Genomic DNA, 72,089 nt, shown 5'->3' with positions numbered 1-72,089 from the left:
AGGAGCTTCCACTCCGACTCTATTACCCCCTTGGGTATCTCGGCATTGTCGATCGGTTCGTACAGGTCTCGGACGATGAGAAGGTCTTCCATCTTTATCTTCCAGTCGGCGTAGTTCTGTGAGTTCAACACCATCATGCCCGGAGGCCCACTACCGCCGCCTTCCATTTTCTGTGTTAACCGTGCTCTGATACCACTTTGTTGAACACGGTGCTCGGCCACAACCGAGGAATAGGATCAACTCACAGAAAATAGGAAATACAAAATACACGAAGACAATAGAGAGAAAAGTACACAGGATGTTTTACGTGGAAAACCCTAAATGGGAAAAACCACGGAAGTCCTCAAACTCCAACTATCACTATGAACAGAGATGTACAATGGTGAAGCCACAAGGCAACAACCTTGAGCTCACTGTCTTCGCCACAGGCGGCGGTAATACACAGAGGCAACGACCTCTTCGTCTTTCTCTCTCTCTCTCTCTCTCTCTCTCGGCTGCTCTCTTCACTCTCTCTAAGTGGAAAACAGAAAATGAGCAACAGTCACTAAACTGTTTGCCCTAAGTCATATTTATACACATATGACTTTCGGGCTATTTACAAATATAGCCTCAAGGGCCCTTGGCAAACATATTCACAAATATGTCCCCGCATCCGGATCTCTCTCCGGGTACATTCATCATCCGGCTCCGTAGCCGGGGTCTTCGTCATCCGGCTCCGTAGCCGGGGTCTTCTCTTCGTCATCCGGCTCCGTAGCCGGGGTCTTCATCATCCGGCTCCGTAACCGGGTACTCTTCATCCTCCGGTTCCATAACCGCAACCAGGCTTGCCGTCATTCATCTCCGGAGGGACCGAAAATCCCAACAATCACTTCTCTCTGGCAGATTCGAAATGAAAGACCTGCACGAGCTCCATTACTTCCTAGGCATTGAAGTAATTCGGATACCAGTCGGAATAATGATCTCTCAACGGCACTGCATTCTCAACTTGCTCTACAAGTTCGGAATGACCGAATGCAAACCTGTGTCCACCCCTCTCAACCGTAATCTCAAGATGGATGTCGATTTCAGTCACATCCGTGTGCGAGTCAACTCAGTATCGTCAACTTATCGGCAACTTAATCTATCTCACCATTACGCGACCCGATCTCAATTATTCGGTTGGCCTACTTAGCCAATTCATCCAGAATCCGCGAAACCTTCATCTCGATTGTGCTAAGAGGATACTCCGGTATGTCCATACTACGATGGATTACGACATTATGTATAAGTCAAATACGACCATTCGACTCGAAGGATACACAGATGTGGACTGGCCAGGCTACTAAGCGGATAGATGATCCACATCCGGATTCATCTTCTCCCTCGGTAGCCGACAATCACACTATCAACCACGGAGGCCGAATATAGGGGCGCGGCAGTCACCATATGGCTAAAGCACATACTGAAGGATCTGGGTGTTCCCATTACGAATCCAATTCGCCTCTTCTGCAACAACATGAGCAACATCTACCTCACTCGGAACCCCGTCCTCCACACGGGAACTAAACACATCGAAGCGCGTACTGGCCGGAGAAATCGATCTACAACATATCAGTATGCACCTCCAGATTGCTGATATTTTTACAAAGGCCTTAGGGGTCGACAAGCTCGGGCAATTCGCATCAGACCTTGGGCTCACGACATCCACATTGCGGAGCTTGAGGGGGAGTATTGCAGGCGACACGCACATTGTACGAAATTGACCCAGTACGCAACACGCAGATTAATCGAACCGAGCACAAAGACGAAATTTAGCCAAACAATTGAATTCGAGGATTACGAACTCTGGAAGCCGAATTCTAAAGACCAAACCGAAACAACCTTTCGACGGATGGAAGTTGTGTTCGAAGGGGCGTGTTGAGAGTCGAACTCAACTTCCCATAGTAATAGGTTTCACACTAGCTCATGGACATACTGTCAGGAATAGTACTAAAACAGAGATAGAATTAGTACTGGAGAAGGGAAGTACTATTAGTACTAAGAGGACGGGATTGCATAAGACTCCTGCGAGAGAGGAGAGAGAGAGAGAGAGAGAGAGAGAGAGAGAGAGAGAGAGAGAGAGAGAGAGATGATGATAACAGATGATATATTATATGAAGAGTAACTACAATATGGCTATGAGGCTTAACACTGGCGTTGAACCAATTTGGTTCAACATAATTCCTTGTGCCTCCTTTTTTAGTGTTCTCGGGAGGAGTCCTGAAGCTTCTAGAATGTTCCAGAGAAATCTGGAATATACATTAATTTCCTATAATAAAACTTAAATGAAAATAATATGTTACGTATTACAATAGATGGTATAATGGTCAAGAGCTCGACCCATTTAACATAAGGTCATGAGTTCGAGTCTTGCCATATCATGACACTATCCCCCCCCTTAAGATGATGAGTGTAACGAGTCGGCGCTGATTGAGGACCGGGTTTGTCCGGATATTGTCGGTGGAAATCAGCAAGAAGATCGTGAGCATTGGCGACATGCTCGACGGGTTCCCAAGTACGTTCGCTCGGACTATAGCCAAGCCAATCGACCAAATAATAAAGTTTGTTGCGAACAAATTTGGAGTCGAGGATGGCAACAACTTCATACTCCGGGCCGGTGTCGCGAAGTTTCGCTCACATGTGTTACTTGGGCGGGACCACGGGGGTCTTGGACTAGGGAGTACTCAAGAGATAGAGAAGACCCGAGGTTTGCTTTACAATAATACTACTTCCCGACCCCTTCCCGAGCAAGGTCTCGTTGCCCTTTGTTTTGTGAGGCCGGTGGCTCTCGTTGATCATGACTCGTCGACCTTCCGAGATCACCGCACGAACCAAGTGACCAAACGGGTACAAGCAAGATGAGCACGCAACATGAACGCATAAGGGGACGATAACACAAACATGAATGTCCGTACGTCTTTATGAGGAGGAGAGGTGCATGGGCACGCCCGAACACTCCCTCGTCACAAGACGTCGAACGTACGAGGAAGACACAAAACACATGCACAAATGCTCGTACGCCTTTATGAGGAGGAGAGGTGCATGGGCAAGCCCGAACGCTCCCTCGTCACGAGACAACCAAACGTATGAGGAAGACACAAACATAGCACAAAATGCTTGTACGCCTTTATGAGGAGGAGAGGTGCATGGGCAAGCCCGAAGCAGTCCCTCGTCACGAGACGGCCGAACGTACAAGGAAGACACAAACATACGCACAAAATGCTCGTACGTCTTTATGAGGTGGAGAGGTGCATGAGCACGCCCGAAACGCTCCCTCGTCACGAGACGGCCGAACGTACAAGGAAGACACAAACACACACACAAATGCTCGTACGCCTTTATGAGGAGGAGAGGTGCATGGGCAAGCCCGAACGGTCCCCTCATCACGAGACGGCCGAACGTACAAGGAAGACACAAACACACGCACAAAATGCTCGTACACCTTTATGAGGAGGAGAGGTTCATGGGCAAGCCCGAACGGTCCCCTCGTCACAAGACAGCCGAACATACAAGGAAGACACGACTAAAGAAAGAAGGAGAGAAAGAAACACGAATGATATCGACCAAAGAGATAAATACATGTTCAATTCCAACGCAAGAGGACCCTTTATAAAATAGGGTTTTGTTTACAATGGAAACTTATAGTTAACCACAAGCTCAATCAAAACATAAATATTAAATGCCCTTAGAGACAAAAGCAAATCCGAACACGGCGAAGATGAACACACAAGCACCACCAAAATGCCAATCCCAATGAACCATGATCACCCGAACGGCGGCGAGCACACGGGCTCGCAACAACGAACGGGGCGGAGCCACGTCGAACCAACGAAGCTTGGGCTCACGAGCACTTCGAGTGCCAATGCGAAGAAGACGAGCACGTGGCGATGGGGGGATGAAGGGGTATGAGATGAAGAGAAGTGGTGAATAAGGAGATGAAGAGCTTTGAAGGAAAATTGGCGATAGTCTCCTCCTCCCAAAACGTCCTCCCGAATGAGCCCCCCTCAACCTCCTTTTATAGGAAAAAAAGAAGGGGGGGTCGCCAAATTTGTCTTCAATGAAAAAGGAATAAAACTCCTTAAATCACGTTGCATTGTAAGTCCAAATTCGAACCGTGCACCTCCAACTAGTAGTCAATGTGACAATCCACTAGCCCACTAACTCTATCTTATATAATATATCATTCTATCTCTATAAATTTATAGCTTGTCTCCCCTCTACCTTTTATCTCTCCTCTCTCTTACTTTTTGCATGAGCTTCTATACCTCCTTTTCACCCTTTCTTTTCCTTTTTATTTTGCATATGCACAATTAATCGCTTTTGTGTGCACACACATTGCACATACTCATTGTTTACCCCCCCCTTTCGCCGGTTTTTCTCACTCTCGAGCACACCACATCACGACACTGGCGTCTAACTCAAGCGGGGGCGGCGGTGGTGTAACACGATCAGGAATGGTGTTTGTTTTATAAGGTTTAAGAAGAGAACTATGGAAGACCGGATGTATCTGAAGAGGCGGAGGAAGATCAAGGTAGAATGTGACATCATTAACCTTACTGGTAATACAGAAAGGACCGAGTCGTCGATAATCCAACTTGTCGCACGGTCGAGTAGTCTTGATGTGACGACGTAAGAGCCATACTCGATCTCCGATGGAAAAAGAGGAGGGACGCCGATGATGATCTGCATAAGCCTTTTGTGTGTGTTGAGCATGATGAAGATGAGTAGAGAGATCCATCTGGATCTTGCGTAGCCTCTCCAAATGATCCTCGGCATGAGGATTGGTAGGTAGCTCTGGGGTGTCGATCACAAACCAGCGAGGATGAGAACTAGTATAAGCGTAAAATGGGGAGACCTGAGTCGAGGAGTGAATAGCGTTATTATAAGCAAACTCCGCAAAGTGGAGAATATCAGCCCAATCGTCTTGCTGATAACTCAGAAAACACCGGAGGTATTGTTCGAGCGTTTGATTTGTTCGTTCCGCCTACCCATCGGTTTGGCGATGGTAGCCGGAGGAGAGGTTACAAGAGACCTTGAGCATCTTGAAGAGATGCTTCCAAAATTTGGAGACGAATTGAGGTCCTCAAACACTGATGATACTGTCTGGGAGGCCATAGTGCCGAAATACCTCATGCATGACAAGGGCGACGGTTTCCTCACTAGTGATGGTCTTAGTACACAGCACAAAATGTGCCATCTTAGTATATCGATCAACGACGGTTAGGATGGCATTGAAACCCTTCGAGACTGGCAGATCTGTGATAAAATCAAGACAAATAGACTGCCACGGCTTACTTGGAATCGTTAAGGGCTCCAACAAGCCATATGGATGATGTCGTGGCATCTTTGCTCGGCAGCAAGCATCACAGGTCCAAACGTAGTCATTGACAAAATGTTGCATATGGGGCCATCAAAAGGATCTTTGAACTAGATCCAACGTCTTCGTACTACCGAAATGTCCCGTTGTATGGGTGTCGTGACAATTTTGGACGATTTGAAGGCGACAAGAGCAATCGGGAACATATACGAGCCTTTTAAAGAACAATAAATCATCATGATATTCGAATTGTTGGTAGTCCATACCTGGTTGTTGAGACTGGGAACAAGATGCCCAAGAGGTATCAATGTGCGCTAGAATGGCTTGAGCAAAATTGTCCGTCTTCAGGTTAGCACGTATGGCATCGATAATCCAGGAATCTAGTGGAGTGTGAAAAATCTGCGTTGTGTGCAAACGTGTTGGTCCCAAGATCACCTACTTTTGATTATCAAATGTTGGATCACCAGGACAAGGTGCAAGATATGAACTCCACGATAGTGCATCTGCTTTTCCTTGCTGCTTCCCCGGTCGATATGTCATTTTGAAGTCAAAACGCGTGAGGAATTGGGCCCATCAAGCTTGTCGTCGATTTAGTACACGTGAACATTCTGGAAATAAGCAAGGTTTTTGTGATCATTGAAGAGGATGACCTGATGTGGAGAGCCCTCTAAGAAGTGCCTCCATTGCACAAATGAATCCACGATGGCTAATAACTCTTTGCCATGTACGCCGGCCTCCATGATGAATGGTTTGTTTGTATCCACATGAGCTAGAATAGGAGCTGATGTAAAGGCTTTCTTAAGATGCCGAAAAGCCATGTCCGCTTCTTTGGACCAAAGAAATGCATGTCCCTTCTTCGTAAGGTGTGTGAGAGGTAAAATAATTTTCAAGTAATCTTGTATAAACTTGCGGTAGAAGTTAGCAAAACGTAAGAAAAATTGTACATCTCATAACGAACGTGGAGTTTGCCACTCTAGCACAGTTTTGACTTTAGCCGGATCCATGGAAATGCCCTTTGAGGAGATGACGTAGCCTAGAAATTCCACTTGCTTGCAGTCAAAGCCACATTTTTCTAGTTTGGCATAAAGACCATTCTCTCGGAGTCGTTTTAGTACTAATAGTACATGAGAATCATGCTCTTCCTGGGTCTTCGAATAAATCAATAGATCATACAGATAGATGATCAAACAGATATCCAAGAGGTCTCTGAATATATCATTTACCATGTGTTGGAAGACTGCGGGCGCATTGGTTAGACCGAACTGGCATAACGGTATACTCAAAATGCCCATACCGTGTGCGAAAGGCGGTCTTCCATTCGTCTCCCAGTCGGATCTGCACAAGGTTATACACTCCTCGTAGATCGATTTTTGTAAAAAATTTGGCACCATTTATTCGCTCTAAAAGACTTGATATAAGACGAAGTGCATACCTATTCCTGATGGTGACCTTATTCAAGCCGCGGTAATCAACGACGAGACGAAGTGATCCATCTTTCTTCTTGACACCGGCCGGAGATTTCGAATGACGAATAAACCCGCTTGCCAAATTCTCCTCTATGTAGGCTTGAAGGACTTCTAAATCGGTTGGTGACACGTTGTAAATTGGTCCCCATGGTGGCTCTACTCCTGGTTGTAAATCGTAGGGACAATCGTAGGGACGATGATGAGGAAGAGTACCGCCTTTTACCTTGTCAAATACATCGGCATAAGGATGATATTTTGCCAAAAGTTGCACTAAGGATTCCTTCTTAATATTGCTAGACGGATTTACTGATATTGCAAATAGAAACATTGCCTCCTTGTGTCCTTCTTCGCGTAGTTGATGGAGTGAAATGGTCGAAACTCGATGAGTAGATTTTTGGGGTTGTCAAGACCAGACTTCTCTTGTTCTCCAATCTATGTCTGGATTATGTAATTCAAACCAAGGTAATCCCAGGATAATGGGATGCTCTGGACTACTAATTATATTAAATGATACCACACACACAAAACTACCTAGGACAACCTGAATGGGTTCAGATGTAAAGAATCGGATATGATTCTTGTGAAGCGGAAGAGATGTGAGTTATGTGTGTGTATGAGAGAGAGTGAGTGAGAGAGAGAGAGAGACAAGGAATAATACACAGAATACGCAAGGTAGATTGTATTAACAAAGGAGAAAGACTCAACAACATTACAAGGTGGGAGGAGGGTGCTTTATATAGTCACACACACTCTCTACATTAACTACAAGACTCATGGAGCATGGGGAATGTGAAAGCTCATAAGTTATGTGTCATAGAATATGTTTCTATGACTCATACTAAATGCTAGAATACAAAGTGGTGACATAATGGTGACTCTTGACCGTAGGAGTGTCTATTCACTCTCAAGGTGAGTTCACACACTAGACCAAGTTGAGCTTGATTCTCAACACGCCCCCTCAAGCTCAATTCAGGTCGGTTTCAGACGGTATCCGAAATCCGCTTCGACTCGTGTTCCGGAGTCCGCATCGACTCACATTTATGCGGAGTTGTGAAATATGTGCTCCAACTTGCGTTGTGCATAGTTCCGAAGTCTGTGCTTCGGCTTGCATCTTTCTTCGCGGCTTTGCGCGGTAGATCGGCTCTTCACGGCTTCGTTGCATGGATGCGTAATCAACACGTTATTGTGTAATGTCTTCAGTACTCCCCCTCAAGCTAGGCAGGTCAGGGATCGTCAATCCGAGATCGGTCATGAATTGCCATAGGTTGTCGGCTCCTAATGCTTTAGTGAAGATGTTGGCCGTTTGAAGATTTGTGCTAATGTGTTGTAGGTCGACATCGTCAGCTAGAACACGCTCTTGGATGAAGTGATAGTGCACTTCGATGTGCTTTGTCCGCGCGTGGAACACCAGGTTCTGAGCCAGATAGATATTGCTCATGTTGTCGCAGTAAAGGGAAGTTGGATCCTTGATGGGTACGCCCAGATCCTTGATTATCCTTTTGAGCCATACGGCTTCACATGCGGCCATTGTCGCGCCCTTGTATTCCGCCTCTGTGCTCGAAAGAGCGACGGTTGGTTGCTTTTTGTTGTTCCAGGATATTGATTCGCTGCTGAGGAAGAAAACAAATACGGAGGTTGATCTTCTATCGTCTTTGTAGCGGGCCCAATCAGCGTCTGTGTACCCCTCGAGGCGTATTGGCATCGCGGTCTTGTAGAGGATGCCGCAATCTATTGTGCCGCTCACGTACTGTAGAACTCGCTTAGCACAATCCGAGTATCATGCGGTGTTTGCATGAATTGACTAGGGAGACCGACCGGATAACTGAGATCGGTCGAGTGATCGTGAGGTAGATGAGACTCCTGATGAGTTGCCGATACTAAGTCGGCTCACACGCTTTGGTGCCGGAGTTCGCATCTAGTTTGAGATTACGATCGAGCGGGGTTGCCACGGATTTGCGCTTAGCCATATCGAACTTGTATAACAAGTTGAGGATGTAGTGTCGTTGAGAAATCATGATTCCGGCCGGAGTCCGAATTACCTCGATGCCGAGGAAGCAGTGGAGTTCCTTCATGTCCGTCATCTCGAAATTGTCGGAAAGGAGGGATTTGACCTTATTGATTTCGACGAGATGCTCACCTCCAATGACTAGGTCATCCACATATAAGATGATGATGATCGGACTTGCAGAATCGCTTCGTATGTAGAGGGAGTTGTCTGATTTTGACATACGGAAGCCGATTTGATGAAGATATTGCGTTATCTTCGAATGCCAAGCACACGGTGCTTGCTTGAGGCCATAGAGTGGCTTCTTGAGTCGGCATACAACTTTCGGATGGGTGCTCGAGTTGAAGCCGGGTGGTTGTATCATGTACACCTCCTCTTCTAATTCGCCTTGTAGAAAGGCATTCTTGACGTCCATTTGATGGAGGTGGCACCCTTTCGCCGCGGCAAGCGCAATTATGGTCTATACCGTCATCATCTTTGCCACCGGGGCAAAGGTCTCTTCGTAGTCAACGATGTGCATTTGTGCGTAGCCTTTCGCTACGAGTCGCGCTTTGTAGCGGTTGACGGAACCGTCGGCGTTGTACTTCACATTGTAAATCCATCTGCATCCAATCGCCTTTTTGTGTGGTGAGGTGGGAACGAGATCCCATGTCTCGTTCTTGCGTAGTGCTTGCATCTCCTCGTTCATGGCTTCGATCCATCGCAGATCCTTGGTTGCTTCAGAGAATGTTTCCAGCTCCCGTACTGTTGCTACCTTCATCATAAAGGTGTAATGGTACGCCATATAATCGTTGTAGCCGAATCAGCTTACGGGGTTCTTTTCACGGGTGGATCGGCGGAGCTTCTCGTTTGCAAAGATGAGGGCTTTCTTAGCTCCGATTGGTACATCGAAGCCGCCGAACTCACTGTCGATTGAGTGAGTTGACTCATTGTCGTCGAAGCGATCGTCTTCGTATTCCGACATTTTCGCCTTGCCTTTGTCCATCTTCGGGCTAGGTCGTGATGTGCTTTGATCACTCAAAGGCTCTTGTGGTCCACTCAGTCGGGTCGTGCTCGGACTTTCTTCAAACATGCACGTAAGGCGATCTTCATCCTCTATCTCTTGTTCGGCGGAGTCTGGGTCGAGCGGAGTCGGAGTCGGAGTTGTCTCTGGTGCATACCAGGATGCGGACTCATCAAACACGACGTCTTGACTTACTCGAGATTTTCGAGTTGAGGGGTTGTAGCACTTGTACCCCTTTTGCTCCAGTGAGTATCCTACGAGGATACATTTCTCCGACTTCGGGTCAAGCTTTTGACGCTTCTCGTCGGGGATGTGCACGTACGCTATCGCGCTGAATATCCGAATGTGCGATAAGTTCGGCTTCCTTCCGAAGTATTTTTCGTGCAGAGTGACCTCGTGCACACCAGATGTTGTGCACCGGTTCATTAGGTAGACGGCCGTATTTGCAGCTTCGGCCCAATATGACTTGGGCATATGCTTCTCGTTCATCATGGCACGCGCTACTTCAAGGATGTGCCAATTTTTGCGCTCGGCTACTCCGTTTTGTTGCGGAGTGTGTCGGCAAGTGAATTCTCGCCGAATTCCTTCCTTTCGGAGATACACCGAGAAATCGTTTGAGAAGTACTCCTTGCCGCCATCCGATCGAAGACAACGTACATGTCGGCCCGTGGCTTTCTCGACTTCATTCTTGAATGTTTGGAAGTGTCCGAACACTTCGCTCTTTTGCTGCATCGGGTAGATCCAAGTGTGCCTGGAGAAGTCGTCGATGAAGAGCACCTAATACGGCATCCGCCGAATGTAGCCGTCTGCGCCAATCCCCATATGTCGGAATGGACTACGTCAAGTAGACCTTTGCTCACGTTCCGCTCTTTCGGGAATGGGTGTCGGTGTTGCTTGCCGAATTGGCACGCTTCGCTTACACCTTCAATCTCCTTCTCTTTGAATGTCGGGAGTCCGATGACGACTCCTTTCAATTTCATTGCTTTGAGTTTGTTGAGATTGATGGGGTCAATTCGCTTGTGCCATAGCTCTATGTCGGAGTCGGTTTTCGTGCTTTTCGCGAACATGGAGGATTTCATCTCGTGTGAATCGAGAATGAACATCCAGCCCTCTCTTCTTCCGCGTGCGATGAGTCGGCCCTCTTTTTCAATGAAGCAACCGCCTTGATTAAATCGAACTTGCATCCCTTGTTCTACAATTTGGCCGACGGAGACCAAATTCTTCGTAATGGTCGATACATGCAAGACATTTTTAATGTAATTTTGCTTACCTTCTTTTCCGAACGGAACATTGCCGATGTGCCGAATCGGGTGCGTAGTGTCGTCTCCGGTTTCAACATAGCCGGGTCGGTCCGGCTCTCGAAGTTCTCGGAACCATTCTTAATGCGATGTCATATGGTTCGAGGCACCGGAATCGACGAACCATACGTCTTCCGGACCGGAGGCACTAGTTGAGGTAGAGGCCGACATAGAGTTTGCTCTATGTTTCATCATGAACATTCCACCACGGTCGGAGTTGTGTGCATACATTTTGCCACGATCTTCGTAGTCGGAGTTGTGCGCGTAATTTGTGAGTTGTCGGCTTGTGGAAGCCGATTCACGCATCTTCTTTCGGCATTCTTCTTCGTGGTGGCCTAGTTTTCCACAATATTCGCATTCGGTTGCATCTTGACGGTTCAGGCCAGAGTGGAAGCTCCCCCTTCTTGCGAAGGTTCCTCGTTGGCTTCCGTTTTGCGGCCGAAATTGGGAGTTGTTATCGTAGGTCGGACCTCGTCCGCCTTGTCCTTGGCCGAATCGGCCTCTCGACTATACGCGTCCTCTTCCTCCGTTTGAGTGCGTGTAGAGCATGTGGCCTTCCGACTCATTGCTCCTTGTACACACGTAGTTTTCTTCGACCAATAGCATTGATTGGAGCTCAAAGAAGGAGGGAGATTTCTCCCGTGCTAGAACGGCGGTTCGCATCGCGCCGAACCATTGTGCGAGGCCGTCGAGGCATATTTGAACCATCTCATCATCATCGATATTTACGCTTATTGAGCCGAGCGAATCACAAAGCTCCTTGATCTTCGAGGTATATGTCATAATGGACATGTCCCTTTGTTGAATGTTGTTCAACTCTTGGAGGAGTTGAAGCCGTATTGCGGTTGTGTTCGCTGCGAAAATCTTTCGTAGATTTTCCCATGCCTCCTTCGGCGTCTTGGCTTCGCGAATGTATCCGAGCATGTGATCGTGAACACATGTCTCCAAGAAATACATCACGCGGCTTGCGGCTTGCTCCCATGGCGTGTATCCAGGAGCCACTTCGGCGGGTCAGTCTTCATGCGCTCCTTTGATGTAGCTCCAATAGCCTTGTCCGACAAGGTATTGGTGCATCTTGTACTCCAAAGATGCGAAGTTGTTTCGATCCAACTTCTCGGTAGGGAGAGTGCTCCCCATTTGAGTATTCATTATGTCGATTCTTCTTCTTCTTCTTCTCTCTTCGAATGCGAGCTATGTAGCGAAGCTACGATAGCGATGAGCCGGTTCTTGGTCGTCGGCGTAGAGCACAACACACGATCACGATGAGGCGAATGGGTTAGATCGAGCTACCAAATCACTCTGATACCATGTAAAGAATCAGATATGATTCTTGTGAAGCAGATGAGATGTGAGTTATGTGTGTGTATGAGAGAGAGAGAGAGAGTGAGTGAGAGAGACAAGGAATAATACACAGAGAATACGCAAGGTAGATTGTATTAACAAAGGAGAAAGACTCAACAACATTACAAGGTGGGAGGAGGGTGCTTTATATAGTCACACTCTCTCTCTCTACATTAACTGCAAGACTCATGGATCATGGGGAATGTGAAAGCTCATAAGTTATAAGTCATAGAATATGATTCTATGACTCATACTAAATGCTAGAATACAAAGTGGTGACATAATGGTGACTCTTGACCGTTAGATTGTCTATTCACTCTTAAGGTGAGTTCACACACTAGACCAAGTTGAGCTTGATTCTTAACATCGGACTCTTCTACAATATTCCCGGAAGCAATGGGACGACCATCAATGACTACTACAGATGTGGGGCAATGAAGTTTTCTTAAGGATATCTGTGAAGCTTGGGCAAAATTTTGATCCATGAAACAAGGATTGGCTCCGGAATCTAAAAGTGCTAGGACATGTACTAGAGGAGTACTTTTAGTACTAACCATGACTTGGGCTAAGAACACATTGCTAACTTGCTTTGAGGGAATGGAACCACTAATGGGTTGTACAGATCTAGGGTTGTCCAACCAAACGGCTCCTATTTTGGCTGGACTCAATCGTTTAACTCTTCTTCTAATTGACTAAGGATTTCAAATTTGTTTGATATACTTGGGCTATTAGTACTATTAATACTATCAAACACTCTTAAGGGAAGAATTGATTCGGGTTTAGTACAGGCTACGATTTGATTTACCTGTCTTCTTGGCCTATGGGGACAATTGATTGCGATATGCCCTAGTCCACCGCAATAAAGACATAATCGATTTGCATGTCATCGTTGCTTTTCTTCTTCCGATAACGGGCCACGTCGACGTATGGTATCGATCTCCATCGGTGTCAGAGTATTTGCTTGAGATACGTCTCGTGCAAACGGTTTAGCCGCGACTGAGGCATATGTGGGCTCCGGCCTAGGGCGTGGTATTTGTAATTGACGTTCAGAACGTCGTTCGAAAAGGCGATTGTCGCATCGGACCGCTCGACTAATTGCCTCTATAAGAGACTTTGGTTCTTCGGGGAAGGTTAGGAGTAAATCTTTGACATCGTTTCGCGGGCCATAGCGAAACTACTCCATCAGTGCCTAATCATCTCAGGGGATATCTGAGGCGAGTAGACGGAAATCCGCCACGTAGGCAGAGGCTGGAGGATCACCTTGACGCAAACGTCGGATTTTGTTGATCGTCGTCCTGATGTTGTCTGTATCTCCAAAGCATGCTTTAAACTCGCTAATAAAGTCTTCAAAGTTATTAAGCAAGGGCGATTTGTTTTCTAGAAGTGGAGCGAACCATGCCAAGGCTGAGCCACTAAGCAATGTGCCTATTAGGCCGATTCGGGATGCATTAGTAGGGTATCGGGAAGGATGCATTTGAATGACTAAGCGTACCTGATTAAGAAATCCCCTGAATTGCGATCACGTTCCATTGAATTTCACAGGAAGTCCAATCTTGGGCTCTTTATGAAATCCTTGGGGACTTGATCATTGTTGTTGCAACAGTACAATGGTTGCTTCGAGTTGTTGTACACATAATGCTAACTCCCATGTTGTTGTTGCAACTCCCCATGTTGTTGTTGCGTTTGCTGTTTTTCAAGAGCGATTTGTTGAAGGTCCCCTAACAATCGTTGGTTTTCTTGTTCCAAGGCAACAAATTTTTCTTTTAGACACTGTAACTCGGAGAAAACGGATTGATATTCTTGGGCGCCAATAGTAGCCATAGTATTGGAAAAAAAGGGTAAGAGGATGAGGGAAACCGAAAAGAAGACTAGAGACAAATTGGTTCAAACTATCAAGAATAGTACTAAAACAGAGAGAGAATTAGTACTGGAGAAGGGAAGTACTATTAGTACTAAGAGGACAGGATTGTGTAAGACTCCCGAGAGAGAGGAGAGAGAAGAGGAGAGAGAGAGAGAGAGATGATGATAATAGATGATATATTATATGAAGAGTAAGTACAAGATGACTATGAGGCTTAAGACTGGCGTTGAACCAATTTGGTTCAACATAATGCCTTGTGCCTCCTTTTATAGTGTTCTCAGGAGGAGTCCTGAAGCTTTTAGAATGTTCTAGAGAAATCTGGAATATACATTAATTTCCTATAATAAAATTTAAATGAAATATCTTATGTATTATAATAGATGGTATAATGGTCAAGAGCTCGACCCATATCACATAAGGTCATGAGTTCGAGTCTTGCCATATCATGACACATGCTAGTCCAGTCTTGTAAATAGTGGAAAGGGCCCTTGCCCTAGTTTAGTTGGTATTTAAACCAACCCCTTGTAACTTAGTTACTGTTTGAAGTATTTTGGTTAATGTAATATACAATCTTTTATCTCTGTCTTAAGCTTTCTCTCTCTCTCTCTGTTTTGCCTTACATGCATACACACACACACACTCAATTATCTTCCACTGCATTACACCATTAGCTCCATTTATTTACAATATATATAGAGCGGCGTAGAGTTCGAGTCTCTCTTGCTACAAACCAAGGAGTATTTTGCTCCCCTTCTATTTTTGTGATAAAGGGAAAAAAACAAAGAAGCATGTAAATGTTAAAATAGGCGCCTCTTTCCTCTATAAGAGGGGAGGAATAGGGCTTAGTATGGGGTCGCCCATTTTGCCTTAGGGGTGTACCAGTAGGGTTTTATCTTCTCCTCCTCTTCTTCTTGGGTTAGGGTTTTGTAGCCTCCCTTTCTCCTTATCCCTTTTTCCTTCTTCTTTTTCTTCTAGGGTTAGGGTTTGAGAACTTCTTCTTTCTACTTTTCTATCTTTCTCCTCAACATATTAGAGAACTCGAGGTTTAGGGTTTTTATGTTCCTTATGAGCGTGTAGGGTTCTTCTTTCTTTTGAGTTTTAGAGTTGTAAGTTTTGCATCTACTTGTGAGTTAGGGTTTGGGTTTGGGTTCCTTATACGACGACTTCTTCAACATCTCAATGGTGGTCAACTCAGTGGCCGGTTGCAGAAGGGAGGTTGTAGTGGCATGAGAGCTACTCCGAATCAAGGCAACATAGCTGTCAGAAGTAGTTGAGCTCGGATCCCACTAGACTCGCCTTCATCAGATTATTTTCAGCCCCTTGTGTGTTGATTAGCTATTTTTGAATAATGATGAAACTATTTCTATGTAAAAGAATCACCTAAATTGTGGTATCTAACCTACAAACCCTAATTTTGGCAACATAACTCTTGTATATTTTTGTCTACATTTCTCCCTAACCTCGTGCATATTCTCCTTAAACATTTGTTAAACGTGGTGGCGAATCTCCCACTTCCTCACCCCTTGTGTCTCCCTGGTCCAAGGCCCCAGCGGTCCCGTTCGAGCGACACACGCACGCGAAGCTTCGCGACATTGGTGAACCGACGTGAAAGAGCGGTAGGGGAGGACAGAGACGGACGCGAAACTTTGCGACAACGATCAACATCAGGATTCGTCTTCTCCCTCGGCAGTGGAGCAATCTCATGGAGTAGCAAGAAGCAACTGACAGTCGCATTGTCGAGCACGGAGGCCAAATATAGGGGCGCAGCAGTTGTCGCGTGCGAAGCCGTATGGCTCAAGCGTATACTGAAGGATCTGGGTATAGCCATCAAGGATCTGATTCGTCTATACTGCGATAACATGAGTAGTATCTACCTGGCGTGGAACCCCGTATTCCATGCTCGTACTAAGCATGTCGAAGTGACTACCATTTCATCCACGAACGCGTGTAGGTCGGAGATATAGACTTACATCACATCAGCATGAATCTACAAGTAGCCGACATTTTCATGAAAGCCCTGGGTATCAACAAGTTGCGGCAGTTCGCGTCGAACCTTGGCCTATTTATTCCCGACCAGCCGAACTTGAGGGGGAGTACAGAACAGTGAACCGATCGAGTGATCGAAGCCGAACAAGGAGTACGCAACCGAAAAGCCGAACAATCGAAGTTCGAAGCGTTCCAAAGACCGATCCAAAACAATTTTTCGATATCCAGAAGTTGTGTTCAAAGGGGCGTGTTGAGAATCAAACTCAACTTCCCATAGAAATAGGTTTCACACTAGCTCATGGACATATCATGCTAGTTTTGTAAATAGTAGAAAGGGCCCTTGCCCTAGTTTAGTTGGTATTTAAACCAACCTTTTGTAACTTTGTTATTGTTGGATGTAATACATAGTTTTCTCATCTTAAGACTCTCTCTCTCTCTCCGTTTCTCATAAGCGTTCACACACACACACACACACATAGTCCTACCACTGCATACAATCACCCTCCTTTCTTTACAGTAACATTCATCGATGACTTCTCCAAACATACCTGGATTTATCCCATGCGCCAAAAGAGTGAAGTGTTCTCACACTTCTAGAAATTCAAGAACGAAGTCGAAAAGGCAACCAATCATCATGTACGATGCCTTCGATCGGACGACGACAAAGAGTACTTCTCTGATGCCTTTACTGCATACCTTCGACAAGAAGGAATCTGGCGGGAGTTTACTTGCCAACACACACCTCAGCAGAACGAAGTAGCCGAACGCAAGAATCAGCACATACTCGAGGTGGCAAGGGCAATAATGAAAGAAAAATATCTGCCAAAATCATATCGGGCTAAAGAGGCGAACATGACCATCTATCTAATGAACCGTTGCACAACATCAGGAGTGCACGATATTACCCCCCACGAAAAGTTCTATGGGAAGAAACCAGATCTATCCCACATCAGGATATTCGGTTCAATAGCATATGTACATATTCCCGACGAGAAGCGATAGAAGCTTGATCCCAAGTCGGGGAAATGTATACTCGTAGGGTACTCACTCAAGCAAAAAGGGTATAAGTGTTTTAACCCTTCCACCAAGAAGGTACGAGTAAGTAGGGATGTCGTATTCGACGAGTTGGCATCCTGGTATACAATCAAATCAGCCCCATCCAACATAGTCGAAACCGAGTTCAACACAAATGCGGGGGAGGATGATCGATTGAAGCCCACATCAGAGGAAAGTCCAATCTCAACCAGGTTGAGTGGACCACAAGAGCCTCCAAGCGACCAAAGCACGTCACGGCCAAGTCCAATGAAGAATATCAAAGGTAAGCCAAAATACATGAGTACGAAGACCCAGATGGAAATGAATCAACTCACTCACACGACAATGAGTATAGTGGACTAATGTGCCCTTCATGAGGACACCAGGAGCGCCACGTCACTCCACCCTAGAGAAGAACGTAGTCTGCCGATTCGGTTACAACGACTACATGGTATATCATTATGCATTCATGATGAAGGTGGTGACAGCCCGAGAACCGAGAACCTTTTCCGAAGCCGCGAAGGACCCTAGATGGGTCGAAGTGATGAATGAGGAGATGCAATCACTCTCCAAGAACGAGACATGGGATCTCATCCCTTCTTCACACCACCAAAAGGCAATTCGATGTCAGTGGATCTTCAAAGTGAAGCACAACGCCGACGGCACTGTCAATCGGTACAAGGCCCGGCTTGTGGCAAAGGGCTATGCACAGACGTACGGTGTCGATTATGAAGAGACCTTTTCCCCGGTGACAAATATGACTACAATTCGAACCGTGAAAGCGCTTGTAGCAACAAAAGGGTGGCACCTCCACCAAATGGACATGAAGAACGCCTTCCTCCAAGGCGAGTTAGAAGAGGAGGTGTACATGATATAACCGGCCAGATTCGGGTCAACTACGCATCCAACTGATGTCTGCCGACTCAAAAAGCCTCTCTACGATCTCAAGCAGGCACTGAGAGCATGACATTCGAAGATAACGCAATATCTTCACCAAATCAACTTTCGAATGTCCAAGTCTGACAACTCTCTGTTCATTCGGAGTGACTCTAGAGGACAGGTATTTATCATCATTTATGTGAATGACTTGGTCATAGGAGGATAGCATTTAGCAGATATTGAGCACATCAAGAAGCTCCTCTCCCGCCGATTCGAAATGAAAGACATGGAGGAGCTTCATTACTTTTTAGGAATAGAAGTAATTCAGACTCCTAACAATATCATGCTTTCTCAAAGGCACAATATCCTCAATCTTCTCTACAAGTTTGGGATGACACAGTATAAGCCCGTCACTACCCCTCTCAATCGAAATCCAAAGCTAGATGCCGAATCAAGCACAAGAGAGTGTGAGTTGACCCTCTATCATCAGCTAGTCAGAAGCCTCATCTATCTCACAATTACCCGACCCGACCTGAGTTACCCGGTTAGCCTCCTTAGCCAGTTCATGCAAACTCCGCGAGACATCCATCTCGACTATGCTAAGCGAGTGCTAAGGTATATGAATGGAACCATGGATTTTGGCCTCCTCTACAAATCAGCCACACCGATACGACTCGAAGGGTACACAAATGGTGACTGGGCTGGCTACAAAGCCGACAGACGACCAACCTAAGTATTCGTCTTCTCCCTCTACAGTGGAGCCATCTCCTGGAGCAGCAAAAAGTGGCCGACAGTCACACTGTCGAGCACCGAGCCGAATACAGGGGCACGGCCATCGCCACATGTGAAGCAATTTGGCTCAAGAGACTATTAAAGGATCAGGGTGTTCCCATCAAGGATCCGATTCTCCTCTACTGCGACAACATGAGCAGTATTCACCTCACTCAGAAACCAGTATTCCATGCTTGGACTAAGCACATCGAAGTGCACTATCACTTCATCCGAGAGCGTGTTCTGGCCGAAGATGTTGATCTGCAACACATCAACACAAACCTACAGACAACCGACATCTTCACCAAGGCCCTGGGAGTCGACAAGTTGCGGTAGTTCACAACAAACCTAGGTCTTTCGACCGTCAACTAGTCGAGCTTGAGGGGGAGTACAGAGCAGGAGTGAACCAACCATTCGAAGCCAAAGCCGGAGTAGACTCAAAGCCGACTCGAAGACTAGACCAATCCGAACCAACCATCCAACGACCGGAAGTTGTGTTGAAGGGGCGTGTTGAGAACCAAACTCAACTTCCCGTATGTGGGAACACACTCTAGGATACTCAAGTGTGTGAACATCCCACCTCCTTGGATAGTAACTAGTGTGTCATAGAAGTTAATGTTCAATGACACATATTCTTTAAGTAGTTAAGATACAACCCCTTTCCCAAGAGGCAGTACTAGTGAGAGAACTTAGAGAGAAGGTGACTACATAAGCACCTTCTCCTTCTCTTTGTAATGTTGGTCATTTCTTGTTTCCTTGTAATACAGTTTTTCTATTTTTTTTGTAATCTCTCTCTCTCTCTCTCTCTCTCTCTCTCTCTCTCTCTCTCTCTCTCTCTCTCTCTCTCTCTCTCGTAACGGCTCTTTCTACCATTGTTGTCGCCATCTGCTGCCGTCGTCACCGTCGTTGTTTTTCGTCTGCCACCGTCGTTGTCACCGTTGTTGTCAGTTCTTGGTCGTCGTCATTGCCGTTGTCGTCGTTGTCCGTTATCACCTATGCTTCTAACGATGTAATCGATTGAATATGAGACAGCATACATGTCCTTCTACACTCAAACCTAGCGCGCAAGGCATCGATGCTCGGCTAAGTTTTTTCTGTCCTCTGTCTTTTCTTTCTTTTATCTTTTGATTTACAACATGACTTCTAAACGAAACCATAAGGAAACAAACGAAGAAATTATAAGTAAGAAAGAATTTTTAGATGTCCTTAACCGTTTAGTTAAAATAGAAAAATGGGAGAAAGAGATTGAAGCTGAAAAACAAAAAGATAAGGAAGAAAAAGAAGTGCTTATTGGTGAAATAACGAATCTTAAAGTAGACAACACGAACCTTCAGAAACAAGTTAAGGACCTTGAGACATCTAGGGAAGATGGTGAAATATCTTCCCTAGAGGATATTAAGGACGAGATCAAAAAGGTTAAGGAAGAGGTTAAAAGCGATATGGAATTAGCAAAAACTAGGTGGGTTGATGTAGTAAAACGTAATATTAAAAAGGAACTAAAGAATGAAAATATTGTAAACACTACCCTTGAGGAGGAAAAAATGCGTCAAGATCGACGCCTAAATGTACAAGTTACTAGGCTCAAGGAAGGGGCATCTCCTGACGAAGATGCACAAACATTAGGGAAAATGTTGGGGTACGAAGCCCTATCAATCACTAAAACTTGGAGGGTAGGACATGACACCACTAGGAAAAGAGCGTTGGCCCTTCAGTTTAAGGACTCAGAATCTAGAATCGCATTTTTTAAAAAGAGACCAATTCTTCGAGGATTGGGCGGGGACCCTATCTACCTCGATGAAGACCTGACCAAGATGCAAATTGAGCATCGTAAAACTTGTATGCCACAAGTCATACAAGGTCGTAAAGAGGGGCATCGTGCTATTTACCGAGACGGACGTGTGATAATAAATGATCACGCCGCCAATTGACGGCGTGTGGTCCATGTCATAGACAATAAACTTAGGATGACTTTATGGAACTGTAACGGTGCACTTTGGACACACCCTGGCCGTCTAGAGGAGATTTTGAAGGTATCTAACATACTTTTTTTAGTAGAAACACATCAGAGCCCGAATCGAGGACTGCCACGAGTTGATGGTTTTCGTTGGGAATCTGTCTTTAGACAAACCTCACATCGACATACTACTAGAGGGTCTGGAGGGGTTGCAATACTATTTCGGAGAGAGATACAAAATAGGATAGAAATACTAAAGAAAGACCTAGAAGGCCATTTTATGTGGGTGAAAGTCCTCACTAACAAGGATTAGGCGATATTTATCGTCGTGTGTTACTTCCCCCCGAAAGGATCCCAATATAATATGGTTGGAGAGGCGAGTATAATTGATGAAGGAACGCCGCATGGGCCTTCTCCATACGAACCTTTATCGGATGACATAATCCGATATTCTTCTCTCAAGGGGAAGTCTTCCTTGTCGGAGATTTCAATGCGAGAACCCAATCCCGACAATGCACAATATTTTAGATGGATAGAAACCCTTGAAATGGTGAATGTCGATCCTTTAGACTTAGACATAACACGTACATCAAAGGATCAAGGTACGGACGCCACAAGCTTTGGCCATCATCTGCTTGAACTTGGAAGCCGACACCAGATGATCATATATAATGGCTTAGCTAAGTGGCCGGGCTCGGAAGCGCTCACATGTTTCCCACATGGAGGAGGGGAAAGCACAGTTGATTACCTAATTGGACGTCCTAAAGCTACCCACATGGTTAACTCCTTCTGGGTGGCCCCATGCCCCATTGGTGCAGACCATAGCTTCCTATACTTTGAGCTAAAATGTGACACCTCCCACGCCACCAACTCTAGTCAACCAAACCATCACACCATAATACATTTCACGCATGAGCTCGTTGACATCTATTCTCAACATGTTCAAGCCCATCTCTCCTCTTTTGATTCTTCCTTGCCTTTAGAGAACCTCACTACAGAACTCGCACACCCTTCACTCAGCAGCAATTAGTAGCTTCCCATACACAAAACACTCCAATCATAGTAGAATAGGGTCTATGCCATAGAACAAGTGGTATGACGAGGATTCTAAAGACTTGTATAGACAACTTAAAGTGTTGCGACTTAGTGGTACTATTTCCTCAATACAGGCTCGAAAAGAGATGCACAAGATGACACGTCGTAAAAGATGAGCTTGGGACGCATCCCAATATTGGGAACTCTATCATATGCTCATGAGTAGGGATTGTGCCATTGCATGGAAGAGACTACGGGAACCGCGACCACAAACACCCATCAAGGATCCCAATATTTGGCACACATATATCGAGAGACTCTACCATGTCCCGAACCAACTACCCATCCCAATGCCTTCCACATCCCGACCTAACATGGGGACACTTTTCACGACCTCTAGGGTCACAAAGGTCATAAAAAATTTACAACATAGGAAATCCATGGACCACACAGGATTGCGAGCTGAGCACATCATAAATGCTCAAGAGTGCCTAGCCCCCTTTCTCGCTCTAATATTCAACCGCGCCCTTGCCGAGGGTTTTCCACCACAATGGACCATGAACACAATGGCCCCTATACATAAAGGAGGGGACCCAATGGACCCAAATACATATAGGACCATTATGATAGGCCATACGCTCGCTAAACTATATGGTGCGGTAATGGAAGCGGAGCTTAGCGATTATATGGAAACAATAAGTCTTCAAGCACCTGAGCAGGTTGGCTTTAGATGAGCCTTCTCCACTATTGACCATATCTTCACACTTCAGTGCTTAATTGACCAGACGAAGGCTCGTAAGAAGAAACTATATTGTTGCTTTTTGGACTTCCGCAAAGCCTTTGACACAGTTCCTAGGGAGAAGTTTTTTGATAGATTTAAGAGCTTGGAGATACCAAATGACATGATCTGGGCCATTTATGCCCTATATGAGCAAGTCTCTAGGTGTGTAAGATGCCCAGGTGGCCTATTTGATTGTTTCACTAGCACCATTGGTGTAAAACAGGGGTGCCCCCTATCACCGACTCTTTTTGGGATCTACATTGATGAGATCATTGATTTTATTGCTCATAAGGGAGGCTAGGGAGTAGCTATTGGGGATACACAAGTTAGTCTCTTACTCTACGCAGACAACATTGTCTTGCTCTCGGAGTCAGAACACGACCTACAAAAGCATCTTAATGCCCTAGATGACTTTTGTACACAACGAGGACTCGTAGTGAATCTAGCGAAAACTAAAGTCCTTATCTTTCATACATCATCCTGAGTTAGGAGTAAATGTCACCTAATCTTCTCTCATAAACTAGTTGAGGTAGTTGGATCATATGTATACTTGGGCGTCACTTTTAGTGCTCGCTCAGGTAAATTCTCAATGACCCAGGCAGCCAAAGATAGGCTAACGAGAGGGTATGCATCCCTCTCACTCTTAGAGAGACAATGCCACCAAGCATACTTTCAAGAGCCACGGACTAAGGGATGGCTCTTCAACTCATTAGTGACCCCTTCCCTCATGTATGCATCAATAGTATGGGCTCTAGGTCTACCATCTTTCATGTGGATGCAATTAGAGTGACCTTTGGTGACGATGTTATCACGTCAACTTCGAAGCAAATTGACAATAGCACATGACATTATTAGAGCAGAGTTCAGTCTGCCCCCGATGTTAGTAGAAGCATTATTTCAAGTGGTAGTTTTTATTTATTGGATACATAGCCAACCACAAGATAGGATATCCTGTCGAGCCTTTGAGGCATCTCGATCCCTACATGCGTCTGGAGACACTGGCTCTTGGTATAGCACTGTGGTGAGTCGGTTACTTGCAAACAGCATAGACATTAATAACCTACCCCCCCTTAAGTACAACCATGGGACTGACCAAACTTTAATATCTCATGAAGACCGTAATAAAGTGATACGCCAAGAAATATCGCAGATTTACACTCAATAAAAATGGATCACCCCACGAGAGCCACTCCCATCTAAAATGTTGTACTATAAGGAACACTTCTTGCACTTCTCTCAGTTAAGTTTTATTACACGACCAAGATATCTAGATACATTCTTATCAAATGCACTAAGGGTTGCCATTAGACAACTTAGGATATCATCTCACCAACTTGAGATTGAGAATGGTCAGGCTAATAGAGTCCCTAGGGAGGAAAGGCTATGTAGGTTGTGCCTCATAGAGATAGAGGATGAGTATCACTTCACATGCAAGTGCCCAACTTATGCTGAGATACGAGTAGAATACCAAGACATATTAGGACCCTCTCCCACCCTCTCCAAACTATTAAATACCCCGAATGTAAAGAGATTAAGTAGGTATATCTTAGAGCTAAAACAACATAGGGAAAATAAATTACAAAGTGTTAACCATAACCCTTTTACTATTCATCAACTTGTAACTAGTGTAATTTTTCAAGAACAAGGGGAGACGATGAATGTGGATACACTTACGCCGCTCGGCCTCTCTCTTGAGGAAGCCGAAACGCAAAGAACAACCAAACGCCCTCGGATGTTAGGCTTCAAAACAAGTCGACATGGAGTAGAAAGGATTAAGAAGATAAGGGAACGTGAGCTACGTCGACTAGAAGCTATGGTTGGGGTACCTTTTACATTGGGGCCATAGGCCACATCCACATCGAAACCCTTTGACCTCTCGTTTCTCTTCGAGAGACTTGGATGGAAATGAAATTAGACCTAGTATAACATCATTTTTCATTGTAGAACATGTTTGTTATTTTATTTTACTAGAACTATTTAGCTTAAAACTCTATTTTTATTTATTCTTATTTTTTACTTTCGATGAATGGGTAAATATCCCATTTTTTGTTGTAAACCATTTGTCTCATGGGCCAATTTTGGCCTTAGAAGATGTTAATATATTTTTCTTTCTTTCTCTCTCTGTACACACACACAGTTCCTCCGCTGCACAGAATCCATCCGATTCTCAACAGGTTTAAACGGTTCGGTTCGGTTCGGTTCGTTGTTAAGTTGGACTTCTCTTATCTTGGTATAAACCAAAACTTGGGCATATATGTAAATTACAGAGAAATAGAGACCTTCCTTTGTGTAGCTTCATAAAATAAGCCTCCCCTGATCCGGAGGAATCATGGTTGTCGCGAGCCGATGCAGAGAAATAGTGCCTTCTGCGTGTCTCCGCGACGCCACTCTTCCTTCTGTGGATGATCTCCTTCACATATTGCAGGAACTCAGACAGAAGAGGAGCAAAGAGAAGAATACGCAGAGGTTTTTAGCTCACCTACGATATGTCCATCTCTCCATATGTGAGCTAGGATTAGATGGCCACTCTGATCTCTGCAATTACCTTGTTCCAATCTTTTTCGATAATGGATTCTTTCTTGAAGCCATACAGATCTTTCATAAGACTCCCCGCCGCAATGAATATGCGTGGACTTCTGTCATTGAATCATGGTATGTGGATTTCTTTGATGTACATGAAACCTTTAAAATGTATGAACATATGAAGAAAGATGATGTCCTTCCTAGCAAATGCACATTGCTTGCTTTGTTAAGAGCTTGTCGTCAAAGCCTATTCATGATGGGAGGGTTATTTATACATCATGAAGTCGTGAGTAACAACATTGAGGAAGATTCTTTCCTTGCTAGCTCTCTTGTGCATATGTATTCCAAATGTGGTCTTCTCTTTGAAGCACAAACCGTGTTTGATAAACTTCACATTCGAGATGTTGTCACTTGGACAGTGTTAATTATTGGCTATGCAGAATTTGGTGATGCTTCAAAAGCATTGTGTTGTGTTGATAACATGATTGAAGATGGTGTTTCTCCTAATGCTTTTACACTTGTAGCTATTTTGAAAGCTTGTCATTCCAATTTTGGATCAGTATTCCCTACTTTGAAATCTTGTAATCATGATAATGTTCTGCCTATTAGCATATTCCAAGGAATCCATATCGAGGCCACTAAAAAGAGCTTCGAAATACATCCTTTTGTTGGTAGTGCATTGATAGATTTGTACACAAAGTTCTGCTTGCTTTCAGAAGCACAGTATGTTTTTAGTAAGGTATCAGACTGTGATGTTGCCTTATGGAATGCATTGATGGGTGGATATGTTGAAAATAATGAAGAAAATGAAGGTCTACGATGCTTCGAGAAAATGCATATGAATGGTGCCTCACCAGATACGACAACATTTAACATTGTTTTGAAAGCTTGTGGCAATGTAAAAGCTGGTTTAGGAAAAGGTCAAGAGATCTATGTAGAGATTGTGAAAGGGGGTTTTGAGAGTGATTTGTTTGTAGGGAACTCTCTTATAGACATGTATATCAAACATGACCTTCTCGAAGAAGCCCTTCACATATTTACTGATCTTCCTGCTCGTGATGTAGTTTCATGGAACACGTTTATGTCTTGGTATGTAGAACACCAACTTGGCGAAGAGACATTAAAGTGTTTGGGATCTATGGTGGCTGATAGTGTGCCACCCAATGAAGTAACATTTTTTTGTGCCTTGAAAGCTTGTTGCATTGTTGGTTCTTTGGAAGGAGGACAAGCGATACATTCAGAGATTTTGAAGAAAGGTTGTGAAGACAAATGTACTGCTATTCATAATAGAAACTCAAAAACATCTCTCGAAACTTCATTGATTGATATGTATACCAAGTGTAGTATGATAGGTGAAGCTCAGTGGATATTTGATGTGTCGCCTCATAGACATCTTGTGACCTGGAATGCAATAATGACAGGATATACCCACCAGGGTAATAGTGAGACAGTATTTTACTTGTTGGAGAGAATGATGAGAGAATCAATACAACCCGATGCCATAACCTTTCTTTGTATTCTCACCATATGCAGCTTTTCAGGGCATGTAGAGTATGCTTACACTGTCTTTGAGATCATGAGAGGAATGTACAATTTCTTCCCATCCCTAAAGCACTATGGGTGTATTGTCGATCTTTTGGGTCGATGCGGCCAATTAGATGATGCGATAATAGTGTCTCAAAATATGCCTTTTCAACCTGACCTTCCTTTGTGGAGTACCGTTCTTGGTGCATGTCACAAGTGGGGTAATGTAGAGATAGCTAGTCGAGCATATAATTTTGCTAGGACTCTTGATGAAACACATTTTGGCTCATTCATATCAATATTTAATATCTATGCAATTGCGACAATCTCTTCGGGTATATAGCCTGATGTCTATAATACATGCAATAGATAGTATAGGCATATATACTTCCAAATGTAAAGGAGTATTTAATCATAGGAGAAAATCGAAAAGGTAGCTCTGTGATTATACACTTCACCACACTAAAATAGCTTGATGGTAGATTAAAGAATTTAATGTCTAAACAAATATGGTTAATATAGGAAGGAAATCACTTGATGCTTTTTTTATGGCATAGATTCCAATAACCATAATAATGATATCTATCGTATGACAATACATAATTGGTCAAAGAGATCAAGTTTTTAATCTTGGTTTGTTCTATAGCTTATACTTAATTCTGTATTTTTATGATTCATTGTCATGCTAGCATAACTTTAGTTTTTTTTAAAACAATAGGAATATACGAATTGCAACCGTGCCATTGAAGGATGAGCCTAAGATAATGCTAAATTAATTATTCAAACTTCTTCTCAAACATGCATCTCTTTAGTTTTAAAAAATATATATATGAATGTCAATTGCAACAATGCCATACTTGAATGAGGCCAAAATAATGCATCTCTTTAGTTTTTTAAAAAAACAATAGGAATATGTCAATTGCAACAATGGTATCATAGGATAAGCCTAACATAATGCTAAATAATTCATCCTGGGAAATGTCATATGATAAAAAGAATTTTGAAATATAACAATGAGCCAAATATGATAACAAAAATGCTCACCAAGCTACCATCAATGTCATTCATGGTACTATTTTCAAACCCTTGAAAGACTCTTCCTCTAAATTAGGGGTTGACAAGAAACTATCACAAGGAGAGACGAAAATGTATTTGAAACAAGTTAGGCACTGAACTCAAAATTCAAAGAATGAGGAGTACATATGAACATAAAAATAAATTTTGGCACCAAGAGATGAGAAAATTTTCAAGGAAAAGCTAGTGGAGAGCATATCACAATTCACATTCTAGCCAAAATTTGGGAAATAGCCTTGCATCTACCTCCTACATGTGGACATAGAATATCTATATATGTGGTCATTATTGTAATTTGAACATTTTACTGTAAAAATTGTTTAAGTGATAGGTCAAGAGTCAACAATTTAACTCCTTTGTATTTTAATATAGTTTCTTGCATTGTCTCACAAATTCTCTAGTTATCATTGTATTTAACTTTAAACCATGAATATGACCCTTGATCTAACATAGCTAGTGTCCAAAACAAGTCAAAAATTTCACGATTTCACACAAAGGAAAGTTTTGAAGTGATCTTTACCTATTGTCCAAGTTGCCTTTTCATGTATGCAAATAGTTGGAAACATTAATAAGCAATCGTCGATATTTAGCAAAAAACCTCCATATTTCTTTCTATTTTTGTTATATCATGTTGTACCTAATATTTCCCGTCAACAAGTTCAATTTTCAATTGGCATTTGAGATAATGATGGAGACTTCATCTGAATGCTAGAACACAACTCCATTTTCATTTAGCTAAGCATTTTCACCACCACAGTTACCATCATGCAACAAATACACCAGAGTATATCGTATTTGGTGTCACATGAAGCTAGTGAGTGATGCTTGATCCAACATAAATGTTAGAGCTTAATCCTAATGTAAGCATGAAATGAGGAAATATAATATAGATAGATAAGAAAAGAGAGAGAAAGAAGGGTGTCGATACACACGAACACCCTGAAGGGATCAAGACGGACACAAGCCTTGATTGGCGTCTCATACCACCGCCTTGGCATCAAGTCATACCTGGTACTAGCGCACTTGCTATAAGAGTTTGATCACCACTCGATCACAGTCTCAACATAGTTACATGACATGCCTAATGAGGGTAGTTAGGCCTCATATTTATAACTAGACTCCATGCAAGTCACACTTGGCCCTCATGGGTTGTCTCAATTCCTAGGATTAAAAGTAATCCTCCCTTCCTTAGTCTCTCAATTAACCTTCACACTAGGGACCGGCAACGGCTCGGCTCAAGCCTAAACCATTGAGCTAAAATGGCTTAGCGGCTCAACTCGGGCTTGAGCTTGTCTCAATTAACCTTCACACTAGGGATCGGCAACAGCTCTGCTCAAGCCTAAACTGTTGAGCTAAAACGGTTTAAAACGGCTTAACGGCTCGACTCGGGCTTGAGCTTGACTAAACGGTTTGAGCTCGGTTCAGCTTGGCTTGAGCTTTGCCAAACCAGTTAAGCCGTTTATGTGGTTTACTAGTTAGGTTAAAGAAAAACTTCAAAGTTAGAAATTAGTTATAAACTTTGAGAGAGAGAGAGAGAGAGAGAGACTACAAAGAGAAGAGAGGGAGGGAGGGAGGGAGGGAGAGGGAGACTACACTAACGTGAGAGAGAGAGAGAAGGGCGGAGGGACGGAGGTTTCCAAGCCAGTTCCCAAGCCGGTTCACAAACCGATTTAGCCTAAACCGGTTTAGGGATTGGTTTGGTTTGGTTCAGGTTTGAGAACCCCAAAACGGTTTAGGCTTAACCGATTTGGCTTCGATAAGGCCAAACCGGTTAAGCCTAAACCGAACTGTTGCCGATCCCTCCTTCACACTTTATCCTCGTGTGTAGAATACTACGATATAACTTACCATGGGATAATTTATGGCTATGTCCGTAACAATAAACTTGGTAGTGATTTTTTGTATGCTAATTGTTGGGTAATGTTTGATTATTACCTATTATATTTTACTATTAAAGGTGGCTTGATATTATTTATGCATGCCAATGGATACTACACTTGGAAAAAGCATGGCAATTTGGTTTGGCCATATTTGTGTATATTGCTAATGGGGAAATATAGTTGAGTTCAACTATTTGTGCATAAGGGAGTACTTACTAATAGAAACAAATATACAATGCATGAACATAGTTTCACATGTACAAACATACACGAATGGGGATATATAGTTGAGCCCAACTCTTTATGTGTAAGGAAGTGCTCATTGAAATAAATATACAAGGAACAAACATAGTTTCGCATGTATATACATACTCTAGTATGTGATGTTTGGTGCTGCATTGAATTTGTAAATAATGTTTTTCTCTAGCATAAACTTGAGGTCAAGCGGAACTTATTATATATGAGACGTTGGATATTGGCTTAAACCTAGGGCAATGTTTCACGAGAATTTTTGTACTAGACCATTGAGGTTTGAATTTTTTTAAATGGATTCGGATCGTTACAAATTATCTATACATAAGTATATTTTAATTATGATTGACTATTACTATCGTAAATGATGTATACAAACTACTAGATTTTAATATGGAGTCAAATCGTTTTTGCACCCTTTGGCATTTCTTCAAGTTCCTTTTGACAACCTATGATATTCTTTAGCAATCACAAGAATTTCTTTTGATGCTACCCTTATATGAAGCATTTAAAAAAAATCTTCCTTTCAATTTAATCTCCCTATGTTTTGTACTCCCTTTATCTCAATAATCTCCCCACACATGTGCTCTCTCTCTCTCTCACACACACACACACACACATCTATGTTGCATTGTCCCATGCCACCCATACAACTTTGTTTGTTTTGCCTTGTGAGGTCAATATTTCGAATATTTTGGAATCCATGGAATATGACTTCAAGAACACATAGCAGTGTAAGCATAACAAGTTACAACATCTACAAATAAAGTTGCAAAATATTTTGTCCTTACAAAAAGTAAAAAATCAGCGACCAATAGATTACTAAGGAAATTTTGGATGATTCGTGTCTTGAGCTTTCAAAGTTTGGGTCCTCTTTAATTATAGTTTGTTGTTGTTTACAGACCTTGGCTCATGTAAACCCGTTACAACTATAACTTCCGATATAAGATTAACAAAGAATATGGCAAAAAGTAAATTGACTTTGTTCAACTTTAAGTATTGTTTTGGCATTTTCAAAAAGATGCACTAACATGGGATACATATAATATGAGTTGTCTGTCAAGTGTTACTCCTTAATCAACTTGATTAAAACATATATTTTGCCATGTGATTGATCATGATATGATATTTGAGGAAAGATTTAGCAACAAAAGTCATGAAGCTTTTGATGAGTTACGATGGAACTTTCAAGATTGTGGATTGGAATAATGATTCATGGTTGTGACTCGTGACCATAAACAAGCTACCCGTTTCAAGTAAGGAATAAAGACTTAGATAAAAGTTTAAAATGGTGATGATGATTTATTGTGCCATGGAATCATAGAACATGAACATGATTCGAGAGGCTAAAACTTGATATCATGTGTATGAATGATGACAATTTCGGACTATGGGCACTATGTTAATAATAACAAGAAACAATGAGTATGGTTTACATAGGGGTGAAAATCAAAGGGGTGGCTCGTGAACCTCAACATAATCTTATCTTTACTCCAAGTCCTCTTCTAAACATTGATTGTCATCACTATAATAGAATTTTTGTGGATGGGTCATTTAATGTTCATGAGTACACTCTCTTTGCACATGACTAGGTTTGGCTTTTCCAATGAGTACATATGTGGACGACAAAGAGTCGACCAAGTTTAAAAAATGATTGATTATGCATGTACATATCACATAAGTATGAGAAGGAGAACTAGTGGTCCTCATGTACAAAAAGGGTCACCACAATCATGGTGTGTTGTCTGGATATGTATTAATAGGATATATTACTCTTGACTTATAGTGCAGACATTCTCTTTCTTTATTTCCACATGTTTGCTATTTGAATGGTGATTAGATCAATACACGCTCACAATCACATTTTTAAATATTGAGAATCGAGATATTTTGTTGCAAGCCTAGCTTAGAATATGACGCCAACTTCAAATTCAGACAATATACCCATAAACCAAACCAAGAAGCCTTTTCGAAAGTACTCTTCGCAGAATCTTAATCCTAACACCCAAAGTCTTTTCAAATCTTTCTAGAAGTGCTTAAACTATGTTAAAGATTCTCTACATTCGGGATCCCCCCATATCTATAGAATAAGTAAGGTGTGACTTGATCAACACAAAATCCAAAACAAGGTATATTGTAGTGCATCTCCAATAAAATCTTACAATATTTTATTAATAGCATGAATACATTGCTTGAAATAAAAAACAATGGGGCAAAAGCTAACCACATCTTGTGATGGGGGCTTATTGGGAGCTGAACATTGTCTAAAAAATAGAAATTTATTGGCTTAATTGAAGCAAAAGCAGGTATTGAAGTATAGATCAATGGAGAACCCCATGAAACTTAAGTTAAGTGTGCTCTCCACACAAGTTTCTCGAGAACAAAACGATGGGATGGTGTTAAAACAAGACATTGCATGCCAAAGCAAAACATGAAAACATAGGCCTTAATTAATATTTAACTTTCCATGTATCATTAACTACTCTACATTCCCAAGTAAACATGCCCAAATTTTATATATTAAAAGGATGTGGTGGTAAAGCTCATGGGTTCAAGTTTAAACCACTAGGTTTGGGTTGACTCATTTTAACTTCTTCTAGTTACAAGTTCCACCACACAAGCACTTTACTCTTTGACATCGAAATGGACACATTTCCCACGCTACAGAGATCAGAAGTGATAAGAGGGATCGCTCTTTGAAAAGGCAGATGTCGGCACAAATAATGGCAAGCTTGCACGCGTGCGAGTGTGGTCCGTCTAATATGCCATTAAAATGGAGTGCATGGTCCTTCCAGGAAGGCCATGGGACACATATAAGTAAGTATGTAATGGAGGGTAGAAGCACACGGTCAGGAGGAGGGCTCATGGCTGCGTTTGTTTGTTTGTCCGCCCGCCTGCCCGCCTGCCCATTGCCATGGCATTGAGATAAAAGCTTAGCCCATTCATTCTTAGCTTTTGGTCTTCTTGTTGAAACACATGTATGTACTTACATACATATACATGATTACATATTGATATATATACATATGTATGTATGTATGCATAAAGTGACAGGTCCTGTTTTTAGGGTTTATTAGCCCGCCTGAAACCCTAAATTCCTCACCCTGTGAAAAGAAAACGAAAAAGAAAAGCAGAAGGAGAACAGAGGTTCTGCTGCTGCTGCTGCTGCCTGCTGCAGGGCACGAGAATCCATTCTCTGCATTTCTGATTCATCCTCGATCCACGCGTCGCATCAGAAACAGAGAAGGAACAAGATCAAGTACACACACACACACACACACACACACACACACTGTCTCTTTCTTCCCTCTGTAAATATGTTTTTCTTTTCTCTGTCTCCTTCTGCTTTCTTCTCTCTGTAAACTATTATTTGATTTCTGTTTCTCTCTCTCTCTCTCTCTCTGTGTTTTTCTGTATCGAAATGTACCTTCATGTCCAGTTTTTTCGAAAAGCTTTTCTACTGTCACGTGATACCCCCTTCATCCACTGTAGACTTCCTATTCTCCATTTGAGAGTCACGTGAGTCGTGACCACGAAAATATACAATTATTATTGCTGTATTCAGACAAAAAAAATAAATACAAAAACCTGTAAGCCATAATCATTTTCTGTTGTTAAGCATTGAATGTAGGACTTTCATGTTGGAAAGGTTTAGTCTGCTACGTTGTTATCGATCATAGTATGATATAATATAGATTAGCCTTGATTTGTTGTGCAGACATTGGTTGGTTATTACATAAGGAGCCCATTATTAGTAATATTCATTCCAGAGATAGGTTTTAGAATATTGGATCAAATTCGGATAGGAATATGTTTTGGAATTGTGGGTTAAACTCAGAGAGGATTAGGGTTAGCACCCCAAAATATTGAATTTTGGTTAAAATTCGGAGAAGATTAGGGTTTGGCCAAGAGGAGATATTGCAATTTAGGTTAGAGAGCATTATTAGGGCTGGGGAAAATACGGTCGGATACAGGTTAAATTCATAGAGGATTGGGGTTTGGCCAGAAAAATATTACCTGATTTAATCTAAGGCCTCGAATTTAAGTTAAATTCAGAGAGAATTAGGGTTTGGGCAAAAAATGTTATATTTCCTGAACATAGATTAAATTGAGTGTTGGTCAAAGAAACATTTTCTCAAATTAATCAGAGTTCTTGAATTTAGGTTGATTTCATTAAGGGATTGCATTTTGTCTGGGCAGCAGTTTTCTTGAAATTAATCAAGAATCCTGAAATGTCAAAATTCAAGAGATCTTTCTTCTCCCCTCAGCAGATATACAAATCATTGTATACCACAAGCCCATCTCTTAGTGCTGATTCTTCGATGCCAGAGAACTACAACAAGCCAGCCACTCAATCGTCAGGTCTTCATCTTTGTAGGGGAACTTCAGTGGTATGCGAAAGATTAGAGGTGGCAAAAGAAAACAAGCCACCTATACTCATTCGTAGTAATAGAGCCCATACTCAACGATCCATTTTAGAGTATATTGTAGAAGAAGAAGAGCCTTGCCCTAAAGGCTTTATAGCAATAGAATATAGCCGGAGTACAGGCGATGTTATGAATTCATTAGAAACCCAAAGCGTAGGCTCAAGAGAGCCACTGACTGCATTGTCAGGGAATATTATTGCATCAGTAAAGCCTACGTGGAATAGTATTGCACGTGATTTGAATTCCTCGGCATTTAGTATCCCGAAAGAGCAACATCATTCACATGTTTTGTGTGGGAAGCGTGAACACAACAACAAAGAAGAACCTAATTCTTTGCTCATCAAATCTCCTACTCCTCTGTGTCCTCGGCATGTTTGGGACGATGATTCTAGTTGTGATGCTGCCCCATTATCTTCTTGGTCTTCTCTTGGAAATCGGTATTACAATTGGAATATTCACAAGAACTCTAGATATGGATATTTTCCAACTGTTTCTCTCATACTGCTGATTGCTCGCTAACATTATGAGCTTCTGAAGGCAAGGCAGACCATACAGTGTGCAGATGTTGCTTGTAGAAGCTCATAATGTTGAAGATTGAAGAGAAATATGAGAGAACGTGGGCTCTTTCCCACATGGAAAATGTCCAAAAACGTTTTATATTAATTAATGGATTTGCTTTGGTTTTCCATCTGAGGTCAAAGCTCATATTTTTGAACAATGTAAGAAATTGGGAATGAGAAATGCCCCGAACTTCCTGTGACAGTTATAATAGTTTCTTTTCCTTCATGGATTTAGTCTATTTCACATGCATGCATTAGTGGAATTTCAATCCATCATTGATGTTCGGTTTTATGTTTACTCACCAGGTACTTACTATGTAGGCCCTTGCCTTTAGATGTTGGCCGATGCGCATGCTACATAGTTCGTGAAAGAGAGGGATCAGCTGGAGATGGCCCTATAGTCTACTCTCTTTATACAGATGTATTATATATACATAGCTTTCACATTTTTTGGGAATGAATTGTTGGTATTCTCATGATTGTTCTCTTATAGTTATGGTTGTTTCTTTATACAGGAAGGACATGGGAGACAAGACAGGAAGCTTGCTGTTGCTCGGCATAGATGGAGATCTGGGCGGTCTGAGTTTGTCATCAGCCAGCATGGGGCCAGAGTATTTCTTGGTTCCAAGTGTGAAGAAGGCTTACTTGGACAAGTCACAGCGAACATTGTCGGTTCGCGCTATTCCATTTGGGATGAGGTATGTATCAGGACCAATCTTTCTATCGTGCGGATTATGTATAACAATAATAATGTCTACATGACATAAATCATGTTTCCATGTAACAAGAAGAATTTGTTGCAGATGTCTTCTTCAGAGCGTAAATATCAAGGATGCAGACATCAACTTGGTGTCGTAATGTATATTACAGTACTTGATGTTTTCTTTAGTGTAATGTGATATGTGGAGCATTATGATTTAATTGGCCATTCGTTAATCTTTTATTTGAACCAGGTTTGAGCCAACCATAACTACATTTACGGGTGCCTTTAAGGTCATGCGGGTTTATGTTCCGAAGTACAAATCTCTATATATGAATACTAGTGGAACCACCCAGGTAAACTTTTCATGTTTAAATGAGAGAATGTGGAGATATTGTTGATGTTGTAGTCAGATGGGAAGGGGGGGATGTTGCAAATGGTTACCGAACCATATAGCCATTCCTGGCTATTATGAGAAAGAAAGAAAGGTATATTAACATCTTCTAAGGCCAAAATTGGCCAATGAGAGAGTAGCAAGAGTGAGATAAGAAGCTGGCAAATGGAAATCCTATGTTTATGAAATTTATTCATTGTAGTTTGTGTCTCTGTGAATAATTTTTGATTGTCTAACTTGCAGCATGATCCTGTGGGGCTTCCTAAAGGTTGGGAGGGAAACTCTAGCCAAGCATATGAGCTTTGTTCACGAAAACCTCACTATAATAGGGTAACCAAGCTATCATGCTCTCATATTCTAGCGGTTGATGACTTTGAGTCTACCAAAGCTTATGTATGAGATCACTTGCTGCTGCTTTTTTCTCATGTCTTACAGCTATTGAGACGATATGAATTAGATTATCGAGATCGAACCAGAGGTGGATACAAGATTCAAACCTCATCGAAGAACTTCCAACTAGTCATGGAGGTGCTCATTTTACCAAACTTTTGTTGTTATTGGACATAATTTTTTGGTAAGTATTTTTTTATAATTTTTCATTCAGGAACATGGGAAACAAGTAATCTTGCAACATGGAAAGGTCGGAAACTCCAAATATGTCATGGAATACCGGTAATAAACACAGTTCTTGCTAAGTGTATCATATTGATGTATTTCTAATACTAATAAGATTCCAATGGGACCCCTCATGATAGGGGAGTTAGATTTTTTTGTGCCTAAAGATGGATTTGGATTTCTAACAGCTTTCCACTGAATGCATACCAAGCTTTTGGCATTTGCCTGGCATCCATTGACTCAAAGCTATGTTGCTCAGTCTGAAAGGGCCAAGGAATTCTTTAGCTCAAATTTGAAAATTACAAGAGTTGTTTTAACTGGATATAATGGGAAGTCAACAATGTTACTGCCTCAAAGTCCTTCTGAAAACAAAAGTCTGTAAAAAGTTACCTTTGGCATCAATGTTAAAGTTTTTGCAATGAATAAAGTGAGTGAAAATGGCCTATGATTTTTACAAGTTTTTTTATGCAATTGAGTAAAATGTCACTTCCAATTTTTTGATGGATATGTTGAGTTCTTACTGGTGCAATGGTTGTGTAAAATGGTTACTTTGCAACTTTTTAATTGCAATTGTTCAATGACATGTTAGGGGGATTTACCTTATGCAGAGAGGATGGTTTCACATTAATATAAGAGAGGACAACTCAATTGAGAGATTAGTTAGTAAAATGTTATTGATGCTTTCCAGTGTGTGTATAAATGTTTGTTTGGTATGATAAAAGGATGGATTTTACTGAAAAGCTGAAAATTTGAAATTAACAAACAACCATTTTAAATCATACAATCAAACATTAAAACCCCTGTTCAATCAAGTATATAGGAGTAGTTGCTAGCCGCATCAATGTTGACATTGTGCCTTATAATAATGAAACTGAAAGCATTGAGAGTACTCTTTTCCTGTCATATGTTTTGTTACTATAAAGCCTGTAGATTTGTTCTGTTCACCAAAAATAGATGCAGTGCATCTATAAAATGACCACAGACCCAGGCACATAACCAAATCAGACAACCATCCTCATAACCAAGTCAGACAAATCTTGCAGGTAAATCAATTTTGTACCATGGTTCATTAGTCAGTCATGCTTGAATCACGACTTGCATATTGAATCCTAGCAACTAGCTTTATGGGCACCACAGTGACGTTTGTCATTGCAATTTGCCTCTTCTCACTTCTTGCAAAGCTACATGTGATGAGCAAGCATATTTTCAACGACACTCTTCACAATTCTTTACACAGATTTTTTGATCAAGTTTCTACAAATAGACATAGATATATTGGTGGATACATCTGTAGATTGATAGATATATCTCCATCCATCTATCTATAGATACAATATGTGCACATTTTAAAAAATCCCTCTTTTCCAAGAATTTCAGAAAACTAGTTTCTAGATGATTTTTATCTGTAGATACATTTATTGAGGACTTCTCTCATGCAAATCCTTAATTGACACATTTTAATAGATGCATTAATGACTGTCCTCATAAAAAATCTTAACTAACACATTTTAATAGATAAAACATACAAATGAATGTCTTCTAAAGAATTAGGTGACAAAAAGTGGGAAGTAAAAAACCCATAAACTCAGCAAAAATCTTATGTAAACAAACTTGTATCCTACCAACCAAAACAAAAATCTCAATTCTGGATTGATTAACCAATGTGTTTCCCCACATCCATGTGTAAAAAGAGTACATTCCCTGTGTTTACAGCTTGACAGTTTGACCTGGAGAAAGAGCAAACAGATTCTAATGCTCTGCCAACTTACATGAGAATCAAGCCATATGATTTATCCTCTCAAAAGTGTAAGGGAAACATTGGTCTTACACCCTAAATAACAAATGAGAGTAAAGATCACTCTTCCATCGATCTGGACTCCTCTACCTTTGAAGCCTCGACTCGCACCTTTAACTTCTCTTTCTTCTTTGGAAGGGTCAAGCTTGGGTCTTCTTGCAAGGCAAGTGGGGCCTTCACCAAATGTATATTTTGCTCCAGTTCTAAAGCAGCTGCCTTCTTTTCCTTCTTCACCTTCATCCTGTGATGAATGAAATTAAGAAACAAGATAATAAGTTCACACATGCTTCTTTGAATAGCCATTGGGTGAACTTTGACAGGAAGCAATAGCATCATCGAAGGTGGATCGTTTCTCAAAGATTCCCATACACTGGTCTCAACTGAAAGGCCTAGGCCTAGGCCTCTCAAAAAAGTACATGCACATAGAGCTTTTTTAAAATATGTATATGTATACACATGTACATACATTTATAATGTGGTATGCACATACATACACGTACACGTATAGCACAATCAAGTATGTGATATGTATGCACATTAGTATAAGCATACATACACATGCTTCAATGCATTATATGTTGTATGTGCATACACATATACACCCATGCTGCACATATTATGTGTGTACTGTATAAATATTGATGTATGGATTATCAGATGTGTAATAGTTATTAGACACTGTAGCAAGTGAGGCTCTATAGACATCCTTCAGGTTACAGTAATTAATATTTAAAACCTCCAAAAATCAAATTGTTCACTTGAACTTAATCATACAATACTTTATGCTTTATCCAACAAAACTACCACCATCTAAATTTTAATGGCTAGCACAAATGTTACCTGCTCTCCCAGAACTTCTCTTCCCTCTTAAGTCGAATCTCTTCAATCTTCTTCATAGCCTTAACAGCACTGGCAACAACGTTCCTGTCATAGCGCTCTGGTCTATTGCGTTTCCTCTCAAACTCAAATGTTGCATCCTGATGTAATGCACACAATTAGCAATTTAACTTCTTAATTGTATGGCAAGAATTATAATTACATTCATCATCTATAAAGCTCAATAACAAGCATAACAAATTGATTTATTGATCTCATCTTTCCCCCATTTACCAAATTAGGAATAAAGTTCGAAACCTCTTTTCCACCATCCCCGTCAATTCAAATTTACAACCAACACTATTGCAAAAAAGCACAATACCAGAAAACTTCCGCAAGAACAATTCAAGAACTAAGCAAATATCACAATGCTATTTCATCATGGTTTCTATTGTGGTTCCTTTCTTATACCAGATATCCTGGCGATAATCTTACATAAATAGCAGTGGCCTTCTTTGTGAGGGAAGTTTGGTTTCATTGGCACATGTCGAATAACAATACTAGTATTATATTCGAAGAGAACCCTAGGATAATGAAGAACCATCCGTGTCAATTTAAATTTACAACCAACACTATAGCAAAAAGGCATAATACCAGAAAACTTCTGCAAGAACTAAGTAAATATCTCAATGCTATTTCATCATGGTTTCTATTGTGGTTCCTTTCTTATGCCAGATATCCTGGTGATAATCTTACATAAATAGCAGTGACCTGCTTTGTGTGGGAAGTTGGTTTCATTGGCACATGTCGAATAACAATACTAGTATTATAATCTAAGAGAACCCTAGGAGAATGAAGAATCCATTTTCCTAGGGAATTCTGTTTGCCTAGCACATGAGGAAAAATAACACTAGTGTTATATTCCCTTTGGAGAATGAAATTTATATTTCCCTGGTAGATTTCTTATGATTATTCCTCTGCAGCAAGTCGACCATTTCAATGATTGGTATAAAAAAAAAACCAAATCTGCTTATCATCGTCCTAGTTAAAACATTAATCTACTGATCGCAATTCATCCTATTTCTGTGCAACTAAAATTAGATGCGAGTTTCGATTATAAAATAATGCAGTATCCTCACTAAAATCTTTCTTCATAACCTTTATTGGTTAAAGGTTGGACTAGGTAAAACCATAATTATTGCTAGAGATGGAAATAATAAATACAAATAAGACTGAAGAATAAGGCAGAACATGGCATCCTCACAAATTTTTTCTTCCCGCATAACCTTTATCAGTTAAATAGAAATTAATCTTCTTTCTTCTCACTTAATCTTTTCATCAATTGAGCTGAGAACTCTGATTTGAACAGAAATTGGTCGGGATGTTTTCGAACCAGTAAAACATACCTGAGTGAGTTCTTTACCATGAAGCTTGCGGTAAGCTTTCGTCCACTTCACCTTTCGAGGATTTCTCTTCATTTTGAAGTTCTTATGGCATTTCGATCTGCAGAATCTGAAGATCTACAAGGACGAGGAAGGGACGTATGAACAAACAAAGTAGGATAGAAAAAAATGGAGAAGAATAGGAAGAGGAGGGTGGGGAGGAGAAGAGAAACAACCAGAGAAAAAGGGGGATGCAATTAGGGTTTAAGAGACGTGTAGAGGAGAGGAGAGCAGAGAACAGAGGCTTACTTTGGCATCATTGCGGACGTACTGGATGCCATGGCCAGGGTAGATGGTGGAAGAGCAGAACCAACACTTCTCTAATCTCATGGTTTCGTCGTCGTCACTGCCGCCGCCGCGACACAGAAGCAGCAGAAACGCAGATACAGACACACACACACAGAGAGAGAGAGAGAGAGAGAGAGAGAGAGAGAGATTAGGCTAAAACTCTTTTGTGCTTTGCACACATAAGAAGTTAGAACAAATCAAATCATGTATGTATGTATGTATGTAATGTATATATGTATGTATGTATGTATGTATGTATGTAATGTATATATGTATCATGTATGTATGTATGTAGAGAGTACGTTGGAGCCAAATCATAATTAGGCCCGGTGAGGAAATCGCAGACACGGACGGTGCAGGACACGTTTTGAATGGCGCGTGTGATCTGCACCGTTCAATCTCTATCCACAAAAATCGCGCGCCTAAAACCCAACCTGGGGTCTGACGAGCCTCTGTCACATCTAACCCGGGTCTGTCACACCTAACCCAAGTCTGACAAGCTATTTTGTAACACCTAAACCTAACCCGGGTACATGATCCTAACCCGGATACTTAAACCTAACCCGGGTACACGAACCTAACTCGGTGCATGCACCTAACCCGGGGTACCCGATTAAAATTTCTGAAGAGATCATTGTTTAAGAAAGATGCTCAGATTACTCAAAAATATCAAAAACTCTTTTTAAAATACAAAATTGCATGATTTTACATATAAAAATCACATGATACAATGTAATAAAAAACTATGAGATCAAGGCTCTTGTTCAAAGGATGGCAAGATACACCCACAATTTTTGCAACAGTTTGCATTGGAGCCTCTTGAAGTCAATGTCAAACCATTACAATGCAAACACCGAACCTTCTCAGTGTCACGTATTGGCAACCGCCTCTTAGCACGATGAGCACCTCTTTGTAGTTTGCTAGTGTGTGTTTTGGTTGTGTTTGGGGAGCTGCCAATAAGTTCTTGTGAAATGTTGGGCATGGCTCCTCTTTTCACACCAATTTGTTGCTCCCAACATATTGAAACTCCCGATGCCATATTGGTTGTTGCCGATGCACCCATAGATAAGAGCAATTCCTTTCAAAAATCTACCATGAGTTGCCGACAATGCTCAAGAGCTGCACTATTCATTGCTCCCCATCCTTGCTCGAGAAGTTGAAGTGCTTTGAATCCATAGTTTGATGTGCTTCTAACTTTATTTCTTCCCTTTCGTCAACTTCTACATTCATCTTGACTTCTACTTCTTGTGTCGACTCTAGTTCTCTATCCATTGTGGCATCATCCATTTGCATTTGGGTTGCATGATCTATATATGGTAGTGATCCACATAGTGATGGCATATGTCACTCAACGATCATCCGAATGGCAAGCAAATGCTTACATTTACTTGCAAACTCTTGACAATCACAATATGAACATTGGAGTGAGACATCGTACCATACAGTGGGAGTGGTCATGCTCAATATTCGAAACCAATATCGAGCCTCGTCCACAATATGCACTGAGTTGCTATAAGTCACATATCTTTCTAGTATCCTCTCAGCTTCTTTAAGTCTTGACCTTTGATCCTTACAATTTGCATGGGGTTGGAATCTACCACTCTCACATATCTCTTGTCGTTGCATGTACCATTCTACCACGCCCCCCCCCCCCCCCCCCCCCCCCCCACAAGGTAGTGTACATGAGAAATTGCCAATGTCTCTCCACAAGATTGGTAGTGTACATGAGAAATTGCCAATGTCTCTCCACAAGATTGGTAGTGTCAACAAGTCCATAATTGAATAGTCTACCAAACTTTGGCCATAGACTCCTCCAAACACAAGTTTGTCCACACCATCCACATTCGATATTTTGCCAAACTCCAGGTTTATCTGAGTATTCTTGTCTTACCTCCTCACACATAGCATTGAAGGATGATTCGCTAATGCAATGCATGAGTTGGCACATCCTTTGGTAGAGGGGGTTTCTTTCGGCAACACTCATTTTGGGCAACAAGTTGTCAACCTATGATTTTTTTGCATGGAACTGACACAATAAAAGACGACAATGTGTCTGTGAGCATTCACCATTTGTGACAATCCAAGATTCACGGTCTTGAGCAATTACATTAGATATGGCATTATATGATGTCCACGATTTATCAATGACTATCGCATTTGGCCTTACCCTAGGCATCCTAGCAAATATGACTTTCAAGCAAGTTTCTAATGCCAATTGCTCATGATTTGAGCCCTTATCATAACTACAAATCATATACCATAGTGGGATACCTATTATCATCATGGCATTTGGTGCAACAACTGCATATAATGGGAACCCAAATTGATTAGTTTAAAATGTGGAGTCGATTGCCCAAGAGTTGTTTTGTGACAATCACTCACACATTTCCAATATCCACTTATCTTGATGTATGAAGATAAATGGTTGTCGAGCTAGAGACCCCTTTGGACCAGGCAAGTATGGTTGGACATGTGCTACTTTGCCTAGATCTCGGAGTGCATAAGCATCTTGCATCATCAAAGAACAATCAACTTCCGACAATGTGATACCTATTTTTAACGTATTGGCCATGTTATGTACCTCCTTTGGTATCATAAAGAATCTAAAAGTGACAAGTTCTAATGGAGTAGCCTTGGACTTGTGATATGCTTCTTTTCGCATGCTCATCCGTGCAACATGCCTTGCACAACCAACATAAAAAAGGTCATCTTTACAACATTCTATTACATTAGGATGGACCGGCAAGTGGTACACATCAGGTCTCGTTCTTGGGACATGGCCTGAATGGCATCCGTATACATAATGCTCATGATCCCATGTTTATCCCCTTCATTCACTCTTACATTCAAATGAAAACTACATCCAAAACGCTTTGAACCCTTGTGCAAGCGAGTGTCGAATACGAGTGTATAATGGCCGTATTCACACCGTCCCTTTGGAGAACCCAAGTTTGGGCTATTTCTGTAAATAGCATAAAGGGCAGTTGCCCTAGGATAGTCACTATATATAGTGACTTTGTAACCTTTAGTGGTGGTTGTGGTCATTTGTAACTGTTGCTATTAAGAAAAAAAACTTTTCTTTATGCCTCTCTCTCTCTCTCTCTCTGTGTGTATCTTGTTCATTCTCATACGCAAGTCCTTCAACATCACAGATGTTGTTTGTTCTTCTACATTGACGACCTTGTCCCCAACATTTGGTATCAGAGTGTTGGAGGTTCTTCAACTCGCTGCTGGCCGTCATAGTACACCACACAACATTCTGTTTCTGTTTTTCTTGAAGAACAGAGAAGAGAAAAGACAAACAAGAAGTTTGCATCTCACTGTGTTAAATCACTAATTGGAGTAAGCTAGCCGGCTGTACTCTGTCCCAGAGAAGAGAGAAGACAAACAAGAAGTCTGCATCTCACTGTGTTAAATCACTAATTGGAGTAAGCTAGCCGGCTGTACTTTGTCCCTGTGATTGTAACCACCTGAGATTGGTCTCTAGGCAACAACCAAATTCGTGCTTCATTCGGCTGATCGACATTCGGGAGGATTAGTTGGATCCGTCCCTCTCATTGCTGCAGTCATCCGAAGCAGAATCGGCCTAAACAATCGGTTTCTTGTGATCGGTATTCGGCATACAATCGGAAGCTAACTGGAGTCACTCCAAGAAGGTTCAACAAACAAGTATCCGAAACCAAAACGACTCGGGTTCAAGACCGACTAGAACGATATCAGGTGAGCCGGCCGGCTGCACCCCACTAAGGTTCCTAATAAACTCCGAACAGAGTCTTACCAACCGAAACCAAATCAGATGGCATCAACATCCGGCTCATCGAAGATGAGTCTAAGGAGGTTCGACGGTTTGAACTTCAACTCTGGAAGGAACAAATGCAAGACTATCTCATAGTCAAGGGTCAGATAGACCCAATTGAGAATGAAAATGCTCCAGAAGCATACAAGGGAAACGAGTGGCTAAAGTTGGACAGAATCGTCCGCGCCACGATTCGGATGCACTTGTCGGAGTTAGTGTACTTCACAGTGCAATCATGTTCGACAACTTTTGAACTTTGGAAAACACTATTGGAAACTTATGAAAAGAAGGTCGCCGCAACGAAGATGTATCTGATCCGGCACCTCTACAACTTGCGGATGAAAGAATCCGATTCGGTTCAGGCACACCTCAACGAGTACGAAAGCCTAAGCTCCCAAATATCGTCATATCGTCTCAGGGGACGGCAATAGAGGATGAACTCAGAGCAATGATACTCATGAGTAGTCTCCCCTCTTCTTGGGAAACTTTCGTCACAATCGTGTGCAATGCTTCAACAACTACCATTAAGTACTCCGAAATCACGAGCGCAATCCTGACTGAAGCAGCTCGGAGAAAGTCTTTTGCCAAAGACTTGGCAGATGAAGCTTACGTAGTACAAGGTTCGACCGACTGATTGAACAACCGGGGAAGAAGTTCTTCCCGACCGCCGAACAATCAGCGAAGCTGGAGCAAGTCCCGGGACAAACGAATCTGCAACTACTGCAAGAAACCGGGACACATCAAAGCTAACTATTGGGCACTCAAAGCAAAAACCGACAAAGCTCAGAGAGAGGATCAGAAGAGTAGCCGGCATGAGGAGGTCAACTATGTCGGCTCTTCAACCGAAATTTTGATGACCGACCGGAACATACTGTCCATAGAGAACCTAGTCGAATCAGAAGTTCTGCTTATGACTGAGGAATCGAGCACATGGCTCTTGGACTCGGGCGCATTGTATCATGTGACACCTCACCAATCTCAGTTTCGGCAATACTCAGACCGGCACTCTGACTCAGTTCGAGTCGGGAACTCACAACACTGTGCCATAATCGGAATCGGCACCGTAGAGCTCAACCTTCCAAGTGGCTCTACACTCGTACTACACAACGTCTGACACGTTCCTGAGCTTTCAAGACCCTTGATATCAGTCAGACAACCTGACGAAACCGGCATCCGTGCCGGGTTCTCATCAGGAGGGTGGACACTCCACAAAGGGAACCTCCTGCTTGCTCGAGGACCAAAGGTACACTCTTTGTATTTGTACCCTTTATATGTCACACTCAAAGAGGGTGACTTATTTTTGGTTGATATCCCCGTGTCATCGTTATGGCATAGACGACTTGGACACCTCAGCAAGGCCGACATAACGCACCTATCCAAAGCCGGTTACATCCCCAAGCTCTCCTTCTCAAATCACCAATTCTATGAGCATTGCCAGTGTGGCAAACAGGTAGCCGCATCACACCCGACATCATCACCAAGAGAATCGAGTCCCCTCAATTTGGTCCACTCGAACGTCTGTGGCCCGATGCCACATCAGTCTCTCGGCGGTGCTTCGTACTTCGTCAGTTTTATTGACGACTCGACTTGGAAGGTGTGGGCTTACCCCATTAGAACCAAAGATCGGGTGTTCTCGATCTTCTCCGAATGGCTTGCAATGGTCGAAAACCAGACCGGTTGGTAACTAAAATGTCTCTGAACCAATAATGGAGGAGAATTCAAGTCTGACAAATTCGTCAAATTTTGCCAGGAACGCGGCATTCGACATGAATATATGGCACCCTATAGTTCGGAGCAGAACGGAATTGCCGAACGCATGAATCGGACAATTCAAGAACGCATAGTATCCATGCTCCAATACTTCGGACTGTTGGATGGTTTCTGGGCGGAGGCTCTACTTACGGCAATACACATAATAAATATGTCGCCAGGTAGACCTCTAGGACTTAAAATACCTCAGGAAATATGGACCAGCAGTAAGCCGAATTATGACAAGTTGAGGATCTTCGGCTGCGAGGCGTATGCCCTCATATCGAAAGATGACCGCCAGAAACTCGAACCAAGATCAAGGAAATGCGTTTTCCTTGGATATGGACCCGACGGCGAGATCGGATACCGACTCTAGTACCCCGAGCATAGACAAATCATCCGAAGTTCGGACGTCATGTTCAACGAGTCGGCTATGCATAAAACGGCTGAAAGGCCTATTGAAGTCCGAAGGGTAATATTTTCCGAAGTGCCAACCCTTCATGAAGGCCCAACCCACAACACGAGATCGGTTTCACGGGTAACCGACACCTCCCGTCTTGAATCCATGGATTCAGCACATCCAAATGGCTCGGCTTCCGACCATCCGACACCTATACCCAATGTGACCAGTCCAGTCATACCTCGAAGATCCAAGAGACTGTCACAACCTCCGGAAAGGTACTCTCCCGGAATTTTCTTTACCAATGCCGGCGAACCGACGTCTTACGAAGAAGCATCGGCATCTGCCGACTCAGCCACTTAGCATCTGGCGATGGAGTCAGAAATGCACTCCATTTGCGCAAACAAGACTTGGGACTTGGTTGAATTACCGAAGAATTGACGTGCTCTTTCGTGTAAGTGGGTCTATTGACTAAAAGAGACGTCCGACTCGACCAACCGAAAGTACAAGGACAGATTAGTTGCGAAGGGATTTCGACAAGAACATGACGTCGACTTCGACGAAATCTTTTCACCAGTGGTGAAAATGACAACCCTTCGTTTCATGCTCGGCGTCGTGGCCGCCGACAACTTGGAGCTGATTCAACTGGATGTAAAAACGACATTCCTCCACGGTGACCTATAGGAGGAAATCTATATGGAGCAACCGAAAGGCTTTGTGGCATCCGACCAGGAACATCTAGTCTGCCAACTCAGGAAGAGTTTATACGGCCTGAAACAGGCACCCCGACAGTGGTATAAGAAGTTCGATGACTTCATCCAAGAGCGATGAGGACCACTGTCTCTTCACCAAAACAACTCAAGATGGGTCTCCCGTCTTCCTCATCATTTACGTGGACGACATGCTACTCTCCGGACGACATGCCAGAGAGCTCACTGAACTCGTTCGGCTGTCTCAGCGAGACTACCCGACATCCGGTCCGGAGGGGGAAGATATGAAGTCAGTACCGTATGCACCGGCAATCGGCTCCCTTATGTACACGATGGTTGCGATTGTTACCCGGTCGGCAAAGGAGTTAAAGAACAGAATGTGGAAGGGATTGTATATTCAGAATCTAGTATAATTAAGTAGTTTATGAGACGTCAACGGACCGACCGGAATAGGTATGCCGATCCGGATCCGGATCAGTTCCGAACAGGTGCTGGTTGGCACCGTTTTGTACTCAGCACCGGTGACCTATATAAAGCCCTGGTTACAATGTAAAACTTTGACGGATAATTAATAGAGCTTCTTGTTTTATCTTTAAGTGTTGATTACTGTTCTGTGCTAATTGTTCTATCATACGCGTGTATCAAGTCTAATGCCATATTGTTAAGTAACCAATTAAAGCCTGATTAATCGTTGAGTCTTAAGTTATCTCGCCGTAGCACCCGTTTAGTGAAGTGTCTTCCGTAGACACCCTGTGTTAGGCCATTGTCCGGCCCTAAGGAATAACACAATTTTTAGGCCATTCCTGCACAATTGCAGGGAACAGCGACGGGCATGGATGACTAGACCAACGAACGACCCGGTTACGGAGCGAGCAAGGAGACTTGCTGAATGATTGAGGAAGCGAGAGGATTTCCAGCAAGCGGCAGAAGAAATAAGAGCGGATCGCTCATTTTCCAAGGTGATTCGGAGAGTGGCCAAGGAGTCACTTCGTTTACAACAAAACAACTACCCGGACGAAGGAAGCAGCCTAAGCAGCCTCCGGGAAGCGGAATCCCTTCTCTAGGCATTAGCAGCGGGCGAAGGCGAATCCGAAGCATTTTCGGCTTTTGAATTGGGTTCGGAAGGGGAATACATTGCGCATACGAACTACCGCAGCAGTAACGACACCCCAGATGGACCGGAGGACGAGGAGTCAGATACCTTGCCGACACCGGAACCAGAATTGACAAGGTTGGAAACTCCAACATTGAAAGTCAAGCACACTTCGGAACCAAAAGTCGAGGAAGAGAGACCTCCGACACCGGAAGTCGAGGAGGAGAGGCCTCCAACACCAAAAGAGGAGTAGGAAAGAGCTCTGACGCAGACAGAGGAGCGGGAAAGACCTCGGACGCCGATAGAGGAGGAGGAAAGACTACCGACACCATTAGCCCGCGTACCGACACCAGACGACGATATGCCATTCCAATATCCCAGATACCGGGATGATCCAGACACGGAAGCCCACGTTCATGCATTTCAGCAAACCTGGGAGGCATACCATGTGTCCCTACACTTAAATGCGGCCGAAGAGGAACGCTAAAAAATGGCAGAGTTCGGCATGACCTTGGAGGGACCGGCCGCCAGATGGCACCGAACACAAGATCCCAACACCATCCCCATGTTTGAAGCATTAAAGACCAAATTCTTGCATTTCTTTCACAAGGAGATGGACCAACAGGAAATGGTAGGCCTATTTTACATTATCTGGCAGGAACCAACGGAGAACATTCAACAATTTGTCATCCGGTTCCAACGGATACACAGTCAGCTCAGCCGGGCACCACCGGAGGAAGAAACAAAGGCCATATTCTTAGCAGCACTCCAGGAACCCTTACGAACGGTGTGCACCGTCATTGATTTCCGCACCAGCAGCATAGATCAAGTGATCGACCGAGTTCGGGAAATGGAAAAAACAAGTTCATGGCTAACCTTGGGCACAATTCAACGTGCACTACTGACAGATGAGGACCTCCGCTTCTGGCAAGCAATTCAATGTACGACATGCCTGAATGCCGGACATTCGGCGCTGGAATACACCATGCATTCCCAATGCTTGCTCTGCCACTCTAGGAGTCACACAATGGAACGGTGTGACTATAACTTGTTAAATTGGCAAGCACCACCGGTCCGGCAAATTGAACCACGAAGCAACCGGGAGGAAGAAGAAGAACGTTGGCGGTGAGAGGAGCGCTACCGGCCGGCATAAGATGTCCGGTACAACGATCGAAGAGACGCTTATGACCGGTATGACAGACAGGAAAGATACCGGGACTATAATGGACGGTACGAGATGATAGGATACTTGTCTCCAACTATGCTCGGCCACAACCGAGATGTCGGATCAGTCACAAAAAACAGGGATGTGGAGCGATGTATCTACGTACGAAACAGTAAAGAAGAGAGTGCACAGGATGTTAACGTGGAAAACCCAAATATGGGAAAAACCACGGCAGCCCTCAAACTGCAAAATATCACTATATCAAGATTACAACAATGGGGCACAAAGGCAACGACCTCGTGCTCCCTCGCTTCGCCACCAGGCGGTTACAACAGAGGCAACAATCTCTGTATATCGCTCTCTCTACCTCTCTTACGCACTGTACAGGAGTTACACCCACAAATAACTCTATCATCTTCTATTAAGTTTGCCCTAGGTCATATTTATACTAATATGACTTTCGGGCTATTTACAAATATAGCCCTAGTGGGCTTTCTGGAACATATTTACATATATGTCCCTTCCATCCGATGAGAGGTTCTCACCGGGCCTGCAACATCCGGTTCTACCCGGGTCTTCCGTTGCCAGGTACTCCACATCCGGTTCTCACCGGGTCTTCCGTTGCCGGGTACGCCACATCCGGATTCGGCCTCGGCCAAGTTGCTCATCAACACGGTTCTTCTCACTTCCCATCCGGAGGGACCTGTTTCCTAACACGAGAGATACAATCGGGATCACTCCCCTGGTTACAACCAACGACGGGACGACTATGGCAAGTATGACGACCAACCCCATCAAGGTTACCGAAACAAAAATAATTTCAACAAGAAAAGTCATTTCAACAAAAAGGGGGGTCATCCACGGGAATCGGAAAAGGGTGCTCCCAGCAGCCAACCGGACCAAAACCAAGCACTTACCACAGGACCTCAACCGGGTGCGGGCACAAACGCCGAATCCAGTAACACCCAGAAGACGTACTGCTATTATTGCCGGCAAGAAGGCCACTATAGTAACCAATGTTCGACGAAGAGCTACGACAAGCGACCAACGATGAACATGGTAGTCGTGGAAGTCGCGGACTTACAACAAGTCACTACAAGATCAAAAGGCAAAGCCACGGAGTGGGAAACTCAAGAAGCCATTCGGAAGCAGGTAACCGAATGGGTGAAGAAGGCAAACAAGTGGAATGTAGCAGAGCTTGAACAACAAAAGGAGAATGCCGAAGAGCTCATCGGCATAGGGCAGCCTAAAAACCCAACATGGCAGGCGTTACGAGAATGCCAAATAACACTGCCGTTAGGCCGGCTATTGCAACTGGTACCACGCTTCACGGAAGGACTGAAGACAGGAATGACGGTAGACGACACACCACTGGCTCCGGCATTCTTTTCAAATCCGGAGGAAGGACCGGCGGTAGTAGACACGAGCAGTCCGACAATCACAGCCATCGTGAAAGGAAAAGAGCTACCCGACATGATTATTGATGGAGGATCCGGCATGAACGTGATCAGCCTCCAAACGTGTAACACTCTAGGAATCCATGACTAGGAACCATGCCCGTTTTGGCTTCGGATGGCGGACACCAGCTCAGTACAGCCGACCGGATTAATACGTGATCTGGAAGTGACCATCGAGGGTCACGCATTTCGCATTTTGGCAGTAGTTCTCCGGCTACAGGCTCAAGGAGCTTACCCACTATTGTTGGGACGCCCTTGGTTAAAAACAACACACATCAAGCAAAACTGGAGGAAGAATATAATTACGTTCCGGCGTGGAAAAGCGAAAGTGTGAGTACCGACTCAACCACGGTTCGGTACCGACAAGGAATTGACGCTGCTATATGCGGAATGTGTCAACATGCTGGAAGGATTGGCGGACGAAGAGGTCGATCAATACTTATAGGAAAATCCGAAGATCGTACCTCTGTTCGAAATTGATGTAACCGAAGCAGTATCACCGTACATACTGCAACCGGATGGGACCGACGAGGAAACGGATAAAGAAGCGATCCGGGAGTTACGGCAAGGACAAGAGGCACTGGAAAGAGAAATGGTAGTGTCGCAGCGCGTAAAAGCATCCCAACTAGAAGAGGTAAACCTAGGTACCACAGAGGACGCAAGACCGGTTCACATCGCCAAGGAAATGACCCCGGAGAACAAAACGACAATGATCACACTCCTAAAAGAATTTCGCGATGTGTTCGCCTGGTCCTATGAGGACATGCGGGGACTCGATCCTCAGTTGTATCAACACAAGATACATCTGAGTAAAGACGCCAAACCGGTAGCGCAACGACGCTACCAGATGAACCTGAATTATGCAGCAAAATTCAAAGAAGAAATCGCTTTCTTCAAGTCCCTTTCTCGGGTGCGTAATGCTTCTTGTGCGGCTAGTTCATCTTTCAATTCAGCAAGCTCTTTTGCTTGTGCCGCCACTGCCTCTAGGACTGGTTCCATCTCCGGGGTCTTATTACTATGTACAAGTGCTGGTGTGTCTTTATTCTGTACATCTACCGGAGTCACCGGTGCTTGGATTTGTGGTCCGGTTAAGGCCATTTTGGCCAATTCTTCTGTGGCCAGGTCCAAGTCTTGTTCTGGGCTCCGGATCCTCGACCGGGCCGTCTCTAGTTCTTCGGTTGTGACTAGCAACCGGTCCATCTGCGCTTTCTCTTCCGCCTCTATGTAGTGCACCACTCCGAAAATCTGTTCTCCAATCCACTGGAGCCATTGGCTACCGGTGTCCTGTTGTTGCGTCTGCACGGAGGGTTGGCTGTTGGTTCCGCTAGCCAGTGGTCGGTCTTGTCCGGTTGCGTCGAGCTGCAACTCTGTCTCTGGTTGGTAACCACTTTGCCGTTCTGGTTCTGTTGGCCGCTCCGCCTCTGATTTCTCTTGACTTGCCGGTGAGGGAGGCAACTGTACTACCGGCGCTTGAATTTCGGGTCTTGCCGTATCCTGACCTGCCGGTATAGCTTGTTGTGCAGGGAGCTCTATGACCGGTTCTGCCCAAACCGGTTCCGGTTCCACCCTTGGTGCGGGATGCTCAGTGTGGGGTAGAGGCGTTCCATCCTTCTTTGGGTCCGAACGCTCCCCAGCCTGTTCTACGGTGCTTGCCTTTTGGCGCTGCTAGAGGTGCTGTAACGGTTCCTCCTCCGCTTCCTCCTCCTGAGTTCCGATGTTGACTTTTGCTGCTAGGGGGTCCGGCGCTTGTTGAACCGGTCGGTGAAATATGATCTTGATTGGCCGTGCCGGTGTCTCCTCCTACATTTCTACCTACCGCTTCCTATTGGCGCGCTCTTTTACCGCCTTGTCCGTGTCGGGCGCCTTCCCTTTGGGTGCCTTAGAGGCCAACAACTGCTGCCGTTTCGAAGCCGTTTTTGGGGTGCCTTCGGTCGTTCTCCCCCGCTTCGTGGTCTTGACGGGCTCGATAGGTGGCGCCAATAGGGTGAGCCATTGCGCCACTACAGTCCATATTTTCCGACCCTCCTTGCCTCTTATAGAGTTGATGGCCGCACAAAGGCCGTCAGCAATCAATACCGGCCAGTTCACCTTCATGCTTTCATACATTGCTATGACTAAGCCGACTCAGTTCTGAGGCATGCACGGGGGTCGAGGGTATACATGTACAAATTCATGGAGCACACGGGAAACCTCTTGAAATAATGTATCTTCGCCGCCTTGTGTCCTATAGGCCTTGCTGGCCAGAGAGTATTCGCCAAAATATTTTCGGAGTTGCTCCGGGGTAGGGTTGTCGATAGTGAAGATGCCCCCCTCTGGAAGACCAATCAAAGCATGGATGGCCTCCTCCGTGATCAGCTCTGTGTCGATTTCCTTTACTATCTTCTCCGCCTCCCAGTGCGGTGGTGCCTCCATGATCGTGAGGAAACCTTCTAACCCGTGTTGCCTTAGCCACTTCTTGGCTGCTTCAGAGAGTGCTTGGCAGTCCATGGCTTCTTCGAGGTCGGTGAGCGCTGGTGAGGGATGTGTGTGAGGAGGCTTTGTGTGCGTGGGCTCGCGTCTGATGATCTTCAATTGCCTGTGTGCACCTCTGCTCCTCTGTTCGCAAAATGTGAAGACCTCCATGCAATGGGGGTTTTCTTGCTGCATGTTGGCGCCTTTTTTTTCTTACCCACGCGTCTGCACGTCGTGTACTAGAATAGAATGACGTGCCATGTGGCGGCGGTTTAATACCCTATTAATAGCCCACTACGTACCTTTTCAAAGTGCCTGTTCACTCCTTGTTCTTGCATGTGTCCGTTCACACGTCGCCCTTGCATGATTTACTTTGATTTGATTTGATTTTTTTTTTTTTTTTTTTTTTCAGTCCTAAACTGTTTGATTAATTCACATCCAGTCCCACTGGACCCCTATCCGAATTGTGGGACTTGCCGGCCACTGGACTGCTTGCCGTCGCGTCGTTCTTGCCGTTTGCCGGCTCGTGCTCACTCTTACCGGCGTCGCGCTTGCCAATTCCTAAACGTGTTGCCGTCTCTTCCGACTTACCCGTGTCTGGTTCTGTGTCGGCCTTTACTTGTTCAAATGGGTTTCTTGGCATGGGTCCATTGTATGGTTTGAGTTGGAACCCATTGACCCATTTACCCAGAACCTCGCCGGCGAGTGTCCCTAACTGGTAGGAACCGTTGAACTCACGCGTGATCCAGTATGGTCCGGTCCATCGAAACCGTAGCTTCCCCGACATCTTACCCATCCAAGTCTGGAATACTAGTACCGACTTACCGATTTCGAACATCTTTTCGTTCCCTTTTCGGTGACGATCCACGAACGCTTTCCTTCGTCGCTGCTCTAGTTCTAGGTGTTAGGAAATAGGTCCCTCCGGATGGGAAGTGAGAAGAACAATACTGATGAGCAAACTCGGCCGAGACCGAAACCCAGCTACGGAAGCCCCGGTGAGAACCGAATGACAAGTACCCGGCAACGGAAGACCCAGTGAGAACCGGATGACGAGTACCCGGCAAGAGCCAGATGGTGAAGACCCGATGAGAACCGGATGCGGAGTACCCGACAATGGAAGACCCGGTGAACCGGATGACGTGTGCCCGGCAAGCGCCGGATGATGCAGGCCCGATGAGGAGTGCTCACCGGATGAAGGGACATATTCGTAAATATGTTTCTGAGAGTCCATCGGGACTATATTTGTAAATAGCCGAAAATTCATATTAGTATAAATATGACTTAGGGCAAACTTAGTAAAGTAAGTTGTTGTCATTCTTGTTGGCGCTAGATCAGAGAGCGCGTAACAATGTACAAAGAGAGAGAGAGAGAGAGAGAGAGAGAGAGAGAGAGAGAGAGAGAGAGAGGAAGAGGTCGTTGCCTCTGTTGTAACCGCCGCCTGTGGCGAAGATCATGAGCGCGAGGTCGTTGCCTCCGTGAGCTCACTGTTGTAATCATTGTGATATAGTGATAGTTTGGAGTCTGTGGACTCTCGTGGTTTTTCCCTCTCAGGGTTTTCTACGTTAAACATCCTGTGTACTCTTCTCTCCTTTGTGTCGTGCGTTCATTATCTGTTTTCTGTGTTTGATCTTAGACTCGGTTGTGGCCGAGCGTTGATTCGTCGAGAGCGTGTAGTTCCTGACACTAGGTGCATGACGCTGGCTAGCCAGTGTTCTTCCAATTTGCATAGCGTGGCTAACCGGATCGCTTCCGATTCCTTCTCATTTAGGTGTTCCCAAATCTGTATTTGTAAACTCGGTACCTGGAACTCGATCGACATCACTGCTTCCAATCCGAATGCTAGGCGAAACGGTGTTGTGCAGATACTTGTCTTATATGCTGTTCGATAGGCCCAGAGTACATTGTGCAGCTTTGTATCCCAATCTGTCCGGTTCTCATTGACGATTTTTCGAAGGATGTTCTATAATGTTTTATTTGTTGACTCAGCTAATCCGTTGGCTTACGGATAATAGGGAGTGCTCCGTTTATGCACCATCGTATAGAATGTCGTCAAACTTTCCACCACTTGCCCTAAGAAGTGGCCACCTTGGTCACTTATTAGCTCTATCGGACATCCATACCGGCACCAGATGTATTCATATAATTTTTTTTCCATGGATGCCGCGGTGTTAGCGCGTAGTGCTTTGGCTTCCACCCATTTTGTGCAATAATCCGTAGCGACAATCACGTACCGGTTGCTGGTTCTCATTGCTTGTGGTTTGAATGGACAAACAAAATACAACCCCCATTTTTGAAATGGTTCTAACGGTAGCATGGGTTGGTGAGGCATCCTGGCTTGTTCGGTTAGTTGGCCCATTCGCTGACATAGGTCACATTCTTTAGCGTACCGGACTGCATCCTTGAATGTTGTTGGCCACCATAGTCCACTCTACCATATTTTCCTTGCCGTAGCGTCTTCGGCACAATGTCCTCCAGCCACTCTGCAGTGTGCTTCCCGCAATATTATGTCCTTTTTGTCGCTGCGCACTGCATGCCGCCATATGCCATCTACACCTTTGTGGTATAGTGTGTCCTGTAATAGACATAAGTGCCAGCTTTGAACAACTAAGCGTTTCCTCTCGTCTTTGTTCATCTCCTCCGGAGGTAAGCCGGTGCTCAGAAATTGGTGCATGTTGGTGAGCCACTTGTCTTCCTCTGCGACCGTACCATCCGTTGTCTTTTCAGTTGTGACTCTAAATAGCTCTGCATCCGGGAACTCGTTTGGGTCGCCGTCACAGGTTTCGCCGGAATCAAACCGGCTCAAATAGTCTGCTACCGCATGTTGTATGCCGAGTCGGTGGAATATCTCGAACTCAAATTCTTGTAATAGTAACGTCCATCGGGCCAGCATACCTGTTACGGGCATGGCCATTTAATATCCCGTGGTGAGAATTTACCGTAGTATTCTATACACGTGGATAAGTGTGAGGGTTAAACGAGAGTGTAAAGAAGGGGAGGATTACTTTTAATCCTCGAGATTGAGACAACCCATTAGGTCAAGTGTGAACTTGCCTGGGGGCCTTGGGTATCGCTATAAATAAGAGGCCTAGCTACCCTCATTTGATCATCTTTTGACTACATCGAGACTCTGCTCTTGTGGTGGGTGAACTCTTGTAGCGAGCTCGCCAGCACTAGGTAAGACTCGACGCCACGACGGTGGTATGGGACGCCGATCGAGGCTCGAGTCTGTCTCGATCCCTTCGCTCGGGGGTGGTCGGGTGGATCGACACCCTTCTTTCTCTTTCTCCTTTCTATTTATCATTATTTTATCCTTATCTTAAGCTTACTTTAGTACCTAGATCTATAAAATTTGGTATCAGATTTATGTACTAATGTTTCTTTGTTTTTCATTTGTCTTTTGATTGATGCTGATCGATCGATGTGCGGTCGGCCTTGATCCAAACAACGATCAACAAGGAACTTCGGTAACTCTTTCCATAATTTTTTTTTTATTCTCTCTTCTTCCATCTAATCATGTGTTTAGTTTATATGTCAATTTTTTTCATTAAGTCAATGATGTTGTAGTGGTCTTTAATTGATTATCTAAAACGTTTACATATGTGCACGAGGTCAATACCTCGTTTGACATATTAATAATATGTGATGAGTGTCGTATGCGTACGAGGTTAATACCTCAATTACGTATTACGTTCACGAACATATGTTACGTTTGCGTATGAGTTTAATACCTTGATTTGTTGTAAACGATATGCGGTTGGTTTCGTATGCGTAAGAGGTCAATACCTCAATTGCGTATTACGATGATCTCTTATTTGAGGATGTTTCGTGTGCGTAGAGGTATATACCTCGATTACGTATCTCCCTCACATCATTTGTGGCTATTTAATATAACGATATATTTAATATAGGCATATGTGGTCATATATATACGTATTTGATCGTATATATGTGATAAGTAAACATATGTGTATATTCGTTATTACGTGATTATATCGAAAGTTGTCCTTGTCGGGAAAAGGATGTTGGTGGTTGTCCTCACATTTTTGTGAGAATGGCGTTGTCACCATCCCTTTTTCAACAATTTTTTATTGTTGACAACCCCGTTGATGACCTCGATTTTGTTACGTAAAGAAATGCCAATAGCCATAATGATGTTGAGTACGTAGGGCTTGACCCACTTCAAGTGAGGTCGCTCCAATGACGCACGTATCTAACATCCCTCCCTCGTTACATGGATACGATGCCACCATGAGCTCGTTCTTACGAGAGGCATTCGTAATGACGTGACCATGTGATGGGCCACGTGGGCCTACTACGAAACGAAGGCTCATTTGGCTTGAGCATTAGGTTGCAATTTGGCGTATGCCATCGTAATTACAAGACTTGAGGTTAGGTAACGTACCAACATAGTTTTGGTAAATGAGGGCGAAATAAGGACCCTTGAAATATATGTTCTTTTAAAAAAAAACATATATGATCAATTGCCTCGCATATCTCTTATATGCATCAAACATTAAGCATTCGAGAAGAGCAACTTACTTGGTTGGCTCAAGTGTTTAATGTATTTGTTCTTGAGGTCTCGAGTTGAAATATGACCAAGACCATACAACATCCTTGATACATATGACTATAACACATGTTTAGACTTAAGGTCTAAGTGCACCTCGGGGTCCTCGTAATAGGACTTAAAGAGCCGAAACCACATATGTGGGCATCGAAACATAGTTTATTGTCAACATTTTTTTCGTGTATAAACAATTCATGACGCGAACATACATCATTGAGCCTCGGGGAGCCACCATGAAAAAATCGATATAGAGATTAGGGAAAGACATTTATTTGTCACCCCCATGGTTTTTAAAACACCTTTGTGTTACCATAGTAACCTGATCTTGAACCTCATCTCATACATCTAGAGGGGTATTGACGTGAGATCATGATATCGATTAATGTTTGCCCATGATGTGTTTACATCACGACATGATGTTATGACTATCTCTCTAACCTTATCCTATTTCTTTTCAAGAAATAATCTTTAATGGCTCAAATTAATGACCCGATGTCATCCGCTCAAGCGGAAGGAACTCAAGGGAATCCTCCTGGACAAATGTCCACTGAGATGTATTTGGCACAAATAACCCAATACCTTAGTTTCACCGCTCAACAGATGACCGAACTTCGGCAATCTCAAAGTGCTCTTGAGGCACGTGTCATTAGTCTACAACGTGAGACTAATAGACCTGATGAGCGACAAGGTGAACCATCATTTGTCGTTAAGCCATTTACGGGAGACAAAAAGGAAAGAACCGAAGAAGCAATCTGCACATGGCTGGGACGATGGGAGTCTCATTTTGAGCTCTATCCCACGCCAGATAGTACGAAGATTGCATATGTCGGCCGAGAACTCGGGGGTAAGGCCGCCGCCTGGTGGCATGGGCTCCGTACTATGGGGAAATTGCCCGATACTTTACAGATTTTGTCACGGTTTTTAAGGGCCAATTTCTGCAACCTCCCTCTCGAACCGAGGCAGCTCAAGCTTTAATGAACCTCTCTAGCAGGAAATTTTCCTCGCTAGAAGACTATGTTCACCATGCTAGTGTTAAGAAAACGTGAAGAAGGCACTCGGGCTCTTCTTATGTGCGCGGCGGATCGTGGTGTGCTGGATCGTTTGGTGCTCAAACACAGAAGGGAAGGGGGAAGGAGACTTACCTCTGTAGCAGCCAAAACTTCTTCTATTTCATTACCACGGAGCTCTACTTGCTCTCGTCTGTTTCTCTCTTTTGCTCTCACTCTCTGAGTTCTATCTCTCTATCTTCACTCTCTCTCTCAGAGTTCTACTTCCTGTATTTCTTTCTTACTTACTTACTCTCTTACTTTTTACCTAAGTAATAAGTTACTTACGTATGCAGCTAATTAGCTGTCAGTAGCTAAATAGCTGTCAGTCGCTAAATAGCTGTCAGTAGCTAAATAGCTGTCAGTCGCTAAATAGCTGTTAGTAGCTAATTAGCTGTCAGTCGCTAAATAGCTGTCAGTAGCTAATTAGCTGTCAGTAGCTAATTAGTTGTTTCTCCTTTATGTTCACAAGTAGCTAAATAGCTACTATAGCTTATTTCCTAATAAGCATCACATACCATGTTGAGCTTGCTTCTCAACACTCCCCCTCAAGCTCAACTTATCCTTTCTTGGGGTTATCTACCACTTCTTTTCCATGATGCTTTTCAGCCATCATATCAGTGTCTACAACTCCCATCATGTTCCGAAACTATGTATGCTTTTCCACACTCAATCCCTTTGTGAGAATATCAGCAACCTGCTGATTTGTATTCACATACACCAGATCAACTTCTCCTTCAATCACTTTTTCTCTAACAAAGTGATAATGCACTTCAATGTGCTTTGTTCTTGCATGGAACACTGGGTTTTTTGCAAACTGAATGCTGCTCATATTGTTACACCAGATTGTGACAGTACCATCTATAAACTCTCCCAAATCAGCAAGCAATCTTCTGATCCATACCTCTTCATAAGTGGCTATGGCAGCTCCTCTGTACTTAGCTTCAGTACTAGACAATGCAACAGTAGCCTGTTTCTTGCTACTCCATGAAATACTTGCACTTCCCAATGTAAAGATATATCCACTTGTGGATCTTCTATCTGTTTGGCTTCCAACCCAATCAGCATCTGTATATCCTTCTAGATTTATGTCCAAATCAGCCCTGTAAAACAATCCATAGTTCTGAGTAGCTTTTATATACCTCAGAATTCTTCTAATGCAATCCAAATGCGGCTTTGTTGGTTGTTGCATAAATTGGCTAACTAATCCAACTGCATAACTCAAATCAGGTCTTGTTATGGTCAAATAAATAAGGTTGCCCACCATAGACCTGTACATGTTTACATCTTCTATTTTGGCTCCCAAATCAGCCCTCAATTTGCAGTTTTTATCTAGTGGTACTCCAATAGGTTTGCATCCAAGCATACCATACTTTTTCAACATAGTTGTTGCATATTGTCTTTGCAACACACATATACCACTTTCAGATCTGATGATTTCAATACCCAAAAAATATCTCAGATCTCCCAAATCTTTCATATGAAATTTCATTTCCAAATTTCTTTTCAGCTTACTTATCTCATCCATGAAATCACCTCCAATGATGAGATCATCAACATAAATCAGAATCACAACAATACAATCATCTTCCCTTTTAACATACAATGATGAATCAGCCTTTGACATTTTGAAGTCAAGTTTTTTCAGATAATCTGAAAGTTCTCTGTGCCATGTTCTTGGTGCCTGTTTTAGTCCATAGAGAGCCTTTTTCAGCTTACATACATAATCTGAATGCTTCCTATCTTCAAAACCTAGTGGTTGACACATATACACTTCTTCTTCCAAGTTACCATGTAAGAAGGCATTTTTTACATCCATATGATGAAGAAACCATCTTCTGGCTGCACCTACAGCCAGTAATGTCCTCAATGTTGCCATCTTTGCAACCGGTGCAAATGTCTCATCATAATCAATTCCTTGCATTTGGGCATATCCCTTTGCAACCAATCTTGCTTTATGTCTACTTATATTCCCACTGGAATCATGCTTTGTCTTGTAGACCCATTTGCAACCTACCACATTTTTTTCTTTTGGTAACTTCACCAAATCCCATGTTCTGTTTTCAACCAATGCATCAATCTCTTCTTGCATTGCATCCACCCATTTCTTCTCAGTTTTAGCCTCATCAAAACTACTTGGATCAGGGATCTGTACCACCTTAGACATATATGCATAATGCATAGCCATATATGTATCATAACCAAATCTTTCAACAATTTTTTTCTCTCTATCTGATCTTCTCAGTTTCTGATTTGCATCCTTCAATGCTTTTTCCATACCAGGGATTTTCAATCCTCTTATGCCAAGAAGATCATCCAATGACACATCTGAATCCTCATCTTCCATGTTTTTAGACAAGTCATCCAACATTTCATACTCTGGCATTTTCTGTTTTCCTTTTTTATCATCACATTTTTTGTGTCCTCCACTTTTTCCACTCCAAGAATTCGAATCAGATTTACCATCTGAGCTTTTTGATGGTCCAGAACATTCTGTTGATGTTGGACTTTGCTGTCCAACCTTGCTTCCATCTCTGTGGCAGTCTTCTACATTTTCAGATTTGTCTTTGTCTTCAATCTCATTGTCTTCATCAGTCTCTGGATTCTGTTTTGGACTATACCAGCTGGCTAACTCATCTAAGATTACATCCCTACTTGTCACAATCTTCTTTGTTATAGGGTTATAGCATCGATACCCTTTTTGTTCTTCTGAATAGCCAACAAAAATACATTTTTCTGCTTTTGGATCCAGCTTACTTCTTACTTCTGCAGGCAGATGTGCATATGCAAGGCATCCAAACACTTTTAAGTGTTCTAAACTAGGTTTCCTTCCATAGAAACACTCTTCAAGAGTTGTTTCATGTACTCCCGATGTTATACATCTATTTAGAATATAATTTGCTGTATTTACAGCTTCTGCCCAATAGTACAATGGCATATTCTTCTCTGTCATCAAAGCCCTTGCAATGTTCACCAATGTTCTGTTTTTCCTCTCAGCAACTCCATTTTGCAGTGGAGTATATCTACATGTGAACTGTCTTCGTATTCCCTGATTGCATAGAAAATCAGAAAATTCATTGGAGAAATACTCTCCTCCTCCATCAGATCTTAAACATTTTATTCTTGTACCTGCCTGCTTTTCTACCATGCATTTAAACTTACGAAAACATTCAAACACTTCACTTTTCTCTTTCATGAAATACACCCATGTTTTCCTTGAGCAATCATCAATAAAAGTTACATAAAATCTGCAGCCACCGATAGATGCATTCTTAGTTGGTCCCCATACATCCGTATGTACCAAATCCAACAAATTTTTACGTACATGTCTTTCATGAGGGAATGACAACCTATTTTGCTTTCCATATTGACATGCTTCACACATCTTTCCCATTTCACAATTTTTCAGTTTTGGCAGTCCATCCACTGCATCTTTTCTCAACATATTCTTTAGGGTTTGCATACTTATGTGGCCAATCCTTTTATGCCCCATTTCCACATCTGAGACTACACTCATTCCATTTGCAAACATAGCTGAAATCTGTCTAGGCATGTCAACATCCAAAATAAACATTCTTCCTTGTCGTTTTCCTTTTGCAATGAGCTTCCCATTCTTTTCTATATAGCATCCACTTTGCTTAAACTTTACTTGCATACCTTGCTCTACTATCTGTCCAACAGAAATCAGATTCTTAGCAAGATTTGGAACATGCATTACATTCAACATATACTTAGTCTTTCCTTTTTCTTCCCACAATGGGATATCTCCAACATGTTCTATTTGGTGAGTACTATTATCACCCGTCTGTACATAGCCAGGAATATCTGGTTCTCTCAACCTTTCAAACCAGTTTGCATGTCCAGTCATATGGTTAGATGCCCCCGAGTCTACATACCATATAAACTCTTCATTACATTTCTGTGAGCTTTCAGCCACTGCTGCTATCTCATGTTGTACCACAAATGCACCATCTTTTTCACAATCTTCACTAGTTTGGGCATAGTTATTCTGCTGTCTCTTTCCTCTTTGCTCATCATTTTGCTTCTTGTAACATTCAGCTTGTGTGTGGCCAGGTTTTCCACAATACCAACAACCATCATCATTTACATATGTTTGCTTACCTCTACCTTGGTTGCTCCCCCTGCCTTTGTTGTTGTTTCTTCCTCTAATGCTTTGTTGTCCTCTTCCTTGATAACCATTATTGTTGGTTCTTGCTGAGCCAAATCTTCCATGGCCTCTTCCTCGGCCTCTTCCAGCACTATTATGTAGGGCTTGCCCCTCATTCTCAAGATTTCCTTTATTTACATCATCCATCTGATTCCTTTCTTCTACTACAAGCATTGAAACCAGATCTGGAAAGCTTGGGATACTATCCCTTGTAAGCATAGAGGTTTTAAAGCTTTTGAATTTGTTGTCTGTCTGGCCGGACTAGCCTCAACACAGGTGTCTATCCGACACTTCTCCAAAGGGGTGGTAAGGATTGGATGCTAGGTTACACGCGTAAGATGATTACAATTAAGCACAGACGGTAAACAATACGAGATACAGATAAACACGCAATAATTACTATTGTATTACTTTTTCGTCCCCTTTACAAATCATCGGATCCTTTTATAGGCATCCGGCAAGGTTACAATCGGTGCGCTTAGGCAACCGACATCCGAATCGGTTCGGATCCGGATCGGTACAACTGTACCGGATCCGTCCCTCTGAATAATAATTCTACTATTATTTACTTCCTATTATCCGATCCGATTCCGCCTTCCCACTTGTCCTTGCTCTTCTGACCGGCCAACACATGGCACGCCCGTGGGAAAGTGCCTTGCACTTCGAATCCACTCCCGGCCTCAGTCTTCCTCCAAAATATCGAGCACACTCTGCTCGATGGTGTCAAGTGGTGCTCCTTCCTCCTGTTCCTGTTCCTTGCCTGCTTGGTCTCCGACCTCCGGTTGGGTGGGCTGTTCCGTAAAAATTTGCTGCTCCGGCTCTGCTTGATTCTGTGGTGCCGGTGCTTCCTCACCGCTTCGTCCGGGTTCTTCCTGTTCTCCCTCCGTTCCTGGCTTTGTTCTGTTACCGGTGTCGCTTTCTCCGGTCTCGACTGGTCGACTCGATATGCCTCCTTCCTCTGCTCTGGTGTCTTCCGGTCTCAGCTCTTCTTCTTCTCCGGCATCGGTCCGCTCCTGCTCTTCTTCAAGTTCGTCTTCGGGTATTCCTCGTCGGGGTTGTTCGGTGTCGGTTGGTTCATCTTCAGCCGGTCGCGTTCCCTCACCAATAGTGATTGGCGTCGTTCTTCCCTTAGCTTCCTGTCGTAACCGGTCCTGCTCGTATCTCTCCAACTCCAACTAAGTTGCGAGCTGCCCGTCATCCAACCTCTCTACCAACCCTCGGATTTCTTTGAGATGTTCTTCCGCTAAAGTGTAGAAATCTTCCGACAATTCTTCCCGAATGGCGACGATACATTCCTCATCCATCTTGTAGAACTTGTCACCGGTCTTCCTCCGATTCTCGGCATCCGCTCGGAGTGTCTGCAGCTCGGCTGCCTGTTGTGACCACTCCTTCCATAGCTTTTCCGTACTTTCGTTGATGCTTGCCTTAGCTCGGGTACTCCATCCTGACATGATGAGCTTGATCCGGTCAACCCCTGCCTTAGCATGCGCATAAGCTTCCTGTTTTTCCTTCCTTGCTCGTTTTATAATGTCGGCCATTATCTGAGCCTGGGCCTCGTAATCCGCTTTCTGCTTTTCATAGGTACTTTGCAGTTTGCTGATCGTGAAGGTCGAATTTTCCTTTTCTTCATTCCTGATCTTGGTCAGGTCCAGCTTTTCCCGCCTTAGCGCCTCTAATTCCTTCCTTCTCTCCGTTGCTTGGGCTATTTCCGCCGACAATGCTTCCTTGTTGGCACTGACCTCATCCATTGCCTTAGCCAGGTCTAATCGGGTCTCTTTGAGCTGTTCTTTCAGCTTCTCTATTTGCCGGTCGTAGTCTGCTGTCCGTTTCTTGTTGTCCGACTCGGCCTGCTTGTGATCTCGGTAGAGACGGTCGAAGTCCTCCGACTTCTGCTTCAGGCGTCGGTTTGCCTGAGCTCTTAACCGATCGTCCTGGTCCTTCTGTTGTCGGAGTTCTTCCTGCAGTCGTTCTATCTCTTGCTCGGCATGTCGACGTAGTCTGTCCTTCTCCTTTTGCAGCTTCTCTTTTTCTTCTTGCAGTTGGTCATTAGCGGCTCGACCTTTCCGGAGGCCTTCTTCCATTTTTCGTCTGTCGTCCTCCACTACTTTCCGCTGCTCCCTTTCTCTTTCCCTTAATGCCTCCTGAGCTTTTAACTCCTCTCGTAAGGTTTCTATTATTTTTTCGGTCTCAGGGCCGGTTTGCAAGGCTACCGGTTCCGGTTCTGGTTGCTTCCTTGTTGTCCCGACCGGCTCGGTGACAACTTGTGCTTGTTGAATTCCTTCCCTTGCATGCAACAGCTCCCCTTGCATTTCCTCGATCTGTGTTCGGAGCGCGACCAACTCCTGAGTTGTTGTATGCGTCAGCTGTTGCCTACACGTTTCTTCTTTTTCTAACTGGTCCGCTACTCCCAATAACTGCTCCGAAAGCCATCTCAGCCATTGTGGCTTTGTTCTTCCTGTGTCGGGGTGGCCTTGCTCACTTAACTCAGGCTGTTTTTCTGGCCTCTTCTCTGGCTCCGGCTCCGACGCTTGTTCCTTCTTCTTCTCTGGGATAACCGGTTCTCTGAAGTTCGGCCCAACTGGTGTCGGTGCTGCTTCCCTCGGTACGGGTTTCGGTGCTGTTTCCGCCTCGGCTACTGGAGATGGTCCTTGCGCCCTCTGCTGAGTTCTGTCCACTGGTGGAGCCGGTCCTTTCGCCCGTTTCTCCCGACCTTTGCTTGCTGGGAGTCTTACCAGTGGTTCGGATGAGTCTTCTGTTTCAGCTTCCTCCTCCGGTGCGGTTACCAGACGGACCTTTTGTATAAAGACCTCTGGTTCCGGTTCCGGCCGTCGCAGCGTTATATGGATTGGTTTGCGCGCTACCGGTTCCTCCTCGGCCGATTTCCCTTTGCCTTTACCATGCCGGTTTTGCCTTTGTTGCCGGTTCCTGTTGCTGTCGGGATGGTCCTTCCCCCTGCTGTTCTGCTTCTTGCTGGGTCCATCCGGGGGTGTGTTTCTCCAAGATCTGTCGGCGCTTTGTGACCTTTTTCGGCGTCGTCTCCTGCCGACCTCTTTTCTTTTGTGTGATGGGGAGCACCGGTGGGACTAACACCGTTAGCCATTGTGCTATCCCGGCCCATGGCTTTTTTCCTTCCACAGGATTTTTGATGGCCTCCTTCAATCCTTCGGTTATGAAATGGAGCCACTCTATTTGTAAGCCTTCGTACGCTGCTATTAAGAACGCTGCCCGGTACTTGGCTATGGCCGGGGGACGGGGATTCACGAATCCGTATTCCATCATGGCGCGGGCCACTTCTCCGAACAACAGGTTCTCTCCACCCTGCGTTCGATACGCCTTGCTGCTGATAGAGTACTCCCCGAAATATTCGAACAGGATTTCACTTGAAGGGTTTTCGATTGTTTGAAGTCCTCCTGCTTTTATCCCCGTGAGCGCCTGCACCGCTCCTTCCGTGACTTCTGATAAATCAATCGATGCTGCCGCCTGCTCTGGTTCTGCGTGTGGTGGAGCGTCGGCGATCCGCAACAATCCTTTTAACCCGTTCTCCCTCATCCATTGGCGTGCCTCTTCTGACAGTACCATTGTTTCGAATTCTTCTTCTGCTGCCTGTTGTTCGGGATTGCGCTGTGTGTGCTCTGTGCGTCGGGTCGCTCTTCTGTGCTTCTGCGCCTGTATGTAGGAAAATTCGTAAAAAGTGAGCCCTTCGCCGGCCTGTGTCTTATATAGTGGGTTGTGCCTCGAGCCGCCCTTTTTCGTTTCTCGCGCATGTTCCTCTCTCGCCATAATTAGTATGTCCTTTCTTGTTTGCCGCGTGTGAGTGCCCACGTTCCATGCTTTAAATAGCAAGTACGTGCACGTCCTTCTTTAATGCATGGCGCCTCTTCGTTGCATGGTGGCGCTCCCACCTTTTGTGATCTCCCCATCATTACTATGATTCGCGTCGATTTTGCCCACATCTTTTTTTTTTTTTTTTTTCTTTGTTTGGACCACGTCATTTGCTGGTCCCCCCCGATTTGTTCGGGTCGGTTCGTGTGGATACCGGATCCTTCTGTCGGTTTTCCGGGATAGTCTTCGTCAGTATTGGTGTCGGTTCTTCCTCGGTCCGACTATCTTCAGCAGCGTCTGTCGGTGTCGGTTCCTCATCTTGCCGGATTTCCGGGTTTCGCTTGAACGGGTTGGCTGGCATATTTCCCTTATACGGCTTTAGCCGAAATCCATTTGCCCACTTGCCGATGACATCTCCAGACAACGTGTCGAGCTGATACGACCCATTGTACTCCTTGGTGATCCAGAACGGTCCGGTCCATCGAAACCGCAACTTTCCCGGCATGTTCCCCATCCGTGTCTGGAATAGTAGCACCGGTTTCCCGACTTCGAACTCCTTTTCATTGCCACGCCGGTGTCGGTCCACGAAAGCTTTTCTCCTCCTTTGCTCCAGTTCGAGTTGTAGTAAGCTGGCTATTCGGTTTTCTTCTAATTCCAACAACGTCGCCAGCCGGATTCGTTCGGACTCGTTCTCACTTAAGCGCTCCTTCACCTGAATCCGTAAGCTTGGGATCTGGAACTCTACCGGCATGACCGCTTCTAACCCGAATGCTAGTCGGAACGGGGTTGTCCGGATGCTGGTTTTGTACGTTGTTCGGTACGCCCATAGCGTGCTTTGCAATTTCGTATCCCAGTCGGTCCGGTTCTCGTTGACGATTTTTCGTAGGATGTTCTGCAAAGTTTTGTTCGTTGATTCCGCTAGTCCATTGGCTTGAGGGTAGTAGGGAGTACTCTTTTTATGCACCACCGCGTAAAATGACGTCAGGCTTTCTACTACCTGCCCGAGAAAATGTCCTCCTTGGTCACTTATAAGCTCGATCGGGCATCCATACCGGCACCATATGCACTCGTACAGAAACTTTGCCGTGGACGCGGCCGTGTTGTCCCGTAAGGCCTTTGCTTCTACCCATTTGGTGCAATAGTCGGTCGCCACTATGACATACCGATTTCCGGTTCGCATTGCCGGTGGTTTGAAGGGACCGACAAAGTCCAACCCCCACTTTTGAAACGGTTCTAAGGGCAAGACCGGGTGGTGTGGCATCCGGGCCTGCTCTGTGGGTTGGCCCAGTCGTTGACACAAATCGCATTCTCTGCTATACTTCACGGCATCTTTTAGGGTGGTCGGCCACCACAGTCCGCTCTGCCATATTTTCCGAGCGGTTGCGTCGCCGGCATAATGCCCGCCGGCAATTCCACAGTGGGCTTCCCTGAGGATTAGATCCTTCTCATCGCTCCGCATTGCTCGTCTCTAGATACCATCTGCCCCCTTGTGATAGAGGGTGTCTCCAACCAAGCAGAAATGTTTACTTCTTACTGCTACCCTTTTCCTTTCATCGCGGTCCATGTTCTCCGGGGGAATTCCGGTGCTCAGGAACTGATGCATCTCAGTTAGCCATGTGTCTTCATCGGCTACCGTTGTATCCGTTGCCGGTTTCGTCGTGATCCGGAACAATTCGGCGTCGGGAAACTCATCCTGGACGCCGTCCCCTGCTTCTCCGGATTCGAGTCTGCTTAGGTAGTCCGCTACTGCATGCTGCGCCCCGGGTCGGTGGAAAATGTCGAATTCAAATTCCTGTAGCAGCAGTGTCCACCGTGCAATTTTTCCCGTCAGGGATGCCTTCGAGACCAGGTAGAGTAGTGCCGAATGGTCGACATGGAAGGAAAACTTCCTTCCGAGCAGATAGTGCCTGTACTTTGTGACATTATACACCATTCCCAATGCCTCGCGTTCCGTCGTAGAGTAATTCCGTTCGGCTTTTGAGAGTTTCCGGCTTGCGTAGTACACCGGTCGGTACCATTTCGGCTCCGTGAGTTGCATCAGAACGCTGCCGATTGCTACGTCCGACGCGTCGACGAAGACGTGAAAGCTTTTACTCCAATCCGGTAGTTGCACCACCGGGGCTTGCGACAGCATAACCTTCAACGCTTTGTAGGATTCCTCCTCCGTCTCCGCCCATAGGAAGGGTACCCTATGTACGGCGGTATGTAACGGTGTAGCGAAGTCCGCGAGGTGCCGTATCATCCGGCTATGCCACCTTATTTGGCCCAGGAACCGGCTTAAAGCCTTTGCGTTACTTGGTGCTGGTGCCTCGAGAATCGCCTTGACTTTATCCGGATCTACCGCGATTCCTTCCTTACTCACCACGTGCCCTAGCAAGTTGCCGCTTGCCACTCCAAAGACGCACTTGGCCGGGTTCAGGCTCAATCGGTACTCGCGGCACTTCTCCAAGCACAGCCGGAGGTGATCGAGATGCTCTCCGTGCCGGCTGTAGACCGCGAAATCGTCAAGGAAGACCTGCATAAAACCGGGGATATATTCCCCGAAAATTTCCATTATTATCCTTTGAAAGGTCGCTGGAGCCGTCTTTAGTCCGAACATCATCACGACCGCGACGAACACTCCCCATTCCGTCACGAACGCTGTCTTCTCTTGGTCGGCCGGGTTCATTCGTATTTGGTTGTAGCCGCTAAATCCATCCAGGAAGCTGTAAACTTCGTGGCCGGCTACCGCATCTAACACCCCATCCGTAAATGGTAGTGGAAACGCATTGGTCACTGTTGCGGCATTTAGTTTTCGGTAGTCCACGCATACCCGGATTTTTCCGTTCTTTTTCGGGACCACCACTATCGGACTCAGCCAAGTTGCCTGCTTGACCGGTCGGATAAATCCAACCCGGAGGAGCTTATCAATTTCCTCCTTCACCTTTGCCGCATAATTCGGATTCATCCGGTACCTGCGTTGAGCGATCGGTTTCGCGTCCGTACTTAGGTGAATTTGGTGCTGATAGAGCTGGGGGTCCAGCCCTCGCATGTCTTCGTACGACCACGCGAACACATCCTTGAAGTCTGTTAATAATGCTACCATTGCCTTCTTTTCTTCCTTCGGCAATTCCTTTGCAACATTTACCGGTCGGGGCTTGTCTGCTGTGCCGAGGTCCACCTCCTCGAGTTGGGATGCTTTTACCCTCTGGGATATCGTCATTTCCCTCTCTAGGGATTCCTGCGCTTGTCGCAGTTCCCGGATCGCCGCTTGGTCCGGTTCATCCGGCGTCGTAATGTACGGTTCTACTGCCGCCGTGATATCCACCTCAAATAGTGGGACGATTCGTGGGTGTTCCTCGAGGTACCGCTCGACTTCCTCGTCCGGTAATCCCTCCAACATGTTAATGCTTTCCGCATATAATGGAGTTGCTTCCTTACTGGTGATCACCCGTGGTTGTGTCGTTACTCGTACCTTTGTTTTCCCTCGCCGGAATGTGATCATGTTCTTTTGCCAGTTCTGCTTGATATGCGCCGTTTGCAGCCATGGTCTTCCTAGCAGTAGGGGGTACGCGCCTTGTACATTCAGCTGCAGCACCACGGCCGATATCCGGAATACGTGGCCTCCGATCGTTACTTCCAAATCCCGGATAAGCCCGGTCGGTCGGACTGAGCTCGTATCCGCCATGCATAACCAGAAGGGCATGGTTCCCATTCCCGGATGCCCAGGTCGTTGCATGTCTATTGGCTGATGACATTTACCCCGGAGCCTCCGTCAATAATCGTTCCAGCAATTTCCTTTCCTTTCACGATTGCCGTGATCGCCGGGCTACTTGTATCGACCACCGCTGGTCCTTCCTCCGGGTTGGAGAAGAATGCCGGTGCTGGCGTCAGCTTCGGTTTGCCGACGGATGCCTGTAGGTCTGCCGTAAATCGTGGCACTAACTGTAGTAGTCGTGCTAACGACAGCATGATTTGACAGTCCTGTAGCGCTTGCCACGTCGGGTTTTCTCTTGGCTGTATGATTTCTTCGTCTTTTGGCATATTTTGGTCTCTTACTTCTGCCGCATTCTGTTCATTGGCCTCCTTGATCCATTGTGCCGCTTGTTTTCTGATTGCCTCCTGGGCTTCCCACTCGGCAGTCTTTCCCTTTGACCGGGTTGTGACCTGCTGTAGTTCTGTTATTTCGGCTGTAACCATGTTGACTTCCGGCTGCTTGTCATTGGTTTTGCTTGGGCATTGGTTACTATAATGGCCTTCCTTACGGCAGTAATAACAGTACACCTTGTGACTGTTGCTCGTTTCTCCTTTGTCCCCGGTTTGGAGGGTGGGTATGCTGTGGCGGTCGTCTTCGGTTTTTCGGTTATCCGGTACCGATACCGGGTTGTCATTCCTTGCTGCCTCCCGATGTTCCTCTCTTCGGAAAAATCCACGCTTCTGATTCCGTCGAAAATTTCGGTTCCCTTGTCGCCTCTCTTCTCTGCGTCGGTCGTATTCCGGGGATTCGTCTCGGTCGTACCGGTCCCGGGGGTAGCTATCTCTGCGTCTCTCCTCTCGGTCATAGTTGTCGCGTCTTCTATCAGCGTATCCTTGTTGCCTCTCTTCTCTGCGTCGGTCGTATTCCGGGGATTCGTCTCTGTCGTACC

At 44.2% G+C, this 72,089-nt stretch overlaps 3 protein-coding genes across 4 annotated transcripts; 2 read left to right on the top strand and 1 right to left on the bottom strand.

Annotated features, from left to right (window-relative positions):
• The first annotated feature begins 25,022 nt into the window (after positions 1-25,022).
• LOC147864079 (pentatricopeptide repeat-containing protein At1g11290, chloroplastic-like) lies at positions 25,023-27,298 on the top strand. 2 transcript variants are annotated; one of them, XM_087320536.1, is made up of 2 exons: positions 25,076-25,216; positions 25,344-27,298. In XM_087320536.1, exon 2 carries the CDS (start codon positions 25,440-25,442, stop codon positions 27,138-27,140), a length of 1,701 nt encoding a protein of 566 aa, XP_087176662.1. In that variant the 5' UTR covers positions 25,076-25,216; positions 25,344-25,439; the 3' UTR covers positions 27,141-27,298. The 2 variants fall into 2 exon arrangements, with proteins under 2 accessions (XP_087176661.1, XP_087176662.1); XM_087320535.1 differs by having other exon boundaries at positions 25,023-27,293.
• Positions 27,299-33,593: 6,295 nt separating this feature from the next.
• On the top strand, positions 33,594-37,156 carry LOC147864078 (tubby-like protein 4). The gene is made up of 9 exons (XM_087320130.1): positions 33,594-34,867; positions 35,297-35,411; positions 35,506-35,688; positions 35,794-35,849; positions 35,944-36,046; positions 36,328-36,414; positions 36,520-36,612; positions 36,689-36,756; positions 36,888-37,156. The coding sequence occupies exons 1-9, from the start codon at positions 34,236-34,238 to the stop codon at positions 36,961-36,963; spliced, it is 1,413 nt and encodes a 470-aa protein (XP_087176256.1). The 5' UTR covers positions 33,594-34,235; the 3' UTR covers positions 36,964-37,156.
• A 1,170-nt stretch (positions 37,157-38,326) lies between these two features.
• Positions 38,327-41,158, bottom strand: LOC147864077 (Ribosomal protein L24e family protein). Its single transcript, XM_087320428.1, has 4 exons — positions 41,002-41,158; positions 40,717-40,830; positions 39,335-39,471; positions 38,327-38,735 (listed from the first exon to the last, which is right to left on the bottom strand). Exons 1-4 carry the CDS (start codon positions 41,080-41,082, stop codon positions 38,555-38,557), a joined length of 513 nt encoding a protein of 170 aa, XP_087176554.1. The 5' UTR covers positions 41,083-41,158; the 3' UTR covers positions 38,327-38,554.
• Between the last annotated feature and the right edge of the window lie 30,931 nt (positions 41,159-72,089).

This window comes from Azolla caroliniana, unplaced genomic scaffold (genome assembly GCF_043228905.1).
Source record: "Azolla caroliniana isolate FFs.n. ecotype wild unplaced genomic scaffold, voAzoCaro1.0.p SCAF_5, whole genome shotgun sequence".
Taxonomy (NCBI): domain Eukaryota; kingdom Viridiplantae; phylum Streptophyta; class Polypodiopsida; order Salviniales; family Salviniaceae; genus Azolla; species Azolla caroliniana.
The sequence above is the reverse complement of the archived record's forward strand: the minus strand, read 5'-3'. Positions and strand labels throughout refer to the sequence as shown.

Excerpts from the sequence above, each read along its gene's own strand:
- LOC147864079 (XM_087320535.1), top strand. The coding sequence starts at position 25,080 with ATGGTTGTCGCGAGCCGATGCAGAGAAATAGTGCCTTCTGCGTGTCTC.
- LOC147864078 (XM_087320130.1), top strand. The coding sequence starts at position 34,236 with ATGTCAAAATTCAAGAGATCTTTCTTCTCCCCTCAGCAGATATACAAA. Across the intron at positions 35,850-35,943 it reads CATCAACTTGGTGTCGTAAT|GTTTGAGCCAACCATAACTA; the intron begins GTATATTACAGT and ends TATTTGAACCAG. Across the intron at positions 36,757-36,887 it reads AAATATGTCATGGAATACCG|CTTTCCACTGAATGCATACC; the intron begins GTAATAAACACA and ends GATTTCTAACAG.
- LOC147864077 (XM_087320428.1), bottom strand. The coding sequence starts at position 41,082 with ATGAGATTAGAGAAGTGTTGGTTCTGCTCTTCCACCATCTACCCTGGC. Across the intron at positions 39,472-40,716 it reads ATGGTAAAGAACTCACTCAG|GATGCAACATTTGAGTTTGA; the intron begins GTATGTTTTACT and ends GCATTACATCAG. Across the intron at positions 38,736-39,334 it reads GAGAAGTTCTGGGAGAGCAG|GATGAAGGTGAAGAAGGAAA; the intron begins GTAACATTTGTG and ends CATTCATCACAG.